Here is a 71,735-nt window from a genome sequence, read left to right as displayed (position 1 = left end):
TTGCCAACCTCCAAGTGGTGGCTGGAGATCTCCCGCTATTACAACTGATCTCCTGGCAACAGAGATCCGTTCACCTGGAGAAAATAGCTGGACTCTATGGCATTGAATTCCCTACCCTCCTCAAACCCCACCCTCCTCAGGCTCTGCCCCCAAAATCTCCAGGTATTTCCTACCCTGGACCTGGCAACCATCAGTATGCCCTTGAGTGGGCTTTGAACATCCATTAAGAAATAATAGTGTTCTTACAATGAGAGTGCTAAGGGGATGGATCTCAGCCCACTGTGCATGCATATAGGTGGTGGACGTTTTAGTACAGGGACATAGCATGGTGTGCGCGACCACAAAATGGCTGCTGCAGGAGGCATGCTTGGGTTGCCACCTCCAGGTGGTGGCTATAGATCTCCTGGTATTATAACTGATCTCCATCCCGTAGAGATGAGTTCACCTGGAGAAAATGGCCGCTTTGGCAATTGGACTCCATGGCATTGAAGCCCCTCCCCTCTCCAATCCTCAGCCTCCGCCCCCCAAATCTCCAGGTGTTTCCCAACTTGGAGCTGGCAACCCCAAGGCATAGCCAGCCACAAAATAGCTGCCACAGTTTACTTTCAGTCGCACAGTGAAGATCTTTGTGTTATGGTGGCAGCTTCTGCCTAAGCAACATTTTTTAAAATCTTCACAAAAAAATCAAATCTCCAATGGCTATTCAGAAGCCTTGCTGGGCAGAAATCCCACCTGGTCCCTCCCAAAAACCCTTGGTGGGCACCGGGAACGGTGGGCACCACGGCACTCATTGGCAACATATGGGGATCCATGTTCCAGTCTGTGTTAGCAGTTCGATTCAGATGACTGTAAACCATACAGGAGCTCAGCATTTCACTCATGGCTCCTATTAACTGGGAAGAGGAGGCTGTCTGATTGTGAGGTTATGCATTCTCTCTTGACCTCTTCTCAGATTTCCATGTGTCCACAGAGAGGCGATAATGCAAGGCTTAACAGTATCACCAGGGGCCACAGATGACCTCCTGACTTTTAGCCATGTGGCTTTGGGTTGTCTGGATCCATCCATGGTAGAGAGACTGTTGATTTTGGACCAGTGAAACCCAGGTTCATATTCCCATTCTGCCATCAAGTGCACTTCAGGTCTGATAACTGGGAGGAGGGGGAGAACATGCATGTTGCCCTGAGCAATGTTGCCCTGAGGAAATAATGTCATTAAAGTAATATTTTGGGGGTAGAACTGCTGCCAAAGTCCACTGCTATGTAGTCGGGGCTCATTGTTGCTGCATGTAAGCTGCAGTCATGGTGTTCAGCTGGATTTCACAGTTCCTTTCCTATCAACAGTGCCAGCATGGTGTAGTGGTTAAGAGTGGCGGACTCTAATCTGGAGAACCAGTTTTGACCCCGCTTCTCCACATGAGCGGCAGACTCTAATCTGGTGAACCGGGTTGGTTGCCCCACTCCTATACATGAAGCCAGCTGGGTGACCTTGTGCCAGTCATAGCTCTCTCGGCCCCTGTGTCTGTGTGGGGAGGGGAAGGGAAGGCACTTGTAAGCCGGTTTGATTCTTCCTTAAGTGGTAGAGAAAGTCGACATATAAAAACCAACTCTTACGATGATGATGATAATATGGTCCTACCATGGAAATTAACCATGCGGTTTGTCTGAACCATGTGACTTGCATGTCATGAACTAGAGGGAATTCTTTAGTGGCTGCCATGTTTGTTTATTTTACTTTTTAAGATATTTATACCACACTTTTCTTCCCAGTGTAGAGCCAAAGCAGCTGACAACATCAGTCTCCCCTCCTCTGTTTTATCCTCACAGCAACAACTTTTTGAGGTAGGTTAGGCAGAGAGAGAGTGACTGACCCAAAGTCACCCAGTGAGCATCCATGGTAGACTAGAGTTTTGACCTTGGTCTCCAAGATCCAGGTACAGGGGTCCCCAACATGATTCCCATTGACACCTTTCCTGGTGCCCACCAAGTGTTTTTAGAAAGTGGGTGGGGCCAGATGGGGCTTTAGAATAGCCACTGGAGATCTGATTGGCTGTGCAGATTTTTTTAAATGTTGCTTTGGGAGCAGCTGCCAACCCAGCACAAGGATCTTCATTGCAAGACTGAAGGTAAGCTGTGCTTAAGCAAGAAAATATTTTATAACGGTATTACCATTTTAAAAGGCATCCTGTTAAAAGGCATCTCTCCAGGATCAGAGGAGCATGCTTATTATTTTGGGTGCGGTGGAACACAGGCAGGACGGTGCTGCTGCAGTCGTCTTGTTTGGGGGCTTCCTAGAGGCACCTGGTTGGCCACTGTGTGTACAGACCGCTGGACTCGATGGACCTTGGTCTGATCCAGCATGGCCTTTCTTATGTTCACAGCTCTGGGCAGCTGTTAAAAATGGCTGTGAATGGCTTCCTCTGCACGTAGGAGAGGGGAAAATGAGAGAGGAGATTCTTTAAAAGGTGGTATTCAGAGCCATCTTCGTATGAAGGATGGAGTAATGGGAAGATGGCGTTGAGACATCTGTCCCCTACTGAAAAGGGCATAGCAAAGTCGTCTTGGTACAGAGATAAAGGGACGACTGGGTTAAAGGGCCAAATCTGTGCAGGAAAGAAGGCGTTAAAGACCTCAAATCCAGGTTATCTTGATGAACCTAAAGGCCCGAGCCTGTTCGGTACAGGCAAGCTTACAGGTAGGGATCCTGCCTTTTAATAGCGTGGAGGAAGGAATTTCAGCCTGTCAAGACAGAGCGCTTGAGGAAACATACGCCTGCCAACGTTCTCTTTAATACACAGCTATTAAAGGTAGAGGGCACATCCTGTATCCAGGTAAGGTGCTAAAACGTTTCTGTTGTGGTTGTTTAGGCAATAACGTCCATGTGCAAAGGACAGGGAGGGAGTACTTCTAGGTTAGAAGGGCGCCGCACCTCTTTATGGGGACTCAGGTAAGGGAGGAGAAGGCCTTGCTGTCAAAATCGCCTTGTAGTGAACGCCGTGGCCACGAGCCCCCCGCATCTGATGGGTATGTTCCTGATGGAAAAAGGAGGCTTGAAAAGACCTGTGATCCTAATCAGCATGGCGGCGAGGGGAGGATATTTAACAGCCACCCCCAAACATTGCAAGGATGCACATGCCCAGGTTGGCTTCTGAGTAAGGAAGCCTTGTTTCCTAGTTCCCAGGGTGCTGAGGGCTGTGGTCAGAAGACATGGCATTGATTAGGAGCATCCCATGCTCTTGAGGGAGAGGAACCAGGGGGGAAAACCCTGTTTAGCAGTCACCCTATTGCTCTTGTGGCCGAGTATCCTTTGTGCCGCAAAAAAGGAGATCCTGTGAGGGTTTTTTTTTTTTTATTGCGGTCTCTCTTTGTTAGCTACAGGCACACTCACACACACAGAAAGCTTTTCAGCCAGGTTTCTGGGAGGTAAGTTGGGGAAGAGAAGGGGGGGAAAGGAATGTTTGTATGTCGAATGCAACGGTGTGAGGAGGGAGGTTGTATGCATGGCGGAGCTGTGCTGGGAAAGGGGGTGCAAAGCAGAAATACCCTCACACCCAGGAAGGAAACAACTGAACCCTCTCTGGGGTTTTTTCCCAGGGACTTGTTGGCAACTCAGCAAGGGTTGCCATAGCTTTTTATGTAGGGTGGCCAGAACCGGCTGAAACTGGTTTGAGGCAGATCAGCTCCTGAATACAATGCAGCCACTGAGCTGCTACAGTAGAATAGCTTCCTCCCTCCATGCAAGCCAAAAGCAGAGGATCTTGCAGAAAAGATTATCATCCCTTAACAATATGTGAATGCACACTTTAGACACACAGCGCTGGTATGTGACTAATGTGGTCATAAAAGATTCTGTGTATCTATGTACAAATTTGCAGTAGCTGGGATTACTTTGGGCTGTTCATGCCTTTTTTTCCCTCCTTTGGTCTTTTTTTTTTTGTTTCTTTCTTTCTTTTTTGCTGAAGGAACGGACACGATCTGAGATTTATCACCCTTATTAAAAACAACGTTTCCTTTTGTTTGCTAGGTGGGACACTTGGATATGCAAGAGTTGTCGTTTGAGAAGCTGAACAAAATAAAAAAAATGGATTTAAACCATTTGTATTTCTTGTTAGGCTTTGTGGCTCAGGATTGCTGGTTTGCATGCTGCTGTTTCTAAGATGTTGTCTTGTGGTCTTCTTTTCAGAGAAAAAGGCATCTCCAACATTAAGATTATGTATGTGCGTGTGTGCATTGGTTCTGAACTGAAGGCCAAGGATAAATTATTGTTGTAGAATTGTTGCATGAAAGTATTTGTGTTTTTTTAAAAAAAGGCTATGAGGCACACTCTTTCTCTGTTTTCTTTGTAGGCCTATTGATTGAGGCTGCCTTTAACCCTTTCAGGTTTGCAGTGCTTATGCATCTATGGCTGATCACTGGCGTTTCTTTAAAAACAAAATCTATCCCAGGTCAAAGTACACACGGTGAGGTTTTTTTTTTTTTTTTAAGTGCTATCAACAATAGTGTGGAGATAAGGTATGCAAAACCTGAATGCTGTGCATGATTCCCACCCCACACCTCTCCCCCCCCCCAGGCAAGGGAGTGAATAAGGAATGGTCTGAAAGAAGAGAGGAAATGCTACAGGCGAACCTCATCCAGGTTTAATAGGATTAAGGTTATTGTTTAGAAAGGCTTCTTCTGTCCCCAGGCAGAAGGAGTCTGCCTTCTTGCTCCATCCCATACAGGCAGGCAGACATTTTCTCCTCCTTGTTTAATCATAAAAGAACAGGCCCTGGGATGACTGCCGTAAATTGTAGACCACACGGCGAAGAACTGTTTGCCTTGTATTGCTGGTAACGATTGAAAAATTAGAAAAGTTTATCGATATAGATATACTAAATCCTGTTTTTTACTCACCCTTCTTACAAAATTAGATACCCTAGCCTTTATTCAGAAGGGAAAAGAGCGTTAAGCTGTGTACACACGTTTTCTGCAAGTAAGAACAAACACGGCATGCATTTTCCCTAATAAAGCATGTTGCAAGGAAGGTCCCCCCCCCCTCTGGCAAAGGGGACATGTTTTAAAGGTTATGTAGAACTCCAGTGGATTAGTAGGGGCATAAATTACAAGACCAAGCATTAATTACCTACAAATAGGAAACCGGATGGACGCTGCATCAGCTGGTAAGGAATGTCTCCTCCTGGCTTCAAGCTTCAGAGCACTGGATAATGGATAAGATTTGTTTTTCCTTCTCTAGAAAAGGAAGGTGTACTTAGAGTAGGGTCGGCATTGTTTGCATTTTACACCGACGCTTTCAGCTTTAGGGAAAGGGAATGTGTGGGGGTGGGGTGAGAGGCAGGAGAAACCAATAATGAATGTGGCAAAGGGAAAGAACAAAGCTGCTCAGATTATGTTAGGCATTTTTGCCTAAGGGGGGAGTTTCTTTTGCTCGAAACTGTAACTTCCTAAAACAGGAAACCATCAGCACCTCTGGATTCCTGTATGCATTCTGATGTTACTAAAATCCAGCCATGCCCTGGCTGGCAGCTGTTGGTATAAATCTGCAATCTGGGAAGGGGGGGGGGACAAACAAAGATGGAGGATAAACAGTGGAGAGAGGAGGGGGGGGAAAGAGAAGAAATATGTTTTAATCCAGTTTGAAATTTAGGCTGCCCGTTGTATTCAAGCGGAATAAAGTAGAGAGTCTTTAAAAGCCCTGGGAGTATTTTGATTGGGTAAGTTTCATGGAGGTTGGTGTCAGGCAGGGTTGGCTGCATTTACAGGGTGACACAAGCTTTAAGGAGCCTCTTTTATTTCCTGATTGTGGCAGAAGATGACATAAGGTATTTAAAAGGCTAAATGGGAGTAGATTGGAAAGAGCATGCGATCTGTTAAGGCTGGGAAAAAAATATTGCGTGTGTATATGTAGCATTTTCTTTCAAGCAGGTACAAGCAACAGCGCTTCTCAGTACTTGACAGGACATTTAAATAGCTTGCACGAGGGAGCCCAGCATGCAGAGATTTCATTTTTTGCGTTAACGTTTAGTATCAGTGTCCAGTGGGTTTTCCTTGTGTGCTTGGCTGTTGATAACTGTTTTCAGAAGCTGCTAGTCCATGATACATGATAGGGGAGATTACTGATGCCTGTTCTGCATTGGCTCTCTTTGTTTTCTGGCTTTCTTTCCAAGGGTCACCTAAAATCCATAGGGTTACATGAGATCACCATTGTAATTGTAGGCTGTTTTTAAAATCTGTAAGTACGAACACTTCATTTTGTGGCGGTATTCTGAATTCGGGTTTGGGGAGTCGCATCGTACCAGCCGTGCTTGTGTGTCTGTGTGTGGGATGTGTGTTGCCTTTATTTTCTCTTAACTCTCTGCAGAGGGGATTGATTTCTTTTCATTTAAATATTGTGGTAGGAACTGTTTGCTGTAACAGGAGGAACCTGAAAAAAAATTCTGCTTATGATTCTTTGGATGTTTCTGTATAATATATTCAAACATTCTGTTCACTGGGAGATTTTCGAGGGTGGTTTTCCCCTCCCTATGTAGGCCATCTTTTAAAGCTGAAAATGCAGATTGATATTTGAGGGCTGGCCTTATGAGGAGATCACGTTGGAATCTGCCTGGTTGCAGTCATTGATCCTGGATGAGAGAATAATCTTCTAATATGTTTTAGATCCCCCCAACCGAAATCATTTTTTTTGGTTTCTCTCTCCTCCCCACCCACCCCCCAAATAATGATATAGGATAGGAGGTACACTTGGCTATTGATCTGCCTGAGCAAGTGTGAAAATGCTAACTCCAGTGTTTCTGGGGCCTACTTTTTCTCAATGGTCATCAGAATTCTTGCTGGAGGGGGGCATTTATCTGTGAAGTTTGGGAACAAAGAACTGCTGTCTATTGTGCTTCAGCAGAGGAAGTAAGCCGATAGAAAACAATCTTATGTTTGTTATATTTATAAGCCTGGATCTAAAGACACCCCCCCCCAAAGAGTCCTGATCGCTTTATGGCATACATAGACGCTTTCCCAATTTCATTAAAGTCTTCTCCCAAGGATCCCATGATAGTTGGGGATGGGCCAGCTGACGGGCTGGGACGGGAGGGAGGGGCTTGAGAAGGCTTGGTGCATGCGCAGAAGCCTCACGCCTGATCCTTTGGATCCTACCAAGGGTGGTCTAAAGCTTCTTGTTGGTGCTGTGAATTAGTTCATAGTGAAGCAGTACATGGTTGTGGAAAGTCAAGTCAGAACGGACTCACGACGACCTCGACGGGTTTTCAAGGAAAGAGATGAACAGAGGTGGTTTGCTGCTGCCTGCCTCTGCATAGCAACCCTGGATATCCTTGGTGGTCTCCCATCCAAGTACTAACCAGGGTTGACCCTGCTTAGCTTCTGAGATCGGATGAGATCAGGCTAGCCTGGGCCATCCTGGTCAAGGCAAAGCAGTACGTCTGAATACCATTTTTGCTTAAACCGGGACAATACACCTCATTTATTATTTGTTCATTACGTTTCTATAGCACTTTCCCACATGGCTTAAAGTGTTTACAATAAAACAAGCAAATTACCCCCCTGTCCTTCCTTCTGCTCCCAGTATTAGTCCTCATTGAGGAGTGAATGTTTTAGGGCAAGAAGGAGCCCTGTGGCACAGAGTGTTAAGCTGCAGTACTGCAGTCCAAGCTCTGCTCATGACCTGAGTTCGATCCCAACGGAAGTCAGTTTCAGGTAGCCGGCTCGAGGTTGACTCAGCCTTCCATCATTCCAAGGTCAGTAAAATGAGGACCCGGCTTGCTGGAGTAAGGTGTAAATGACTGGGGAAAGCACTGGCATACCACCCCGTAAACATAGTCTGCCTGGTTAACGTCACCCCATGGGTCAGTAATGACCTGGTCCTTGCACCTTTACCTTTTACCCAGGGCAATAGGGCTTAAATGTCCAGAGGGCCAAGTGAAGAGGAGGCGGGTGTTTCCAATGGTAGAACCGCAGTGGCTTCGATTGGGGGCGGGGGCCCCACTCCAGCTTCTCCTCCAGGGCGAGAGGGATTTTTTAAAAGGTCTTAAGAGCAAAAGAAGAAGCTGCTAGGTTCTGCCTGGCCTCTGATGCTAGAGATCAGCTCAGGGTTTTGCATAAACACGTCTGTTTCCTTCACTAATTGTGTTAACCATTGACAACCTTAACATGTGAAACAGCTGGCATCCGTGGGCCAAGAATGCTGGCCCAGATTTAAGGATCTAAGCACGGAGGTGATTAAAAGCAGTCACATGAACACATGAAGCTGCCTTCTACTGAATCAGACCCTTGGTCCATCAAAGTCAGTATTGTCTACTCAGACTGGCAGCTGCTCTCCATGGTATCAGGCAGGGGTCTTTCACATCACCTACCTGCCTAGACCCTTTAACTGGAGAAGAAGAAGAGTTGTTTTTTATATGCCGACTTTCTCTACCACTTAAGGAAGAATCAAACAGGCTTACAATCACCTTCCCTTCCCCTTCCCACAACAGACACCCTGTGAGGCAGGTGGAACTGAGAGAGCTGGGAGTAGCCCAAGGTCACCCAGCTGGCTTCATGTGTAGGAGTGGGGAAACAAATCCAGTTTACTAGATTAGTGTCCGCCACTCATGTGGAGGAGTGGGGAATCAAACCCAGTTCTCCAGATCAGAGTCCACCACTCCAAACCACCACTCTTAACCACTACACCACCCCGGCTCTGCTACACTACGCTGGCTCTCAGGGATTGAACCTGGGACTTTCTGCATGGCAAGCAGATGTTCTACCGGTGAGCCACAGCTCCTCTGCTCCACAGTCCTCCATGAATATCTACTACAAAAATGCCCTATAAATGTGGGAATATTCCCTTTCTCCCATTTTTTTTTGTACTTATTTCGCTATCAGTTTTAAAGAGTGACTTACAGTTCAATCCTAAGCAGAGTGGTACCCTTCTAAGGCCTTTCCCTTCAACGGACTTTGAAGGGTGTAGCTCTTTTTATGATGGAGCTGTTCAGTTATCCCTTCGTTTCTCCTGATACTTAATAGGACTTAGAAACACCAGCATAAAATCTTTTCCAAAGATTTAGGAAATTTCACTTTGTAATTGCAGCTGAATAGATTTCTTGTATGGACAAGTCCTTGTAATAATATTTGGTATAGACAAAAAATTCTGAAACCTAAAACCCACATACCTGAGGACTGGAATAATACCCATGTCCTTGTTGCCTGGAAATCTGGAGATTTGATGTTGGCACCGTAACAATGGAAAGACTTAATATAGCTCTGTTTCTGGAACTGGCTTCTTATAAAAACCTGAAACTTGTAGTTTAGGGATGGGGCACATCTATGGCAGAGGGGATGGGGCACATCTATCTAGAGGCTCCATTTAAGCTAATAGCCATTGAGAGATCCAACCACAATGACTTTTTGAATATTTTCTGAAAGACATCTGAGAGAATTGCTGTAACAGCTCACTTCTACACAGGTGTTTTGCTTTGGCTTAGGTCTAAACTATGGTGTTTTTGTTTTTCAGAGCTTCCATGCAACTTTGGCTCCAAGTAGTTTACTTCTGTGGTTTTCCCTGCTGTGGTCCTTTCTTTCTGAAACCATCTTTGGTGCCATCTTTCAGAGGCCACCACGTAGATGGGGAGGTGCAGATTTCCTACTTCTTTTACCCACATCAGTGCCATTTTACCTCACTCCACTCTTCTCCCCTACCTACCCATGCCACCATGGGCTTTCTGTCAGCATTTTTTTTAAAAAAAGTAGTCGCTGTAGTGCTATAGCTATACCATTGTTACACTATAGCAGTGGTTCCCAAAGTGGGCAGTACCAGCCCCTGGGGGGGGGGGGGAATTACCTAGGGGGGCCCTAGTGGTGGGCCCCTTCAACTGTGTTGTTCACTAATTTACAATAGATCAAGCTATGGCACCATGCTGGCAAATTTGGTGGAAACTATCAGAATTCTTTTCCAGACTTTGAAGAGCTGGTACCACTGGATCAAGTTCATCAGTTTTGCTGAATAAATTTCAACTAAAAAGTTTTAACTTGATTTTGAATAGATGTGCAATTAATTGTTACTGTTTTGAAATGCTGTTGTTGTCCTCTTTTGTGTGTCATGCAAACCCCTATTTTGAATAATGCTTTTTATAGGATAGAGTAGGGGGTGCTGAAGAGCCCCGTGGTGCAGAGTGGTAAGCTGCAATACTGCGGTCCAAGCTGTGCTCACGACCTGAGTTCGATCCCGATGGAAATCGGTTTCAGGTAGCCGGCTCAAGGTTGACTCAGCCTCCCATCCTTCCGAGGTCGGTAAAATGAGGACCCAACTTGATGGGGGTAAAGGGACGATGACTGGGGAAGGTACCAGCAAACCACCCCGTAAACACAGTCTGCCTAGTAAACGTCGGGATGTGATGTCACCCCATGGGTCAGGAATGACCTGGTGCTTGCACAGGGTACCTTTACCTTTAGAGGGTGCTGGGGTTGAGTTTGTAGAACCAAGGGGGCGGTGGCCCAAAAGGTTTGGGAACCACTGCACTATAGCATTATAGCTGCTTCTGTTTTTTTTTAAAATGCCAGGACACTGCCTGGTGGCATGCAGTGGGAGGAATGGTGAGAACGAGGAAAAATGAAGGAAAGACAGGGGATCCCATCATGTGGTCAATCAGTTAACACTGCAGATGCTTCTACATTTTCAGCCACAGTGAATGCGCAATGGGGTATTTTTGTGTGAAAGCAACCACAATACCTTTACCCTTCTATTTTGAAGTTCTCTGTCCTTCATACTATCATTCTAGTGCTTAGTCATTCTTGCTGTTCTTTTCCTAACACAAGTTGGCTTGCAGCTTCAAGGGGTTATAAGGTGCCACTGCAGTCTCCTCCTTTTGACTGCAGTTAGTGATGGGGGAGTTTTAGGAAGATGACATCTCTGTATTCTTAGCCCAAGTACATGCTATGACTTTTGCCTTTTAAATAAAGTTTGACTTTTAAGTCATAGAATCATGGAGTAGGAAGGGACCACCAGGGTCATCTAGTCCAACCCTCTGCACAATGCAGGGAATTCACAACTATCTCCCCCACACACCCCCAGTGACTCCTACTCCATGCCCAGAAGATGGCCGAGATGCCCTCCCTCTCATAATCTGCTTAAGGTCATAGAATCAGCATTGCTGACAGATGGCCATCTAGCCTCTGCTTAAAATCCTCCAGGGAAGGAGCACTTACCATCTCCCGAGGAAGCCTGTTCCACTGAGGAACCGCTCCAACTGTTAGAAAATTCTTCCTAATGTCTAGACGGAAACTTTTGATTTAATTTCAACCCATTGGTTCTGGTCCGACCTTCTGGGGCAACAGAAGACAACTCGGCACCATCCTCTATGTGACAGCCCTTCAAGTATTTGAAGATGGTTATCATATCCCCTCTCGGTCTTCTCCTCTTCAGGCTAAACATACCCAGCTCCTTCAACCTTACCTCGTTTTTCTGTTTATATGGTTGAGCTGCCCAGGACCTGTTATCTAAATTGGCTTTGAGCCTTGCGTAGCTTGTAAGTCACAGTTTGACTACTGTTCTAGTAATAATGACTGTGGTTAAGTATATAAACTACGGTCGGTCATGAAGCAGTGGTATTGCCTTGCTGTGATTGTGGACATGAGTCAGAGGCTGTAAGACTCATAGTTACAACCAGGCGTAAGCTCACACAGGAAACCCAGACAGAAATCCTTGGAAGAGCTTGGACTCCACCCCATCTCTTGAGTTTCTTAAAGAGCTAGAGGCTGAATGGCTAATCTTGAAATTCACTGTAGAGCTTCACCCTTTGCAAATTAACTCTCTGTGTTTGGAGGCACTGGTAAGGGGGTCATCTAAGGCAGTGTTTCTTCAGCTGTGGGCTAGACACCAAAAATGGGTCAAAACCAAGAGGGAGGAGGCTGTGGCTCAGTGGTAGAGCATCTGCTTGGCATGCAAAAGGACCCAGGTTCAATCCCTGGCATCTCCAGTTGAAGGGACCAGGTCGTAGGTGATATGAAAGGCTTCTGACTTGAGACCCTGGAGAGCCGCTGCCAGTCTGGGTAGACAATACGGATCACGATAGACTGGAGGTCTGATTCATTATAAGGCAGACTTGTGTTCATGTGATATATACATTACATTTTAGGGGAGGGGCCGTGGCTCAGTTTGTAGAGCCTCTGCTTGGCATGCAGAAGGTCCCAGGTTCAATCCCCGGCATCTCCAGTTAAAGGGACTAGGCAAGTAGGTGATGGGAAAGACCTCTGTCTGAGACCATGGAGAGCCGCTGCTGGTCTGAGTAGGCAATATTGACTGTGATGAACCAAGGATCTGATTCAGTAGAAGGCAGCTTCATGTGTTCATGTGAGGAGAAAGAACAGGGTGATCAGAGAGGAGACCCTTGGAGGCTTGAAGGCAAATTCGGATTTGCCTCTGTAATGTGCGAAATGGCCATGAAATGTAGTGTGTTGCTTGCTGGGAGACCTTGGGCCCTGACCCTGGCTAGTATTTGGATGGGAGACTTCCAAGGAATACCAGGGTTGTGACACGGAGACAGGCAATGGCAAACCACCTCTGTATGTATCTTGCCTTGAAAACCCTATGGGGCAGCTGGCAAATAAAATAAAAATATACATATGTGTGTATGTATATATATAATTATGATGCTTTTAATTATGATTTGAAGCAACCTTGACCCACAAGGAAAGGTAGAACGGATCTTTCTCCCTCCCTCATCCTGCCTTTCCTTGTGGGTCAAGGTTGTTTCCAAATCGTAATTATGCAAGCATCATATTTAAAAGCTGGCAAAATAAGTAGAGTTGCCAACCTCCAGTGGTGGCTGGAGATCTCCCACTAATACAACTGATCTCAAGGTGAAAGAGATCAGTTCCCCTGGAGAAAATGGCCGCTTTGGCCATTGGACTCTATGACATTGAAGTGCCTCCCCTCTCCAAACCCTTCCCTCCTCAGGCTCTACCCCCAAAATCTCCCTGTAATTCCCAACCCGGAGCTGGCAACTCTGAAAATAAGTCCTAAAATTACTCCCCCACCCCAAGCAATAAAGACAGTTCCTAGTAGGGTCAGTCACTGGCCGGGGCCATTGCTCAGTGATACAACACTTGCTTTGCAAGCAGAAATTTCCATGTAGGCTTGAAATGGCCCATGGTGGTGTCTGAGCAGGTAAATGCTGCATTCTGCAATTCAGACCTGGTTAGGGTTACCGGTTCCAGCTTGCAAAATTCCAAGAGATTTTGGTACAGTGTCTGAAGAAGATGGAGTTTGGGGTGGGAAGGGAGCTCAGCAGGGGCGTAATGCCATACAGAGCTGATCTCTGCAGTCTGGAGTTCAGTTACAACCCTTGGAGAACTTCAGGCCCTACCTAGAAGCTGCCACCCCTGGACCTGGTTCAGCTTTGCCTGACTCTCGTAGGCCTACGTTACTACAAATTTTCATTGTCTAGCACCATTTTTCTTAACAACGCTTGTTAACACATCAGCATTTCAGCAATTGAATTCTGTAGTTACAATGAATTAACCAAACTTATTCTCCGCTCTAGGCAAATATGGAATGATGAGGAAAGGAGAAAACTTCTAGTTAAGCCAGCTTTTATCATGTCATGAAATATGCATTTGTTTGATTTCAGCTCAGGCTGGTTTGTGGTTTACATGGAGAGCAATAACACTTTCTGTGCGGGGAAGAAAGGCAAGCGTTCAATAGAATTTCCTGTCCAATTTTTCCTGTAATGGGCGGTCCTGCCTACAGCTCGTTCCGGCATGCCAGGAAGTGGCCTGAAAGAATGCAAGTTGATGGAGAAATCCCGATTGCTTTTTCCAGGCTCGCCGTACATCAGTTCTTTGAGTGATTCACCATGAAGCCGGATTATTTATTCAAGGCGGGGGGGGGGGAATTACTTGTCTCACCATCTGTCTCACCAACATCCCTATTTGTGACCAATATATTTATGTGTTGGTTCATTAATTTGTTCGTTGATTCATTCTAGCATTTTATATTCTGCCCGATTACCCCCCCAAAAAAACCCAGCTCTTGAAGCAGCTTGCAAAATCTGTTTCAAGAGCCCTGTCTCACAATGCAATTTTAAAAATTCAGCTCAAATGTTATTAAAATCTTTAACAACAAAGCAAAATAAGAACACACACACCTGAAATCCTTAATACCCAAAACAGAGGACCAAAGGCCTCTTTGAAATAGGTAAGGAGCTAGGGTTGGCAACCTCCAGGTACTAGCAGAAGATCTCCTGCTATTACAACTGATCTCCAGCCGATAGGGATCAGTTCCCCTGGAGAAAATGGTCGCTTTGGCCATTGGACTCTATGGCATTGAAGTCCCTCCCCTGCCCAAACCCCACCCTCCTCAGGCTCCACCCAAAAAACCTTCCTCCAGTGGCGAAGAGGGACCTGGCAACCCTATAAGGAGCGTAAGATGGTGACTACAGTCTGCTTTGTGGCATTTCAGAACTAGGCCAAGACATTTTTGCCCTTCCACCATCCTCTGTGTCGTTCTCTTGTGCCCACATCATTGAAATGAACCAGAACTGTGCAGGAGCTCTCTTGTGACATCTTCCCACACAGTTTCGTGGGCCTTCGACAACAGATCCCCATCGAGGGTCAGTGGGAAAGGCGGACAGTCAACAAATCGCCCCCCAGATTTCTGTGTTCCTCTCTGCTGTCCTTTCTGAATCCCAATTAGGTAGCGGTGGGTAGTTCCTCACCTTTCTTCACACCTTTCTTCACATCACCTTTTGGTCACAAATATTGTGTGAATCGTCCCTCGGTCGCTTCCGTTAGGAGCCCCGCGGCACAGAGGGATAAGCTGCAGTACTGCAGTCCAAGCTCTGCTCACGACCTGAGTTCGATCCCGACGGAAGTCGGTTTCAGGTAGCCGGCTCAAGGTTGACTCAGCCTTCCATCCTTCCGAGGTCGGTCAAATGAGTCCCCAGCTTGCTGGGGTTAAAGGGAAGATACTGGCAAACCACCCCGCGAACAAAGTCTGCCTAGTAAACGTCACGATGTGATGTCACCCCATGGGTCAGGAATGACCCCGTGCTTGCACAGGGGACCTTTACCTTTTTTACACTTCCGTTAGTGTGGATGACAAAGCATGAAGGGCTGGATATGCTTAAGAAGAATTACTTGTGTTTTTGGAGAAGGATATCTCAATTGTGGGCCAAAAAAAGATTCTTTCTTCTCCTTTAGCCTCCCCTAGGTGGGATTCAGGATATTCCTCTCAAGGGCTGCCCACAGTTAAGGCAGAGTCGAATATTACTGCCTCAGTGGGGTAGGGCAGATCTCCACTTAGTGACACTCCAAACAAAGGGCTTCAGTTTTAACAGCTCCTTTCTGTGTTCATGGTTCGAATTATGTGAACATTGGCTGGGGCCGCATTACCTGTCCCTGCTGGCTGTGATGGTGTAGCTTTGGGTACTCAGGAGCTTTGAAAACTGTTGTCTACTTGGTGGTGTGTCAAGAGGAGGTTTAAGAATATGGGCACACTTATGCTATATAAATATAAGATATGGGGGAGGGGCCGTGGCTCAGTGGCAGAGCATCTGCTTGACATGCAGAAGTTCCCAGGTTCAATCACTGGCATCTCCAGTTAAAGGGACCAGGCAAGTAGGTGATGTGAAAGACCTCAGCCTGAGACCCTGGAGAGCTGCTGCCGGTCTGAGTAGACAATACTGACTTTGATGGACCAAGGGTCTGATTTAGTAAAAGGCAGCTTCATATGTTCATGTGTTCATGCTTGGAAAATGGTAGCAATGTAACAGCAAGTTCTGTCAGAAGCTAGAAGTATTCAGATGAATGTAAGAGTTTGCGGCTGTCTGATCTGTAGAAGGAGAGCCAGCATGGTGTAGCGGTTAAGAGCCATGAACTCTAATCTGGAGAACCGGGTTGGTTTCCCCACTCATCCATGTGAGCGGTGGAGTCTAATCTGGTGAACCGGGTTGGTTTCCCCACTCCTACACATGAAGCCAGCTGGGTGACCTTGGGCTAGTCACTGTTCTCTGAGAATTCTCTCAGCCCCAACTACCTCACAAGGTGTTCGTTGTGGGGAGAGGAAGGGAAGGAGATTGTAAGCTGGTTTGATTCTCCTTAAAAGGTAGAGAAAATTGGCATATAAAAACCAACTCTCCTTCTTCTCCTTCTTATCCTTCAGGATATAAAAACCAACTCTCCTCCTCCTCCTTCTATAGTACTACAAAGATATGATAAGAAAAGCCCTGTTGGATCAGACCAGTGGTCCAAGTATTCCAGCATTCTGTTTATCATGGTATTCAACCCCTGCGGAACAGCAAACGGCGTAAAAGTAAAGGCCTCCCATGGATGACCTCCCAGCATTTTGAAGGACTTTGATTCATAGGGTCGCCATGAGTCGGAAGCAACTTGACGGCAGTTAACACACACACACATCCAAGCATATGTCCAATAAGCCAGTACATGGAAGGCATGAATGGGGCAGAGGGCCATCCTCTTCCTGTGCCTGCACAGTACCCATTAAATTCATGTGAGTAGGTCACTGGTTTCCCAATAAATAGGAGGCTATAGGAGACCAAAAGGTTATAGCAGAGTTCTGTTACTTACTACTTCCTTTTGCAGGACCGTTAGATGTTAGGGGTACAATGTTGGCCAATTGGCAGGAATTGCTCGTTTTCATTGCTAGTTTGGCATTTCCTAACTTTAATTTTTTTATTATTATTTTATATAAAGAGGGTACAGAATAGAAAAAAAGAGGAAGGGGGAAAGGATTAGATAAAACAAATTTCATCTTCCAAGCCTTAACATAATACTTCATTTTTTTCTTTTTAAAATTTATATTAGCTAAACGTCTTAAAATTCACTAAAATAAAGGAGGATATATTCCGTATCTTAAACCTCTAAAGAAAATCTTACAATTATCTTAAACCTGCAAACCATTAAGTCCTAACTTTATGACTGAATTTTCCACTTTACATATTTGAGTTTTGTCCTCAAATTGTTTGGGGCAGCAGTTATTACAGTATTTGAATTCTGGCTTTCAAAGAACTCGTGGAATAGATTTCGTTTAAATAGATTTCGTTTAAATAGATTTCATTTGATAGGTTCTTTTGTCTCCTTGGCATCTTATAACCAACCTCATGCTTCAGCAAATGTAATTATGATAATCTTGCTTTCGCAATAATCTCAGGCGAAAATAAGATGCATATCCGTTATAACAACGGAATTAAATCTTTTGGATATTTCAAAAGTTGAGTGACCAATCTCAACATCCAGTTTATTTTTAGAACCAGGAAGGTCCTTTAAAAACCAGCGATTGAAGGGCATTGCTTTTGGAAGTTGTAAGGGAAAATTTGGAAATGGCATGTAGAAAAACTTTTTGGGGAAAAAACAAGCTGGGATTTTTAGTGAACAGGACTTGAGATTTCTTGTGTATTGTGAGAGTCCCCAACCTAGCTGGGCAAACCTCGCCAAATCAATTGCTCAGACTTGGATGCAGAAACAAAAGATTTATTGAAGGCTTCAGATAGAGGAGACAGGCTCATGGATTCAAAGTTGCGAGTGACTAGCTTATCGGGGTTACAGTATTTATCTACTACAGGGCACGAAGGTTCACACGCATGGGAGACATGGGAGGTTACAAGGCAAACCGGTGCAGCATAAAACATCAAACAGTCCTAGAGAGACAGTGAGGGCTATCTGCATTTCAAGGCCGGACTCAGCCCGAGGGAGTGAAGGCAGAAAGCACAGCAGGGGAGGAGGGGTGGCACCTGGGCAAGAAGGACGAGGCGGGGGACTCAGGAAGATACACAGAGGTGCGAACTGCTTGTATGAGTTCAAAGGGGTAGAGATAGAAACAGATAGGAGCCAAAACCAGATGGCCCTCACATTCTGCCCCCCTTAAGGCCCCCCTCCCGCGAGTTCGGGAGGTCGAGGCTTCTCGGGATAAGCGCAATGGAATTCGTGTACGAGCCGGGGGGCGGCCATATGGGGGGCTGCAACCCATTCGTCGTGCGCGGCGCCTAGATGTTTCCACCGAACAAAGTAAAACAGCTTTCCCTTTTTCCACTTGGAATCCAAGACCTTGGATACTTCCATGTGGGTATCTCCTCCCACAACAGTGGGCACTTCTGGCTTAGAAGGGGGGTGGAACTGGGGAGCGGAGACAAACGGTTTGAGCAGACTGATGTGAAAAACGGGGTGTACCCCGCGAAGAGTTTTGGGAAGGTCCAGCTCCGCAGTTACCTCGTTAATTACCCGAGTAATGGGGAAGGGGCCCACATAACGGTCGCTGAGTTTTTTACAGGGTCGGAGGGAACGCAGATTTTTCGTGGAAAGATAAACCTGTTCCCCCACCCGGAGTTCCCATCCCTGTGACCGGTGTTTGTCAGCCTGTTCCTTGTATTTCCGCTTGGCCCGTTCAAGGTTCTTCTGTAGCCAGGGCCAAGTGGAACTGACCGCCTGCACCCATTCCTGCATCTCGGGCACTGCCTCGAGTTCGGGGGAGACAGGGGCGGCACCGAAAGGGCCGAAATCGGTTCCGTATACCACACGGAAAGGACTAAACCCTGTGGAGGAGTGGGGGGCGTTGTTGTATGCGTATTCGGCGAAGGGTAACAGGTCCACCCAGTCATCCTGATGGTAATTAACATAACATCGGAGATAGCACTCGACCACGGCATTCACCCGTTCGGTTTGGCCATCAGTTTGCGGGTGGTAGGCAGACGAGAGACCCTGTTCCCCCACCCCCATAAGCTTCAGGAAGGCCCGCCAGAATTTGGCAACGAACTGGGCCCCTCTGTCGGAGAGGACCTTCCTAGGAATCGAGTGAAGCCTGAGGACATGGGTGACGAACATTTTGGCCAACCCCTGCGCCGACGGGAGCCCAGCGCAGGGGACAAAGTGGACCTGCTTGGAGAAGAGGTCTGTAACAACCCACAGTACGGTTTTGGCCCTGCTGGGGGGTAGATCGGTGATGAAATCCATGGCGATCACCTCCCATGGCCGGGTGGGGATCTCCAGAGGTTTCAGAAGCCCTGGGGTTTTGCCCCCCCCTGTTTTTGGCGGTGGCGCATATGGGACAACTGCGAACGTACAATTCTACATCCCCTCTCATGCCCGGCCACCAGAACTGCCGCCGTACCAAATGCAACGTCTTGACAAACCCAAAGTGACCGGCCAGCTTGGCTCCGTGGACCAGTCCCAAAACCTCCCTGCGAAGAGAGGCTGGGACATAGAGTTTCCCTTCCTGCACCCACCAGGACTCTTGCTGTTCCATACCGGAAGGGAGCGTCTGCTGCTCCGCTTCCTGTAGGGACGCTTCCCGGAGGCGTTGCTGGAAAGCCTCCGGGATTCCCTTGAGCGAGGGACCACTGGGGTGGCGGGTTTGAGACCGGGTGGAGACCGCCAAACCCGGGATCTCTCCCCTTTGCTCAGGAGTGAATAGAGAGTCCACAGGACGGTCAAAATCGTTGCGGTACTGGGGCAGTCGGGATAGAGCATCTGCTAGGGCGTTTTCCTTGCCGGGTACGTGTTTGAGGGTGAACCGAAATTTGGCAAAGAATTGGGCCCAACGTATTTGCTTGGCGTTGAGTTTTCTAGCCCCTTTGAGAGCCTCCAGATTCTTGTGATCAGTACACACTTCAAACGGGAATTCTGCCCCCTCTAGAAAATGCCTCCACACAGTGAGGGCGTGCTTTACTGCCGCGGCTTCTTTCTCCCAGATGGCCCAGTTGATTTCGGACTGGGTAAACTTCTTGGAGAAATAGGCGCATGGCTTTAAAGCGCCACTTTCGTCCCGCTGCAGGAGGGCCCGTCCCATAGCTACATCGGATGCGTCCACCTGGACCACAAACGGTTTGGTGCAGTCCGGGTGGGCCAGGACCGGTTCGGACGAGAAGAGTAGCTTCAAGTCCTCAAAAGCCTGTTGGCAGGGAGGGGACCACTGCAGTCGGGCCGAAGGCAAGGCGGCATTGGCACCCTTTCCCTTAGTACGCAGAAGGGAAGTGAGAGGAAGAGCCACTTGCGCAAAGTTGGGAATGAAATTGCGGTAGAAGTTGGCGAACCCCAGGAACTGCTGCAGTTGCTTGCGCGTAGTAGGGGGTTCCCAATCTCGCACAGCCTGAACCTTTCCGGGGTCCATTTCCAACCCCTGGTGGGAGATTACATAGCCTAGAAAGGTAATGGAAGGCTGGTGGAATTCACACTTAGACACTTTGGCATATAACTTGTGGTCCCGTAACCGCTGGAGGACCTCCCGCACCAGCCGGACATGCTCTTCCATGGTTTCAGAATAAATGAGTATATCGTCCAAAAATACCACCACCCCGCGAAACAACAAATCATGTAACACTTCATTGATTAACTGCATGAACACACTCGGAGCCCCAGAAAGTCCGAACGGCATGACTAAATACTCAAACATGCCAAAACAGCTCGAAAAAGCCGTTTTTGGTTCGTCCCCCTCTTTTATGCGAATGCGGTGATAGGCTTCCACTAAATCCAGTTTGGTGAAAATCCGGCCCTCCTTCAATTGTGCTAGCAGGTCTGGAATGAGAGGGAGGGGGTAAGCGTTAGACTGCGTGACAGCGTTGAGCCTCCGAAAGTCAATACATAGTCTTAAGTCTCCCGTTTTCTTTTTGACAAAAAAGGCGGGGGCGGAGTACGGAGCTTTGGAGGGGCGGATGAAGCCCCTCGCCAAGTTAGTGTCCAAATAGTCCCGCAACACTGCCTTTTCACTGGGGCTCATGGGGTACACCTTTCCCTTGGACAACTTTCCGTCTCCAACTATTTCAATCGCACAGTCGGTCTCCCGGTGCGGTGGCAGTTCGTCACATTCCCGCACATCAAACACATCCGAATATTGGGAGTATTCCGAGGGTAGGTTGGGGGTATTGGAAACGGGTCCTGGGGAACCCACTAGGGCGGCCGCCGGGGTCCCGGTCATGCGGTCCCTGTCATGCATGGCGCAGGGATCCTCTGGGAAGGTAAGGGTCCGCTTGACCCAATCAATAGAAGGGTTGTGGCCCCGCAGCCAGTTCATTCCCAGTACTACAGGGGCAACTATGGGAGCAATGGTAAAGTACAGCTGTTCCCAATGCTCCCCTACAGTCATGACTATCGCGGTAGTCCGGTGAGTGACAGGTCCCTTTTTAAAGTCACTCCCGTCCATCTGGGAGAAGCGGAGGGGACCCGGGAGGCGCTTGCGGCGGACTTGTAATTTCCGGGCCGCCTCCTCACTAATCAAAGTGCGGGCGCACCCCGAGTCCACGAGCGCGGGGAATTCTAAAACTGGGCCCCCCTTGGGTAGTGAGAGGTGGACCCGGATATAAACATTATCTTCTTGGGCGCTTACCATCGGTGGAGCTCCTTGCACAAGGGACGGTGCGGTCTGCTGCGGAGCCCCCCTTACAGCAGACCGACGGCGTTTTTTGCCGGCACATCCCACTCTTCCTCCTTGCTGGACGAGGTATTTGTAATCCGTGACTCGGCAGAGTCAGAGGTTGCACTGGCAATCTGGGGTCCCGATGGACCGGTCGAACTGGCGATCCCATCCAGGGCGTGCGCGTGTAGTGCCGAGGGGGTGCTCCGTCGTCCTGGAGCGTTGCTTCGGCGTCGCAGCTGACCCTCTGCGGGGGCTTTCTCTGGTTCGCTCGGGACGGGGCGAGTAGAAGCCGGGCGTCCGGAGTGGGATGGGCATTGGGAGGCGAAGTGACCCTTTCCTCCACAGACCAGGCACACCCCTGCTTCGAAGCGCTTGCGGCGCTCCGCTGGCGTGGGGCCGCCCCCACCTGGGGTGCGAGGGTCCCGGATCCCACTTGCTTTGTCTCCTCTTGGTTTGAAGTCGCGGCCGGAACGTTGCTTGGACAGGTTCAGGAGCTGCTTCCGATTTTCGATATCGGCAGCGTGGCGCACCCAACCCTCCACGTCAGGGGGGTTGCCTTGCATAAAGGCCCAATGCTGCAGGTCCGGGTTTAGGCCCTCCCTGAACAACTGCACCCGGGAAGCCTCACTCCAGTCCAGGATCCGACTCGACAGGGACTGGAACTCGCTCGCATACTGCGCCACTGACTTGGCCCCTTGGCGTAGCTGCATCAGAGCGGCTTTGGCCCGCTCTCCCAGGTTCGGGTCCTCGAACCGGTTACGGAGTGCGATCATAAAGTCATCCAAACTCCGTAGCACAGGGGAGCGGAGCTCGTACTGTAACACCATCCACGCGGCCGCTTCGCCTTGCAGGAGGGAGGCCACATACTGGACCTGAGACTCCTCGGAAGTAAAGGTCCTGCCCTGCTCCCGCATGAAAATGTCCACTTGGACCATGAAAAAGGTCAACTGGTCCCCCGACCCATCATACGTGATTTTCAAGTCCCGGCGGGCCGGGGTGCTGGGAGGAGGCGCGGGGGGAGCCGCCGGTGTCCCATCCGGAGGGTTACCCGGCGGGGGCTGTACCTTCAGCGCGTCCATGGCCGCGGCCATCTCCTCCAAGCTGCATGGCATCTATGCGCTCCACCATCGCTTGGCGTTCCTCCTGCCACTGTCTCCGCTCCTCATCCATCAGAGCGTCCCGACGAGCGGGGTCGTCCTCGAACCCCGTACCAGTTAAGGCCAAGCGGCGGTGCTTTGCCTCAGTCCGGGAAAGCGACCAACCTTTCGGCGAATCCAGCCAAGTGTTAAAGGTGGTCTTGGGACGCGTGCCCGGTCCCGGGCCCGGTCGGGGCGCACCTGGCACCTTCTGGTCCGGTTTGTCCTTCGGGGCCGGCTTGTCCGGGGCACCGCTCCCATCCGGCGAGGCCGGAGGGGTAGTTTTTTCCTCGTCGGCTGACATAGCTGTCCCGTAGGGTACAGATGCAGAACGAAGAGGCAAAGACTCGCAACTTAATGTGAGAGTCCCCAACCTAGCTGGGCAAACCTCGCCAAATCAATTGCTCAGACTTGGATGCAGAAACAAAAGATTTATTGAAGGCTTCAGATAGAGGAGACAGGCTCATGGATTCAAAGTTGCGAGTGACTAGCTTATCGGGGTTACAGTATTTATCTACTACAGGGCACGAAGGTTCACACGCATGGGAGACATGGGAGGTTACAAGGCAAACCGGTGCAGCATAAAACATCAAACAGTCCTAGAGAGACAGTGAGGGCTATCTGCATTTCAAGGCCGGACTCAGCCCGAGGGAGTGAAGGCAAAAAGCACAGCAGGGGAGGAGGGGTGGCACCTGGGCAAGAAGGACGAGGCGGGGGACTCAGGAAGATACACAGAGGTGCGAACTGCTTGTACGAGTTCAAAGGGGTAAAGATAGAAACAGATAGGAGCCAAAACCAGATGGCCCTCACATGTATAAGCTACAAACTTGATCCTGGCACCCCACTTTCCCTTGTGCAAATTGTGACTTTGGAGCATTAAGCAGTTGCCTTTAGTGTTAAAATGATTTAACCTGGTATCATGGTTAGATATAAATAGGCTCCATAATGGATGGTGCCAAACTAAGTTGTTGTTTTTAAGGAGTTCTCTCATTTGCTAGGATAGGCTAGGAAACGTTGGAGACAAAGCCCTATGAGGAAAGGCTGAGGGATCTGGGAATGTTTCATCTGGAGAAGAGGAGGTTGAGGGGAGACATGATTGCTCTCTTTAAGCATTTGAAGGGCTGTCACTTAGAGGAGGGCAGGGAGCTGTTCCTGTTGGCAGCAGAGGATAGGACTCACAATAGTGGGTTTAAATTGTGGGCGGAAAGGTACCGGCGGGATATTAGGGGAAATTTTTTACGGTAAGAATTGTTCAACAGTGGAATCAGCTACCTAGGGAGGTGGTGAGCTCTCCCTCAGTGACAGGCTTTAAGACGAGGCTGGACAAGTACTTGTCAGGGATGCTCTAGGCTGATCCTGGATTAAGCAGGGGGTTGGACTAGATGGCCTGTATGGCTCCTTCCAACTCTATGATTCTATTTAATAGGAGATAGTTGGCGTACCCCTGACCTGGATGGCCCAGGCTAGCCTGATCTCGTCAGATCTCAGAAGCTAAGCAGGGTCAGCCCTGGTTAGTACATAAGAAAGGCCCTACTGGATTAGACCAAGGCCCATCAAGTCCAGCAGTCTGTTCACACAGTGGCCAACCAGGTGCCTCTAGGAAGCCACAAACAAGACGACTGCAGCAGCACCATCCTGCCTGTGTTCCACTGCACCCAATATAACAGGCATGCTCCTCTGATATTAGAGAGAGAATAGGTATGCAGCATGACTAGTATCCATTTTAACTAATAGCCATGAATACCCCTTTCCTCCATGAATATGTCCACTCCCCTCTTAAAGCCTTCCTAGTTGGCAGCCATCATCACATTCCCGGGGCAGGGAGTTCCACAATTTAACTATGCGTTGTGTGAAAAAACACTTCCTTTTATCTGTTTTGAATCTGTCACCCTCCAGCTTCAACAGATGACCTCGCGTTCTAGTATTATGGGAGAAGGAGAAAAAGTTCTCCCTGTCCACTCTCTCCAAACCATGCATAATTTTATAGACCTCTAACATGTCACCCCTTAGCCGCCTTCTTTCCAAGCTAAACAGCCCTAAGCGTCTTAACCGCTCCCCAGAAGGCAGTTGCTCTAGTCCCCTAATCATTTTGGTTGCTCTTTTCTGCACCTTCTCGAGCTCTGTAATATCCTTTTTTAGGTGCGGTGACCAGAACTAGTATTTGGATGGGAGACCACCAAGGAAGTCCAGGGTTGCTATATTGAGAAAGGCACTGGCAACCCACCTCTGTTAGTCTCTTGCTATGATACCCTAAAAGGGGTCACCATAAGTCGGCTGCGACTTGAAGGCACTTTACACACACACACACACACACAGTTGGCATACACGTTATTGTCTTCAATTGCTATGAGCATTCATGCATCTCTGTGTTAAAATTGAGCTGTTCTCTATTTGGCTCAGTGCTGAATCACTGCATTAAGTTGACATTAAGACGTCACAAAATTGGTCATTCCAGCTTGGAATTAGATTTGGAAAACGGGGCTTTTGTTCGGGATGAATTCTTGTTGTACTTTGGTTACTTAGACCCTTCTTGCACTGTCTTTGTTGTTTGCACACAAACATTCTTTCTTTCTTGTAGACTGTAGACTGTAAAGAAACTTTGTAGTTGTAGACTGTAAAGAAACGTCCTCTACTCTAGAATTCACCGCAATAATTCAATACTTGGAACTGATACTGTCAATGAGCTGGGACCAGGCTGCAAGTTTCTAGCTAGAAAACAGGAAAACTACATAAGATTAGTCATCTCTCTCCTGAGGCCAGAGCACTCCAGAGCTTAATAAAACAAATGGCTCTAGCCAAAATAAAGAACAAATGGTTTACCATCACACCTTGCAGGAATTTCATATCTACTAGGGCAGCAAAAAGTCTAGATAGTAATTTCTTCCTCTTGGGAACAAAGTTCAGTACTTACTCCAGAGGGGCATGGATTCTTTAAAGGGGAGAGTATAAATTTTCAGGACATGAGGAAGAAGCTCTCTTCGAGTTGGGCTGTTACTCTTGTGCTCTTATATCTCGTATGGGCATAGGTCATGAAGGACTAACCCTTTATCTAGGGACTCAATCTTAACCTTGTGTCAAGGGACAATGGGAGAAGTCCCAACTCTGAGAACTAAGGTAATATGGTAATCATAGGCTTTCAAATGTTGCAGCTTCAAGATTTCATAGCCTATCCTAGCAACAACTACAGCAGGATTATATAGAGTTTATGGTAAACAGATTGTGGGTTTTCACCATTTCTTTGTATCCTTGTTCAGCCTGATGCCTGAACAGACCATGTGTACTCTTTTTGTTTATTAAACTTCCTTAAACTTTGAATGATCAAAGACTTACCTCTATAAACACACCATGCCCATTTCATCTTGCCTTTCCGAAGAGCACTGAAGGGGAGGGGCAGGGGTTGAGCTTGCTATGCCTGAAGTACAAAAGTGTGATAGACTGTCCCTGCGCTAGCTAATATGAGTGAACCAGGAGACGTAGCAAATAGGTGGAGCCTCTAAATAGCGGTGTAGATACAGAGTGCCAGATGTACAAATTCATCTAGCAGGATTTGTTGGTGGCAGTGTTTACCCAAGGAGAAGTTGATAACCCCCCAGAAGTAAGGGAAACGGTTGCTTGCCTTGCTGGCAGGACTATCCCAATCTCTCAGGACCTGAGGGAATGGAACTTGCAAGTCTGTCCTTCACATAGGTAGATTAGCTCAGTTACCAAATTTCTCCTTGTGGCAACTCACGAGTCTGAAGTTGAGAGACCCCCAAAGATCTCTTGTTTTGAACCATGGTGTTTGGATGGAAGTTTCCATTAAAATATCCCCCTTTCCATCTCATGGGTTCTCCATTTCTCCTTTGCAAGTATTCTCACAGACTGATTGTGCCACCTTATAGGCCAGCAGGTATGCAAATTTGCTTGGGGCCCTATGCGTGCATGGAGGGGCCCTATGCATGCACCCCATCCACCTGCTTTGGGGTAAAGCTCATATCTCTGCTGTGAAACGGCAGCCATCAGCTTGTCAGCCCTACAGTTACTGATTTTTATTGACACATGTGGAATTTGGCTGCTGGTCCAGAAGCCCAGTGTGGAGGCATCTGTTTGTAAATGCAGAAGTGTTATCGAAGGTGAATTTTCTATCCTGTATTGCTTGCAAGGCTATCCGTCAAGACGGACTGGAAGAAGAATGGTACTTACCAGTGAATCCATTCCCCCCTCCACTTGTAGGAGGAAGGTCTGATATATGAAATTTCCATGTCCTTTGCAAATATAGATGAAAAGACCGGTTCAGCCATGCGTCCTTCTGTGTTCAGAGCTGGAAACTGAATTTATGTCTTCATAATTGTATCCCAAACTAGCCCGATCTTGTTGAAATCTCAGAAGTGAAGCAGGGTTGGCCCTGGTTAGTATTTGGATGGGAGGCCACCAAGGAATGCCAGGGTCATGATGTAGAGGCAGGCAATGGCAAACTACCTCTGAAGGTGTCTTGCCTTGAAAACCCTACACGGTCACCATAAGTCAGCTACAGCTTGGTGGCAAAAAAACAAAACCTGTATCCACCATTTGCTGTTTCTGATCAGGTTTTTCCCTTGTGGTTTTCCTTATGCTTGGAGAAGTGGGAATGTGGCCTTCCATTTAAAATTTGTTTGCCTCCTGTCCCTGGAGAGAAATATATCTTTCTCTTTTGAGACTGTTCATCTACAGGAAACGGTGAGAGAAAAGCTTTGCTAATAAGTATCCAATCCTCCCATTAGCAGCATCATATGATCAGGTTACTCTGGGCTTGATCAGGTTACTCTGGGGAGGGGCCACGGCTCAGTGGTAGAGCCTCTGCTTGGCATGCAGAAGGTCCCAGGTTCAGTCCCCGGCCTCTCCAGTGAAAGGGACTAGGCAGGTAGGTGATGCGAAAGACCCGTGCCTGAGACCCTGGAGAGCCGCTGCCAGTGAGTAGACAATACTGACTTTGATGGACCAAGGGTCTGGTTCAGTATAAGGCAGCTTCATGTGTTCATGTGTAAATAGATTCCCATATATTATCAATGGAAAAAAACAGAGAATTCAATATATGTAAGTATTGCACAGTGAAGACTGGGAGAAGGAGGAGGCTGTGGCTAGATAGCAGAGCGGAAGGTTCCAGGTTCAGTCCCTAGCATCTCCAGTTAAAGGATCTCAGGTAGCATGTACTGTGAAATAACTTCCTTTCCCTGAGATCCTGGGGAATCACTGCTGGTTAGAGTAGACAGTACTGAGATAGATGGCCGTGGTGTCTGAGTCCGTATAAGGAAACTTTATATAAAGAATATATCCTGATGGGTAGCCGTGTTAGTCTGTCTGTAGTAGTAGAAAAGAGCAAGAGTCTAGTAGCACCTTAAAGACTTTAACAAAATTTTTGGCAGGGTATGAGCTTTCATGAGTCACAGCTCACTTCTTCAGATACAGCTAAAATGTGAGTCCATCTATCCTTAAGTAGAGAATTCACACACCCAATGGCAATAGCATGTAATTGTCAATGCCAGGTAAATGACATTAGCAGGCGTGACTGGATCAGGTGAGATATGCATAGGGATAGTAGGTGTGGAGAAATCAGCATTGGTCATTTACCTAGTATTGACATTTACATGCGATTGCCATTGGGTGTGTGAATTCACTCTTTTCTACTTAAGGATAGATGGATTCACATTCTAGCTGTATCTGAAGAAGTGAGCTTTAACTCACTAAAGCTCATAACCCGCCAGAAATAAAGAACGTATGTTTGTATGAGATTCTAACATGTTCTGGAAGAACTTCATGTTATTAATCAGGGCACCCTAAAATGAGTAATGGATGGGGATGAGATGTTTGATGGAACTCCATATTGTAGTACTCATATAAAACATCTGTTCATTTTGTAGATTTACTTCTAAACAATTAACGTGACCATGGGAGATATGAAGACCCCAGACTTTGATGACCTCCTTGCGGCATTTGACATCCCAGATATGGTTGACCCTAAAGCTGCCATTGAATCTGGACATGATGATCATGAAAGCCACATAAAGCAGAACGTACACACTGATGATGATTCCCATGCGCCCTCGTCATCAGATGTAGGTGTAAGTGTCATTGTGAAAAACGTGCGGACTATCGATTCTTCTGAAGGAGGAGAGAAAGATGGCCATCATTCCACAGGCAATGGTTTGCATAACGGGTTTCTAACTGTATCGTCTCTAGAAGGTTATAATAAAGAGGAAGGGAAATCTCTGAAGGATGAAAGCTCTGTTTCAGAAACTACGCTCAAAGAGTCTGCCTTCAACCAGTTTAGTCCTATCTCAAGTGCAGAAGAGTTTGATGATGATGAAAAAATTGAGGTGGATGATCCTCCAGATAAAGAAGAAATGCGTGGGAACTTTAGAGCAAATGTATTAACAGGTTCTGTCTCCCAGCAGGAGTATGAGAAGCTAAAGGTACTTGGAGGAGAAAATCTCATTAAACCTGGAGTTGCAGGTTCAGGTAATGCAGATAAAAACAAAGTTGTTAAAAGAGACTCTGAGGCAAACTCAACGTCTTTAGGTATGTACGAACCTTTTAAAACAAGGAAAATCGATGATAAGCTGCTTAAAGAAAATTCTGAAAAACTACTTGAAAATAGGGCGCTCGACGGGAAAATGGGCACAGAAAAAGGAGAAGTAACTCTTGCCAGTGTTTCACAGTCTAAAGCGAAATCGTCGGCAAAACTTTCCTCGTGTATTGCTGCAATTGCAGCGCTTAGTGCTAAAAAAGCAGCAACGGACACTGGTAAAGACCCACAGTCAAATTCAAGAGAATCTTCTTCATTGCCGAAAGATATGAATGAAAGCCCTCGGGCCATAGACAAATCACCCGAATCCCAGAGTCTCATTGACTGTGCTAAAAAATCCTCAGCGAAACAGCCTGATAGTCCTAGGAGTGTATCGAGTGAAAACAGCAGTAAAGGGTCTCCATCCTCTCCGGCAGGCTCAACACCAGCAATTCCAAAAGTCCGCATAAAAACCATCAAGACATCATCTGGGGAAATCAAGAGAACGGTTACAAGAGTGTTGCCGGAAATTGATTTGGACAGTGGGAGGAAACCGGACCAAACTGGTTCCATGGTTGCTTCTATGACATCGCTGTTGTCCTCCCCAACCTCTGCAGTCCTTTCTTCTCCCCCGAGGGCACCCCTTCAGTCAACAGTTGTCGCCAACGCCGTCGCATCGGCGGAACTTGCTCCCAAACAGGTCACCATTAAGCCTGTGGCTACTGCTTTTCTTCCAGTATCGGCCGTTAAGACGGCAGGGTCACAAGTTATCAATTTGAAGCTGGCGAACAACACGACAGTAAAAGCCACAGTAATATCCGCTGCGTCGGTGCAGAGTGCCAGCAGTGCCATTATCAAAGCTGCCAACGCGATACAGCAGCAGACTGTTGTGGTGCCAGCGTCAAGCCTTGCCAGTGCAAAACTTGTGCCAAAGACGGTCCATCTTGCCAACCTTAATCTACTGCCTCAAAGTGCTCAGACCACCTCCGAACTTCGCCAAGTGCTCACGAAACCTCAGCAACAGATCAAGCAGGCAATAATTTCTGCGGCAGCTTCGCAGCCTTCTAAAAAAGTGTCTCGCGTCCAGGTGGTGTCGTCTTTACAGAGCTCGGTTGTTGAAGCTTTCAACAAGGTGCTCAGCAGTGTTAACCCCGTCCCAGTTTACATCCCGAACCTCTGCCCTCCTGCAAATGCAGGCATCACTTTGCCCACGCGCGGTTACAAGTGTCTGGAGTGCGGCGACTCATTTGCTCTTGAAAAGAGTCTGACGCAACACTACGACAGGAGGAGCGTGCGGATCGAGGTCACCTGCAATCATTGCACAAAGAACCTGGTTTTCTACAACAAGTGCAGCCTCCTCTCCCATGCTCGGGGACATAAGGAGAAAGGGGTTGTAATGCAGTGTTCCCATTTGATTCTGAAACCGGTTCCAACAGATCAAATGATCATTTCCCCGGCGAGCAATACTTCCATTGCGTCTGTTCTTCAGAGCCCCATTGGTGTGGGCACCCATACTGTAACAAAGATACAGTCCGGCATAACCGGGACAGTCATATCGGCTCCAGCGAGCACTCCCGTTCCTCCAGCTATGCCTCTAGATGAAGACTCATCAAAGCTATGCCGGCATAGCCTGAAGTGTTTGGAGTGTAATGAAGTTTTCCAAGACGAGACATCTCTAGCTACGCACTTCCAGCATGCTGCAGACTCAAGTGGACAAGTACAGTATCTCACATTTTGCATATACATGGGCAATTTTGTACTTCTTCCTGTTTTCTTTTCCATTTTGATAATTCCAAATGGGTAGCTCTGCAAAGTCTGTGGCAGCAGCAAGATAAAACCAGAGTTTGGTGGCATCTTAAAAACTACCAAAATTTATTCCAGCTTTCTCTGGAATAAATTTTGTTAGCCTTTAAGGTTTCACTGGATTCCAGTATTATTCTTTGGTGTCTTTTTTGTTGTTGAGAAAAGTGTCGAAAGATTGCAAAAGTGTTTGTTTTTTTTAAATCGGGAGGGAAGGGGTAAGGCATGAAGCATTTAGAAATTGAAAGGCTACTTTAGTTATTTGTTTAAAGAACATAATGCTCTTAAGAACTCTTTACTAGCTTCTTAAGTGATGCTTCTATTGCATTGAACCGATAATATCAGGGAGATGCTTTATCTAACTGTTTGGATTTTGATCCTGGCCCATGCTAAAAACTCGGGGTGGTGTACAACAGTGTAAAAGCTAAGGCCAGCCTAACTCGCAAACATATAAAAACCTCTTACCAAATCCCAAGGACTGTGGGTGAAATCCATTACTGTGGAGGTTGCCGTGGAGTTCTTCTCATTTCTGTTGAAATACAGAAGCAGCTATGATTCTCAAGATATCAGGCGCTTTCACACATGCCGAATAATGCACTTTCAATCCACTTCCAATGCGCTTTGCAGATGGATTTTACTGAGTGAGTCGGCAAAATCCACTTGCAAACTATCATTAAAGCATATTGAAGGTGGATGGAAAGTGTATTATTCAGCATGCGTGAAAGCGCCCATATAGTCTCCAGATACGTAATCTGGAAGTGCCAGTAAAATGAATCCAGACTGCAGACTGTGCAAGTAAGACCATAGCAGTGACGTCCTCTTTCAGCAGCATAAACGATGACCAGTCTCTTCCATGTTCCACATTGGAGCTGTGTTTGTGACCCAAAATCCTCACCAGGGTCTTGGTTCTTGGATACTGCCCTGTACTTGTGTATCCAGGAGACCTGAGGCTCATCTGAGCCTCTCATGACTCTGAGTAGTAGCCCAAGATAGTCCATGAATGCCCAAGAAAACCCAGGAACTTGGGTCGTTTATGCATGGGAGTTTTACCCGAGGTTTGTTGCTCACTGGACCCACACTTTCCTGTTGGGAAGCTATGCACCAGCAGTCTCCAAGCTCAAATCAAGTCCCCGCCCCTTGAAATGCTGCTTTGTAATTGGCTTACTTTGTAGAGCTTAATGTGAGAAAAAATCCCCCCCAAAAACCCAATTGCTGCATAAAAAAGCATTTTAAGAATAAAAAACAAAAACCAGAAATCTGACGGGAAGAGGGGGAATCCAAGTCTTGGTTTTAAAAAGCCTTTCTTCTGCTCAGAAAGAGCTCCGAGGAAGCAGGAAGCATTTGAATCCCCGCCTCTTTACACGCTGCTTTCTAATTGGCTGTGAGAGAACCAAGCTTGCGTATCCCGTGCTTTGCCTTATGCACGGGGATTTCAGCCGGGCTGAGCTCGGGAGAGGGAAGAATTGGGTTAACAGAGGAATGAGAAGTCCCGGGATTTGTGAGGGCTGGCAGCGCGGTCATCTCTAATGGAGGGAAAACTCATGCATAACTCCAAGGAATAACCGAGATAGACTGGGGGCAAACGTGAGTGAAAATACCCATGCATAAATGACTTTGGTGAAGTCTGCTGCTCTGGGCACACAAATAGAAAGCTTTTTTTCCTGCCTCTGTAAGTAATTCAATGGGAGCGGAGTCCATTTCTAGTCTTATGGCCACAGCTAGTGCTTAGCCTTGAGGCCCAAGGGCCTTATCTATTTAGGTACACGTATCCCACTTTTCTCCCTAGTGGGGATCCAAAATGGTTTATAACATTGTTCTTTCCTCATTTTATCCTCACAACCACTCTGTGAGGTAGGTTAAGCTGAGTGTGTGTGACTGGCCCAAGGTCAACCAACAAGCTTCCATGGCAGAGCAGGGATTCGAACCTGGGTCTCTTTCAACATAGTCTGACACTCTAACCACGACACCATGGTGATGATGTCATTATCAAAGTCAAGGCTTACTTATTTATTTAACTTATGCCTCTCCCCAGCACTGTTGGGCTCAGGGGGGCTTCCAGCAATGGATACAATAAATCATAAAGGTATATATAAATACATCAACATTAAAATGTACAAATAAAAGCTTAAAACTGGACCCAGTTTGAACATATATGGCGCCTTAACTCACTAACTAGCCCCTATAAAAAGAGGGCGTCTAAAGATCTGGACCTATTTTGGATGTGACACTATGTTGGTTGGTCACTGGTCTGATCCAGAATGGATTTGCTGTGAATAGACAACCAAAATAAAGCATCTGACCTCCACTAACAGCTTGGAGAATTATCCTCGCATAACATTTTCAGAAATTTTGAAGCCGCTGGGAAAGCTGGTTTTCTCAGGATGGGTGAGAGGTTTGGAATATATGCAATTATATGCGTTCTTATTATACTTACTTGAAGAGTATTAAATGCATAATGTATAAGCTCACATACGAAATTGTAGTATTTGTGGGGCACTTCAGCCTGGAACGTGCTGCTAATTACCAAGCATAAATGGCCAATGTCTTTGTCTAAAATATTCACTGGAATTATTATTTTCTGTTGCTATAGATTGCCTTGTATGAAAATCTTCATACTACACTTTTAAAATGAGCAAACCCTCATCTTAAATGGCATTTTGCTCATTAAAATGAGGGGAAAAAATATTTCCTAGGAGGTTTTTTCCCCTCTGTTCTACCCCAACATTTTGCATTGGACACTTTAAAAAAATCCTTTAGGGGGGGAAATCATGAAAAAGTTTCACCCCATTTGCCTTCCCTTCACCCGTCTTCGCACCTCTTATGTCCACATCAGAAATTGGGGGTTGGCTTGCCTTAAGTTGCTAACAGTATGATCATATGCAGGTCTGCTCAGAATCCTAATAAAGTCAACTTAATGGGCCCAACTCCCAGGAAAGCGCTTTTAGAACTACACTGATAGAATACAATCCTGTGCCGAGTTACTCCAGTCTAAGCCTATTGAAATAAGTGGGTTAGACTGGTGCAAATTTGCATAGGATAGCATTCCACTGAGTTCATGGCTGTACTGGGATTAGAACTGGGAACCTCTTGCAGCTTCACTTCTAACCACTATTTTCTTACCCTTCACAAATAACCTTTTTGGAAACGTTTCTCCAAGCATAAAAGTACATATTGCTTGTTGTTCTGTGATTCTTCATTAGTGTGTTTTGTTTCTTTACAAAACCCAGCTGCTGGGGCATCAGTTTAACGTGCAATAAAGGTGTGGGGGGGGGGAGGAGCTTTTAACTCTTTCATCTTGGACTGCTTTCCACTGAAAATCATTGCTCTCAAGCTGGTTTTGCCCCCGTTTGGGAAACATTGCAATGTATAGACTTCAAACAGGTTTTTAAAAAATATATATCGGGAAGGGGATTTTTAGTGGGAAAATCACCTTGGGAAAAAGGGTTAAAAAGCCCACTGTCAGTGTCCGTCTTTAAATCACAACCCCAGAACATGTGCCTGTAAAAAAACAAAAAGTGAAATGTCTTTAAAAAGTGATGTATATCTGTGCATCATGTGTAGTGCCATTCTAACACCGGCATGTCTTAGCAATGCTACTTTCACTTGCAGCTTAATGTCTGAGTACATGAGTCAGCAGTGCGATGCGGTAGCTAAAAAGGCAAATGCGATCTTGGGCTGTATCTGTTGGGCGGGGGGATGAAAATAACCCACTTGCTTCTTTAGGGGTAATATCCCAGCACTGACCACGTGCAGAATGTTCCACCTCTTTTACAGCAGGGTCCCTAAATAGCCGATTCTATGAATGTGGAGGAATTTTGAATAGCACGCGCATCAAATGTTCAAGAAAAAAATGTTTTAATAAACATTAAACATTAGACCTCAACTAGAGTACTGTGTTCAGTTTTGGGCACCATAATTTAGGAAAGATGTAGACAAGCTGGAACGTGTCCAGAGAAGGGTAACAAAGATGGTGAGGGGTCTGGAGACCAAGTCCTATGAGGAAAGGTTGAAGGAGCTGGGTATGTTTAGCCTAAAGAGGAGAAGACTGAGAGGGGATATGAGAACCATGTTCAAGTACTTGAAGGGCTGTCATATAGAGGAGGGTGCCGAGTTGTTTTCTGTTGCTCAAGAAGGTCGGACCAGAACCAACGGGTTGAAATTAAATCAAAATAGTTTCCGTCTAGACATTAGGAAGAATTTTCTAACAGAGCGGTTCCTCAGTGGAAAAGGCTTCCTCGGGAGGTGGTAAGCTCTCCTTCCCTGGAGGTTTTTAAGAAGAGGTTAGATGGCCATCTGTCAGCAATGCTGATTCTGTGACCTTAGGCAGATGATGAGAGGGAGGGCATCTTGGCCATCTTCTGGTCACTAGGGGTGTGGAGGGGGGAAGTAGTTGTGAATTTCCTTCATTGTGCAGGGGGTTGGACTTGATGGCTCTGGTGGTCCCAACTCTATGATTCTATTCTATGATTAGTAAGGTCATTGAAAACAAACATCATTTTTCTTGAGAGGTTTCTGTAACTTTTTCCTCATGTTAACAAAGACAGTATAACACCTTGAGAGAGTTAGCTAGAGAGAGGCAGTGAACTAGAGAGAGCCATAACTGTCAACAGAAGGGAGGAGGAAAGGGCCCTCTGTCACTCAAATTAGGCTCCAGAGATTTTCCAACATTATCAACAGAAGTAGAGTGTCCAGATCGCGTGAAGTGATGGTATCGCTTTACTCTGCTCTGGTTAGACCTCACCTAGAGTACTGTGTTCAGTTTTGGGCACCGCAGTTTAAGGATGTAGACAAGCTGTAACGGGTCCAGAGGATGGTGAGGGGTCTGGAGACCAAGTCCTATGGGGACAGGTTGAAGGAGCTAGGTATGTTTAGCCTGGAGAGGAGAAGACTGAGAGGGGATGACCAACTTCAAGTACTTGAAGGGATGTCACATAGAGACTTCTAACTGAGATATTCTGTCCTTTGTAAGTTGTTTTTATGGTCTGCATCTAGCTTGTGTGTGTGTGTTATGAATATCATTTTAGGGTGCCGGGTGTCGTTTTATGCATATTTTATGTCACTGGCTTGTCTTTATGGCTTGCAATAAAAGATATGTACCTTCACAGAAAGGGCAGACAGAATTCTGGTCTGTACAAAGAATTGAAGGCTTGGGGGAGAAATTGGGAGAAACCTGGCACTGCTGAACTCTTCATCTATGTTTAAGAAACAAAATTCTTACGTTTTTACCGTTTTTTATTGTATAGTTTTTACTTTATGAACTATGTGAAGAGATTTGTTTTACTTTGCATGTTTGGACTACTGTACAAAAACTTCACCCTTAGCTTTAAAAAGTTTTTCTCTCTCTTTAGAAATGCTAATGACCTCCCTGAAATGGTCCACTCACACCTCCAACTAGAAGCTGACACCTAGTAGGAAAGAGAGATTTGGGAGGCTTAAGAATCTTAGGTCATTTATGCATGGGAGTTTTCCCTTTGGTTAGTTGCTCGTTGGTCCCACACTTTCCTGTTGGGAATCTCTGCACCAGCAGTCTACAAGCTCAAATCAAGTCCCCTCCCCTTTAAATGTTGCTTTGTAATTGGCTTACTTGTAATGCTTACTGTGAGAGAAAATCCCCCCAAAAAAACCAAATTGCCGCATAAAAATGCCTTTTAAGAACAACAACATAAAAAACAGAGCAATCTGAAAGGGGGGAGAAATCCAATCCTTGGTTTTAAAAAGATTTTCTTCTGCTCAGAAAGAGCTCCAAGGGAGCAGGAAGTATTTCACTCCCCGTCTCTGGACATGCTGCTTTGTAATCGGCTGTAAGCTAAACAAAGCTTGGAGCATCCCTGACAAGTGTTCATCCAGTCGCTGCTTGAAGACTGCCAGAGAGAAGGAGCTCACCACTTCCCTAGGCAACCAGTTCCATTGCTAAACTACTCTTACTGTAAAAAAGTCTTCCTGATGTCCGGCCAGTACCTTTCCGCCTGTAATTTATATGCATTATTGCAAGTCCCATGCTCTGATGCCAACAGGAACAGCTCCTTGCGCTCCTCTAAGTGACAGCTTTTCAAATACTTAAAGAGAGTGATCTTTAGGTATTTAAGCTCTCTCCCCCCCCCCCCGCCGCCCCCGTGATAGCAAGTGTCTTCCTGATTTCAGGAAAGGCTTCTTTGACTCACAGGGGTTGGGCAAACAGAGATAATGAAACCCCTTGGCATGGAGGAGGAGAGTTCTCTTTGGCTGATATTCCATTTAGGGAGGAGCAGCTCCGACACTACCATGTGGAGAGCTGCCAGCCTGAACAAAAGATGCCAGGCCTTTAGGATTTTCAGAACACTGTGACTTCTTCTTTTTTTTAATTTTTATTGATTTTTTATTAAAGAATACACAAAAAAGAAAGAAAAAAATATGTGTATAATACAAAAAAGAAAAAACAAATAATACAAAAAAGTATGTACAACGCACTATTACGACCAGAACTAGTACATTAATGGTTACTATCTATTCTTTAAAAAACAAAGGCCCATAGTGCCCATACCCATCCACCCACCAAAGTGCCCTTCACCATTGGACTTCCGGCGAAGAGTTATGACAGTAAATAAAAACAACCTGTTAGTCTATTTCTTATTTAAAAAGTTAAAGAGCCTGCCCTAGTTTAAGAAGAAGAGTTGGTTTTCATGCCCTGATTTTTCTCTACCTTTAAGGAGACTCAAACCGGCTTACAATCGCCCTCCTTCTCCCCACAACAGACACCTTGTGAGGCAGGTGGGGCTGAGAGAGTTTTAAGAGAACTGTGACTAGCCCAAGGTCACCCAGCAGGCTTCATGTGGAGGAGTGGAGAATTGAACCCTGTTCTCCAGATCAGAGTCTACCGCTCATGAGAAGGAGTGAGGAATCAAACCTGGTTCTCCAGATTAGAGTCCACACTGGCTAGGGCATGCACAGAGTGAGGGACAGAGGAACTGCACGTTTACACTTTCGTTTCGGAGCCCTTGCTCCATCTGTTGCTGTGCTCAGAGTAGGTGTGTGGATCTTTTCCTTTTAAATAAATGCTTTATAATTTTGAATGCTGATCATTGTTCTCTGTACCACGCAGACGTCCTGCCGTTCGAACATGCGGTTGGCAAAAGGGTGCCAGGGGAAGGGGGAGCCGTTGAGTTGGCAAATGGCTAATTTCTCAGTGGCGCACAAGTGCATAAGCTGTCCCAGGGATAACCAAGGTCTGGGTAGTGGGCGATGCAAGCACATGGCAGGGCCGTTGAATGTCAGCACAGAGAAGGGATGCTGGGAAGCATTGGTCCTCTCAGCTTGTGATTCCTACAAAGACAAGTGTGTGGCAGTGTTACCAAAAGCGGGGGAGAAAACCCCTCCTAGAGTCAGGAAGGCCAGGAGAGTGACATATTGCCAGGGGGGGGATTTGGACAGCCGCTGGTTAGGGTTGCCAGGTCCCTCTTCGCCACCAGCGGGAGGTTTTTGGGGCGGAGCCTGAGGAGGGCGGGGTTTGGAGAGGGGAGGGACTTCAATGCCATAGAGTCCAATTGCCAAAGCGGCCCTTTTCTCCAGGGGGACTGATCTCTATCGGCTGGAGATCAGTCGTAATAGCAGGAGATCTCCAGCTAGTACCTGGAGGTTAGGAAAACAGTATAGGAGCGAAAAACATTTACAAACAAGGTGCAATTTTTATATAAGCTACTGAGATTCCTATAAACATACAATGTACAAATACAAGTAACCACACTATAACCAATCTTTCAGATGAATAAGAAGCCTCAATCTTCAATCTATTGAAGATTGTGGCTTCTTATTCATCTGAAAATTGAACTTGAACTTATACATACTTGGTACTCTGCTGAGACCTTTGAAAGATTTTTTGCTCCTTTATTGTATATTTTTTACATACTATGTGTTGGTTATAGTGTGGTTACTTGTATTTGTACATTGTATGTTTATAGGAATCTCAGTAGCTTATATAAAAATTGCACCTTGTTTGTAAATGTTTTTCGCTCCTATACTGTTTTCCTAACCTTTGGTATTAGTATAGAGGTGCCTGATTCTCCCCCAGTATCTGGAGGTTGGCAACCCTACCACTGGTGCCCAGATGCCTCAGAGGGCAAGATAGAGCAGTGGGGCTGCTCTGCCACAACCTGCCTTGAACAGGTCTCTGAAAGGAATTATATCTAAAATGAAATAAAAACAGTGAAAGGGAAAAATGTGTCCTCCTTACATCTTTTAATATTTTTCCTGGGGTTGAATAAAGGGGCTTTAAATGGAAGATATTGTTATACTGTCAATCTACATGGCTGTTTACAGCTTAAGCAAAAAAGAAGAGGAGTAGGTGTTTATATCCCGCTTTCCTCTACCTTAAGGAGTCAGTCTCAAAGCAGAGTCACAATCCCGCCCTCTCGCCACAACAGGCACCTTGTAAGGAAGGTGAGGCTGAGAGAGATCAAAGGGAACTGTGACTAGCCCACGGTCACCCAGCAGACTTTGTGCGGAGGAGTGGGGAATTGAACCTGGTTCTCCGGATTAGAGTCCGCCGCTCTTAACCACTACACCATGCTGGCCCCACTACACCAAAATGAGTTCCTGCCCCAAGGATCTTGGTGGACGTTGAAAGTGCTGTCAAGTGACAACTGACTTATGGTGAGCCAGAAGGGTTTTCAAGGCAAGAAACAAACAGAGGTGGTCTGCCATTGCGAACCTCTGTTGAGGAACCCTGGCCAGCCCGGCCCTGCTTAGCTTCTGAGATCTGATGAGATTGGGCTAGCCTGTGCCATCCAGATCATGACCCACAAAATAAACATATGCTGATATTGGGGAGAGCAGAGCAGAAGCAGAGATGGGAGAGCATAGGAACATGAGAAAGGCCATGCTGGATCAGACCAAGGCCCATCAAGTCCAGCAGTCTGTTCACACAGTGGCCAACCAGGTGCCTCTAGGAAGCCCACAAACAAGACAACTGCAGCAGGATTATCCTGCCTGTGTTCCACAGCACTTAACATAATGGGCATGTTCCTCTGATCCTGGAGAGAATAGGTATGCTTCATGACTAGTATCCATTTTTACCAGTAGCCATGAATAGCCCTCTCCTCCATGAACATGTCCACTCCCTTCTTAAAGCTTTCCAAGTTGGCAGCCATCACCACATCCTGGGGCAGGGAGAAGAAAGAGTAATAGGATTGAAAGTGAGCAAATTGTTTGTGCATTACAGGATCTGTTCTTAAGCTGGATCTAAAGAGGCAGGAAGTCAAGTAAAAAATGCTGTGAATAATGTTTTGTTGTGATTTTTTTTGCTTTGTGACTTTTTAAAAAAAACCTGACATGCCCATCAACAGTGTTTATGTAAGGTTTTTTAAAGTGTGTTTTGTTTCGAAGACAAAAGAAATCTCATGTCTCATCTGTCTCGCTTTGCCGTTTAGAAAACCTGCAGTATATGCCAGATGCTGCTTCCCAACTTGTGCAGTTTTGCATCACATCAGAGAATCCATCAGCATAAATCTCCCTACACCTGTCCGGAATGCGGCGCCATCTGCAGGTCGGTCCACTTCCAGACCCACGTCACCAAGAACTGCCTACATTATACACGAAGAGTTGGATTCCGGTCAGTATAACGAGAACAATTCAAAGTGATTCTGGGGAATGATCAGGGCTCCCGAGAGCCACTGCAGGCTCCCACTGTAGGGAGCCAGCGTGGTGTAGTGGTTAAGAGTGGTGGGTTGGAGCGGTGGACTCTGATATGGAGAACAGGGTTTGATTCCCCATTCTTCCACATGAAGCCAGCTGGGTGACCTTGGGCTAGTCACATTCTCTCAGCCCCACCTACCTCACAGGGTGTCTATCGGGAGGGGAAGGTGATTGTAAGCCAGTTTGAGTCTTCCTTAAGTGGTAGAGAAAGTCAACATATCAAAAGCAACTCTTCTTCTTCCTCTGCTTCTTCTTCTTCCTCCTCCTCCTCTTCCTCTTCTTCTTTTAATATGGATCCTGTCGTAAATCATAAAGGACTTTCCATAACCTTTGTGAAAATGTAAAAGACCCTTTAATGTGTAGATATATATGAATTGCAGTTATTTATGGTGTGTGCTGATTTTTTTTCAATGAGTTGCCAAATGATAAACAGGGAATCCATTTTTCTATATAGATAATTATGTAAGAATAATTTTGTGCAATGTTAATTGGGGCAGTTACCTTGTCAGCTATTAAAATTTCTCATGTTATACTATACCAAGCATTGATATCAGGTGTTAAGTTAGCTTTTCCTAGATTTAGCAGTTTGCATATTTGCAGGTCTTTCACATCCCCTGCTATGTATGGATTTTAGCTCTGGTTTTAATTGTTTTAATTATGTGTTTTTTATTAACTTTAATGGTCTTAAAATGTGATTGGATTACATATGTTTTAATTGGGGCTGGGGTTTCTAGGCCACAGCCAGTAACCCACAAAAACAATTGGGGGTGGGGGGAAGCCTAGCATTGCTTACCTCACTTTCGGTTTAAACTGGAAGTGACCCAGGGGGGTTCTCTAGCATTTAGCAAAAACACTATGGTTTTACCATATAGTTTGTGAAATGTTAGAGCATCCTGTGTCACTTCTGGTTTAAAATGTGATTAGATTACATATGTTTTAAATGGGGCTGGTGTTTCTAGGCCAGTAACCCACAAAAACAATTGGGGAGTCAAGGCCTAGAGTGCCTACCTCACTTCCATGCAAGCATGCCTACCTCACTTCTGGTTTAAACTGGAAGTGACCCGGGAGGGTGGGGGGTGCTCTAGCATTTCATGAAAACTCTATAGTTTTATCATAGAGTTTGTGGAATGCTGGAGCATCCTATGTCACATCTGGTTTAAACTAGAAGTTACATAGGTGCGCAAGCACACCAGGCCTTTCCTGCCCACTAATTCCTTAATTCAAAGGGAAATGGCAGAAGGCCTGGCATTCCTATTGGTGGCCCTTATGAGGGCAGAAAGGCAGAGTACAAATTTTGTAAAAGAAATAAAATAAAAAGTATACATATGGGCGCTGTGTTCATGAGCAAGTGATTCTGTGTGGGTTAGACGCAGGACCAGTGTGTTTGTGGCTGCTTCTCTATGCGCTTTGATTTCAACACATATAATATTTCTCTGTCCTCCCCCTCCACTGTAGAAATAGATGTAATCTTGTTCAACATGGCCCTTTGCAGATCTACAACACGGGAGGGGCTCTCAAAACGTATAAAAATTAGAGGTGCATTTTTGGGTAAGTCAGCTGTCAGTTTCGACTCATAGAGGCCTAAGTAGTCCCTTGAACAGGGGAGAGAAAGGCAGAGTTTAAATTTTTTGTCTTTGAACAGATTTTAGAATCTGTCATCTGGGTGTTTTGCAATAGTTCATAGTAATAAAGCTTCTGCGTTAGCTTGTATCTTTAACGAGGGTGAGAATTTTTTGGGTTGACGTCACGTTTCCTGATCGAATTACATGAGTCGTTACAGATGGGAAGGATGTGTGGCAAGGAGTTAACCACATAATTTTTCCAGGGGGCAAGTTTTGTGCGCAAGGTCTGTTGGGAGTTGGATGAATGGGAAGAGCATGCCAGAAACTGCGCGGAGAAAGCTGTCCAGCCAACTTCTGTGATGCTTTCTTCTTCTGTCAACCTCCAGCGTTTTTTGAAAGGAAACCAAGTTCCCCCTGCTGGATGAATGGCTGGATTACCCATTCACTCTTTTCCCCCCATTTCTGGTAGAGATTTCCAACACGGAAATCTCTCAGCAGCTCATATTATACTATACCAAGCATTGATAGCGGGTGTTAAGTTTGCTTTTCCTAGATTTAGCAGTTTGCGTTATTTGCAGGACTTTCACATCCCCTGCTACCTCTCCTTTAGTTGGAGATGCCGGGAATTGAACCTGGAACCTTCTGTGTGCAAAGCAGGTGCTCTGCCGCTCAGCCACAGTCCCTCCCCTTCTCTAGGTGAACACAATGCTTCTGCACCACATGCGTGGGCTCTCATTCTCCCTTCACTCCTCGCACGTGGTGATTTTCTCCTTCCTCATTTTTGGCCAGTGATAGTTTCCCATTATATGCAAAACAGACGCAATCGTGGCTTCTCTGGAAACGGGAAAGCAACCCGCCGTTTGATTATGGTCTGCAATTCTGGTTTCCAGGCGAACTATAATTTACCCCTGTGATACGTAATGGTAAATTATGGTTTGCCAAGGAACAGCAAGAGGGGAAATTTGAATGCAAGTTGGTAGGAGGAGAAGGGTGCACACGAATCCAAATCTCGCTGCCATCCATCTGTCTCGTAACAGGGCCAAGTTGGTGATAGCCAGACACTGGACAGCAGAGGCTCTTGCCCATAAAAATCTGAGGTTTAGGTTGTGGGGAAGTTTACCCCCGCCGCCCCTGGATTCAGGGGGGCAGGAGATCAAGGATGGCTGATTTCATAGTTGTTCAGCTGCATTTCCTGGAATAAGTTGAGGCTGCCAATGTGGGTCTGTTGTAGTGCTCAGTAGGTATTCTTTGATATACAATATATTTACTGAAGCATTATGACTACTTTGGAGAAGGTCTAATCTGTATTTTTGTACTGTTTGTGTATGTGTTTTCTGTAATTTGATGTCGAAGGGGTAGGGGAGGAGGAGTTAGAGGGTACTGTACTGTTTCTTTTATTGTTTGATGATTTAAGAAAACCTTTTCACCTTAAGTTTGTCTGCCTTTTTATTTACCAGTTATATTTGATGGCAGTATTTTTTTCTATTGTGTTATTTCTTATTTGAAAATAAATGTAATTTTGGAGTGTTTTTTTAAAAAAGGCTGTAAATTTTTGTTGAAAGGCCTCTTTATTTCCCCCACAATTGTCCTGCTAGCGAGCAAGTCCCTTGGGAAGCATTCTGGTAAAAAACAATCCAGAGTTTTAGCTTTCAACATCTGGCAGATGTTCAGCCTTCCAGTCTGGTTTATCACTGGAGACACTTCCCAGTCTGGGTCCCCAGCATGAAGAAGACACTCAGACCGTCCTTAACTTGTGACCACGCACGCTGGTATTGATAGGGTTGGGTGGGGAGAGAAGAGAAATTATATGCAGACTTCATAGTTGGTGTTTGTTCCTGTGCAGAACAAGAACTATGGTTTGGAATAGTTCCTCTGCGGTAGGGTTGCCAGCTCTGGGTTGGGAAATACCTGGAGATTTTGGGGGCAGAGCCTGAGGAGGGTGGGGCTTGGAGAAGGGAGGGACTTCAATGCCATAGAGTCCAATGGCCAAAGTGGCCATTCTCCAGGGGAACTGATCTCTGTCGGCTGGAGATCGGTTGTAATAGCGGGAGACCTCCGGCCACCACCTGGAAGCTGGCAACCCTACTCTGTGGTATCTTTGACTTCCTTCTCTTGTGACATGGCGGCTGCTCGAGAGAGGCCCTTCAGGACTGGTGACGCACAGAAGTGGTCTTCACTTTCCGTCTCTCTTACAGATGTGTCCATTGCAACGTGGTGTACTCAGATGTGGCTGCGCTTAAGTCTCACATTCAAGGCTCCCACTGCGAAGTGTTCTACAAATGTCCCATCTGTCCGATGGCATTCAAGTCAGCACCCAGCACCCATTCCCACGCCTACACGCAACACCCCGGGATCAAGATAGGGGAGCCAAAGTAAGCATGACCCATCTTGGCTTCCTCCCTGGTGTCTTTTAACCACTGCTGGACCAATCTTGTGCTTCTAATGCTAAATCGGTCTGTATTGCATTATAGGACCTGACGGAAGGGCCGACTCGTTTGCTTTTAGAGAAGCGGGGAAAGGTGAAGCAAGGGTGACTCGGACACTTTCTTTTCTCTCTTCTTCCATATTGCTGAAATTAGGAAATGCTCTGTGCATTCCCCACCACCACCACCACCAAATGTATGCTTTAAGTGTAATATGTGAAGGAAAGAAGTTCGGAGATGTGCATTAGATAAATAAAGTAATCAGAGCGGTCCTTGTTGAACATAAGCAGAGAGGTCCTCGTTAGAGCAACCAAAATGATTAGGGGACTAGAGCAACTGCCCTATGAGGAGAGGTTAAAACACTTAGCTTGGAAAGAATGTAGCTAAGGGGAGACATGGCAGAGGTCTATAAAATTATGCATGGCATGGAGAGAGTGGGCAGGGAGAAGCTTTTCTCCCTCTCTCATAATACTAGAACGCGGGATCATCTGCTGATGCTGGAGGGTGGAGAGATTCAAAACAGATAAAAGGAAGTATTTCTTCACACAGCGCATAGTTAAATTGTGGAACTCCCTGCCCCAGGATGGGGTGATGGCTGCCAGCTTGGAAGGCTTGAAGAGGGGAGTGGACATGTTCATGGAGGAGAGGGGTATTCATGGCTGCTAGTTAAAATGGATACGAGTCATGATGCAAACTTATTCTCTCCAGGGTCAGAGGAGCACGTTTGTTAGGTGCTGTGGAACACAGGCAGGATGGTGCTGCTGCAGCTGTCTTGTTTGTGGGCTTCCTAGAGGCACCTGGTTGGGCCACTGTGTGAACAGACTGCTGGTCTTGATGGGCCTTGGTCGGATCCAGCAGGGCTTTTCTTATGTTCTTAACGTACGCAAACCAAGGATTTTGGCCATATCATGTGCTGAGTGTCTCCAAGGCTGCATTGTGAACTGTGAACCTCAGAAGACTTCTGAGGTCCATGAATTTCACTTGCATCAGTTCCCTCTCCGGTGTTACAGGGTAAGAGGGGAAAGAGAACTCAAGTGCTTCTGCGTAACATGTGAGCCCTCCTATGGCCTTAAAAAAAAAAACTTAGCAAAGGTGAGATCAGCAACTACTTGGCATAAGGGAGGTAATTTAATGTTTTCTGTTACCCCCTTACACCTGCTTTGCACCTTCTTCAAACTTTGCTCTTGCTAGGAACCCTTTCCAGGTGAATCTGCTGCAGAAGCGTTGCCTTTCTGCCGTGGAAGTTTGCATGCCGCAGAGGATGACGGTAGACAGGTTAGGTGGCATTGTTGTTTACACGGCACAAGAGAGTGAATATAATGTTGCTGTCGGATTGCTCGAGATCGGGCTTTATCAAGGAGGAATCCCCGTCCACCTCAAGTGTGTCTCACCCACAGTGAATCTGGCTCTTTGTGCAATGAACAAATCTGTAACAAATAAATTTTCTGTTAACCCCTTGATTTCTTCAGAGCACAGTGTGGGCTTCCTTAAACAGATGACATGAACAGAGGGTGTAGGAGGCCTGGCTTCCTTCCTGATTCTCTCCGTCCTTCGAGTCCATTTTTGTACAACTCTTCAATTTATTTGGTGTTAAGATAATAAGAAAGGCCATGCTGGATCAGACCAAGGTCCATCAATTCCGGTAGTCTATTCACACAGTGGCCAACCAGGTGCCTCTAGGAAGCACACAAACAAGACTACTGAAGCAGCATTAGTCTGCCTGTGTTCCAAAGCACCCAAAATAATAGGCATGCTCCTCTCATCCTGCAGAGAATAGGTATGCATTGTGACTAGTATCCATTTTACTAGTAGCCATGTATAGCCCTCTCCTCCATGAACATGTCCACTCCCCTCTTCAAGACTTCCAAGTTGGCAGCAATCAACACATCCTGGGGCAGGGAGTTCCACCATTTAACTATGCGTTGTGTGACGAAATACGTCCTTTTATCTGTTTTGAATCTCTCACCCTCAATCAGTGGGAAACACACACCTTTCTCTCTTGGCCTTTTGCTAGTTTAAGCTCCTTGTGTTTTCATTGTTTTCATTAACTTTGGCAGGGAGTGGCTAAGAAAACAGCTGAGCTTTGATTTTTACCTTGAAATTTTGTCTTTGGCACCTGAAAGCCAAGTGCATTTTGGCTACTGGTGTGAAACTTGATAAGCTCCGACTGTAGCCTTGAAATATTATGAATATTAAAAATGTGACATTTTGAAGGCCTCCAGATTTCCCCAAAGACAACAGTGCTAAAATACGTCCAATTTCTGCTGCTGTTCTCCCTCTAACCAGATGTCATTGCTAATGAGCATTTTCCTCCCAGGTGGAAGATGAAATGATCATACTGTGATTCATTTAGTTTTAGCGCACTGAAAAAGGTCTCATGTTAAAGCTAAATTTTATACTGTAGGGGTCGGCGTAAGTCAGCTGTGACTTGACGGCACACGCGCACACACACACTGTTATTTATGTGTGTGATAGCCCATAACTCTTGCAGAGAAGTGGCACCCATGCAGGAATTCTGTAGCCTCTTCCAGATCACTAAATTTATCTTCATTGCTGAAGGCCTAGGGGTAATCTTACTCTCATTCCAGAGGTAAACCAATTCAACTAGTAATTCCTCCCAAGGTAACACAGAAAACTATTTCTGGGAGGGTGCTAATTGTTCCTAGTGCTATATTTGCAAAACGTACAATAGAAATGGAACGTACGTGGCAGAGAGCCACTTAAGAACATAAGAAAGGCCCTGCTGGATCAGACCAAGGCCCATCAAGTCCAGCAGTCAGTTCACACAGTGGCCAACCAGGTGCCTCTAGGAAGCCCACAAGCAACACGACTGCAGCAGCACCATCCTGCCTGTGTTCCAAAGCACCTAATATAACAGGCATGCTCCTCTGATCCTGGAGAGGATAAGTGTGCATCATGACCAGTAGCCATTTTTACTAGTAGCCATGAATGCCCATCGTTGTAGCAAGGTCCACCCCAGTATACGCGTAGTGTATGTGTAAAAGTCCTATTCGTATACAAGAGCGCTCGTGTAGGCATCTCTCCAGGAATCCTTCAGAAAGGTGCGGGCCAAATTTGCTGAGATGCCACTTCCTTCCCATATGTATGTTAAGTCTCTGCAGCACATTGTGTGAAAGGGCTAGAGAATTCTAAGCACTCTTGCCAACCTACAGTTCCTAGGGTTCCTTGAGAGAGGAACTGTGACCATTAAACTGGTTTCTCGCTGATAGAAGTTAGTGGCACAGATATACCCACAATTATTTTTTTCTTAATAAGCAGGGGCGGATCCCAAGGCTACATTGTCCGTGGCAAGATTTATTTCAGTCCTTATATCCGTCAAACATTAGATTTACGCTGCTCAAGATCAATGGATCAAGGAGCTTCTAAGGGAGAAAGGAAAGGAATAAGCAGGGGTGTGTTCACATGCTGCAAAAAATAGTCTTACCAAAATTATTTTGCCCTTGACATTCTGGTAGGTCTCGGTGCTTCAGATTTTGCCTCGGACAAAAGTAGGGCAACTCCAAGAAGGTGGCTGATAGACTATTCCTTGAAAGCATAAATTGTCTTCTGCCTGCTTCTAGCAAAACCCACTAAAATGATTTGCAGCGCCAAGATGCCATTTGAAAGCCCATTGCTAAGAAGCACTAGGCATGGTTTAAAAGTGAAGGTAGTCCCCTGTGCAACCACTGGGACATTGCTGGCCCGTGGAGTGACGTCATATCACAATGTTTACTAGGCAGACTTTGTTTACGGGGTGGTTTGCCAGTTCCTTCCCCAGTTATCTTCCCTTTACCCCCAGCAAGCTAGGTACTCATTTTACCAACCTCGGAGGGATGGAAGGCTGAGTCAACCTTGAGCCGGCTACCTGAAACCGACCTCCGTCGGGATTGAACTCAGGTTCTGAACCGAACTTTGACTGTGTCACTGCAGCTTACCACTTTGTCCTATGGAGCATGGTTTAACTATAAAAATTGCCTTACGATTAAATCTTCTGTTGAGAAGTCAAAGGTTTCATTGAACCTTAAACTTTGATTTTTTCCAGCTGTTTAGTTCGAATACTGTCCATTCTGGAGAATGTGGTTGAAAGAATTGTGTCTGTGTTTGGTTGGTATCCTCTTATAGGCTGGATGAATGTCCTCTTAAAGAACTCTCCTCCCACTAAAGTGGATTTTCCTCCCACGGAAGAGTCCCTTAAGTTGGAGGAAGATTCTTTAGGCTGGAGGAAAGCTTCCAGCTTTGCTCAGTAGAAGTGGTGGGATACAGACCTATCTCTTGGGGAAGGGAATTTGCACTGCTTTCCACCAATACCTACAGTTAGCCTGTATGCTTTGTGTTTTTTTTTGTTTTGTTTTGTTTTGGTGGTGAATAATATTGAATGTCGTTGGTTCCAAGAAATAAGTTACAATAGCAACTGGCTTTATTTCTTCAACTTTTCTCTTTGTTTCTAGAATAATATACAAATGTTCCATGTGTGACACAGTGTTTACTCTGCAACCTTTGCTGTATCGCCACTTTGACCAACACATTGAGAACCAGAAGGTCTCGGTCTTCAAGTGTCCGGACTGTTCTCTCTTATATGCACAGAAGCAGCTGATGATGGATCATATCAAGGTATGTGGGTGTCTTTGGATACACAACTGTTGTGTGCAACAGTCGTGGGAAATCAGCTAATAGCAGGAAAGCTGCCGAAGTAAATGATGGTAGATTCCTTGTTCTCAAAAGATCAGGAGTCCCTTGAATCCAGTAGAATTTCTGAATATATTTGCATAGCATTAGGCTGAAAGGTGGTTTACCATGAACAACCATGATGTCACCTTTTTCTAAACCCTGTTTCATAGACTTTTCCTTTTATAGAGGGGTAGCTGTGTTAGGGCTTTTCTGCATTCTCATTTTCCTCATTTCTAAGCTCTTGTTTCTTCGGGGGGGGGGTCAGTTCTGCACTTGTTTTGCTCCTTCTAGTGGTCGATTCAGTATCACACAGGTTCAAGTTCAGCATAAAATGCTGCAGTTTAAATCTGCAGGGAGATACGCTGGACTTAAACCTGTGTGATATCGAATTGACCACTGAGGGAGGGGAACATGTGCTGTACTGGGGGGAAAACAACCCGGAAGAAACAAAGGAACTTAGAAGCAATGTAAATGAGAATGCGGAAAAGCCCTCACATTTATAATCCTAAACACTTAACTAAAATTGAGCTTAGAAGGGTATTACTCTGCTTCATATGGCGCTGTTAGTCTGTGCCAGCAAAAAATTAACAGGAGGCTTCTAGCAACTTAATGCTTTAACAACATTTTACATCAATGTAAGATTTTGCATACTAGAGCCCACTTAGCATCTGTCAAAGTTCTGTAAGTATTTGGCCAAGTGTAAGTGATTGCAGTCTGCCTAGTAAACATTGTGATGTGTTGTCACCCCATGGGTCAGTAATGACCCAGTGCTTGCACAGGGGACTACCTTTACCTTTTTAAGTGATTGCATTTGTCCTAATGGGAATGCAAGTAAGGGATCACTTTTGAATGATCCCCCCCCCCCCGCATATAAGACTGTTGAAAACGGGAATACACTGGTGGTGGCTAGCCCAGAATCTTGCTTCCTGATTTGCCAGTGTTCTAAAATTTGTCTGCCTTGAGTGGTTTCTTTTATGGGAAAAATTCAAATATGCAGTCCTCACCTGTAGTCCAAAGTGGTCCAGTTCCTCTGTATCAGCGGTTCCCAGACTTTTTGAGTCATGGAGCACTTTTCAGGAGAGAAATTCGTCACGGAGCACTAATTTTCACCTAGCACCTATATACTAAACCGAATGACAGTAGTATTGACGATGGAAGGTAGTTTAAGCAGTTGGCATGTTAAACATCAAGTTTTATTTCATTCAGAACTATTCACAATTTTATTCACAATTTTGAGATCTTGTCACATTTATTTTATTTATTTTTCTTTCCAATCTCTTCACGGAGCGCTAGGAGATGTTTCATGGAGCACCAAATGCTCCATGGAGCAGTTTGGGAACCACTGCTCTAGATCATAATCTCTGTGCTGCATGTGGGTCCCTCTGATTCAGTGGAGCTGAACTTCTAAGCAGCTGTATTTTGGCTTGTGGCCTTGCATCAGCTGATAGTAGCTCATTGAGTCCAATCTAATCGGTGGGTGTCTTTTTTGCTTTGTTTTTAATATATATTTTAGTCTATGCACGGGACGCTGAAAAGTGTCGAGGGGCCTCCAAACCTGGGCATCAATCTGCCCCTGAGCACAAAGCCCACCACTCAGAACTCCGTGGGTCACAACAAAGAAGATTCCAAGTCCGTCAATGGGACAGAAAAGATGGAGAAGAAATCCCCCTCCCCTGTAAAGAAAGCAGAGCCCAAAAAAGTACCCAATCCTGGCTGGACGTGCTGGGAATGCGACCGGCTGTTTACGCAGAGAGACGTTTACATATCCCACATGAGGAAGGAGCACGGAAAGGTAAATAAATGGCTGTGTTTACCAGGTACAAGGAGAGAATGAGAAAGGCGCCCATTAGCCACACTTAGGGCTGCCTGACACCAAAAGACTATCAGTCTGTCTTTTCACTGGTGCATCAATAAATATATGCATTACATTTGCACGAAATGTCAAGTCCAGTATTTTAAAGTCAGTGTACATGTATTTTAGTTAGTTTGTTAAATATTTCATAGAATCATAGAGTTGGAAGAGACCACCAGGGTCATCTAGTCCAACCCCCTGCACAATGCAGGAAATTCACAACTACCTCCTCCCCACACCCCCAGTGACCTTTCCATGCCCAGAAGATGGCATATTGCTATAAATTGTGAACCATGGGTATATACATGTTTAACGATTGGGTGTTTAGAGTGCAATTTTTGCTTCTCAGTATATTTTTATATACTTCATACTTTTTACTTTTTTCCTAAAGGGATTTCTCTCTTTTATTGACATTTGCATGTTGCTAAAACCTCCATGTAGGTGTCTTATGGGGAATGTTGAAGGGCATGCCTGTGTGGCTGTTAGTTTTATTTATTGTGGATTTTATTGTACACATTATGTCGCTTCCGACTTATGGGGCCCCTACAAATTAATTACCTCCAAAACATCCTGGTCACATTATGAGAAGAGAAGAGTCACTAGAAAAGACAACAATGCTAGGAAAAGTGGAAGGCAGCAGGAAAAGAGGCAGACCCAACATGAGATGGATTGACTATGCAAAGGAAGCTGCGGCCCTCAGTTTGCAATACATGAGCAAGGCTGTTAATGATAGGAAGTTTAAAAGACATTAATTCATAGGGTGAACATACCTCGTAAGCGACTTAACGGCACTTAACACACACAAAACATCCTGTCATTAACAGCCTTGCTCAGGTTTTACAAACTGAAGGCCATGGTTTTCTTTACTGAGTCAGCCTATCTCATAGGATATTATTATATGAAGATTTTTGTAAGCTTTTTCAGGCTTTTCAAGTGGGTGCAGAGGAGAGCAAAGAGGATTATCGGGGGCCTGGAGACCAAGCCCTATGAGGAAAGGCTGAGGGACTTGGGAATGCTCAGTCTGGAAAAGAGGAGGTTGAGTGGGGGGACATGATTGTTCCCTTTAAGTATTTGAAGGGCTGTCGCTTAGAGGAGGTCAGGGAGCTGTTCCTGTTGGCAGCAGAGGATAGGACTCACAATAATGGATTCAAATTGAGGACGGAAAGGATATTAGGAATAACATTTTTTACTGTGAGAGTTGTTTGACAGTGGAATCAGCTACTGGGGAGGGTGAGCTCCCCCTCACTGGCAGTCTTTAAACAGAGGCTGGACAAGCACTTGTCAGGGATGCTCTAGGCTGATCCTGCATTAAGCAGGGGGTTGGACTAGAGGGCTTGTATGGATCCTTCCAACTCTATGATTCTATTATTCCTTCTGTTCAGGGGTGGGGTATAAATGTATTTTTAAAAAAATTAAGCAGATTGGATCCAACCAGCTTTTCTACTGGTGAATAAAAGGAAGGAAAAGATCCTCATAACCATGCGGGGAATCATGGCACCTGCAGGGACAAAAGCCATGTAGGATGAGAGCTTTGGTAAGGTAGAGAATTGGGGAAGAGTGAGCCAGAAAAGCTGGCTGGGTCCATCCCAATGTATGAAGTGGATCCAAAGAACCCTACTCAGGAACTTTGCTCACCAAACGGATATTCTCATCTCCTTCTGTCTTCTGCAGACCACCCTAACAGCCCATGCCACCCCAAAGCGGCTACTGAGAGTCTTTAGACCAGTGGAGATGAGGAACAGTATCTCCAGAGAGAAATCTGCAGAAATCACACACCTTCCCCCTCCCTTTCTTGCACACCAGCGCCTTCTTCTTGTACCAATACACCCTTATGTCCGATCAAAAGCGCTGAGAAGTTAATAAACAAAAAACATCATTTGTAAGAAATGAAAACTGTTGGTATTTTTACATATTTCCAGCATGGAGTAGGGGTCACTGGGGGTGAGTGGGGGGGGGGAGGTAGAAGTGAATTTCCTGCATTGTGCTGGGGGTTGGACTAGATGACCCTGGTGGTCCCTTCCAACACTACGATTCTATGTCTGTGGCCTCCAGCCTGTTTTTTTGGTTCACCCTACCAAGAGGGGTTTGCAGTAGTAAAATGAAAGAGGAGAGAAGGGGTGGATGCTCATAATTTCCATTGCTGATATTCCACAGAAACCCCTGGGCATGAGTAAAACTAATGAAAAACATGTCAGTTTTGCTGCCTGAGGTAGGCGAGGGAGAAAGCTACAGACGCCGTATGGGAAATATTGTGAAAATGTAATAAGTTCATAGGTGTTAGCACAGCCGAAACCTCGTAAAATTCAGGACTTGGTGGTGGAGGCGGGGGTATATTGAAATTCCCACTCATGGCAGCTTTCCAAGACAGAAGATGAAAAGGACAGAAAATGCATTGGACCAGAGCATTCTTGGATGTGTGCTTTTGCCTGCTACAGTCCCTTTAATCATGGACAGACTTTGACGCACATCCCTCAAACGGTTTGCCACCCTGGCCTGGATCACATAGGCTGGGTACCCAAGGTTGGGTAGAAAGGATAAAATAATGTAATAGAGGGGAAAAAAATTATTTTAAGGCACTAAATCAGAATTAAAAACATTAAAAACGATAAAACATGGCACAATGGCATCTCATAAGGTTGATAGACTTGAACCACACGCCATACGCGTTTCGGCCCACAGTGGTCAAATAAAACCTGTACAATGCACACACAAGTATTTGCAAATATATCAACATGTGTGTGTGTGTGTGTGTGTGAAGTGCCATCATGGTGACCCTATGAATCATTGTCCTCCGAAGTGTCCTGTACTTAACAGCCTTGCACAGATCTTGCAAATTGAGGGCAGTGGCTTCCTTTATAGAGTCAATCCATCTCCTTTTGGGTCTTCCTCTTTTCCTGCTGCCTTCAACTTTTCCTAGTATGATTGTCTTTTCCAATGACTCTTGCCTTCTCATAATATGTCCAAAGTACGACAGCCTCAGTTTAGTCATTTTAGTTTCTAGGGTCAGTTCAGGCTTGATTTGATCTAAAACCAGGGTATCCGTAACACTCTCCTCCAAGATAATTCACAGTGGGTAGCCGTGTTAGTCTGTTTGTAGTAGTCAAAAAGGGCAAGAGTCCAGTAGCACCTTAAAGACTAACAAAAATATTTTCTGGTAGGGTATGAGCTTTCGTGAGCCACAGCTCACTTCTTCAGAGGTCTGAAGAAGTGAGCTGTGGCTCACGAAAGCTCATACCCTACCAGAAAATATTTTTGTTAGTCTTTAAGGTGCTACTGGACTCTTGCCCTTTTTGACTCTCCTCCAACACCACATTTCAAAGGAATCTACTTTCTTCCTATCAGCTTTCTTCATTGTCCAGCTCTAACACCCATACATAGTAATGGGTTTGATTCCCCACTTCGCCACATGAGTGGCGGATGCTAATCTGGTGAACCAGGTTTGTTCCTCCACTCCTCCACATGAAGCCAGCTGGACGACCTTGGGCTAGTCACAGTTCTCTCAGAGCTCTCAGCCCCACCTATCTCACAGGGTGTCTGTTGTGGGGAGGGGAAGGGAGGGTGATTGTAAGCTGATTTGATACTTCCTTACGTGGTAGAGAAAGTCGGCATATAAAAACCAACTCCTCCTCCTTTTATTGTAAGAGGAAAGGCAGGATATAAATGCTTTAATAAATACATACTAACACTATGTAATCCTTGAGTCTCAGCAAGCAAGGCAGACTATCAATAACCAAATGATGATGATGATGATAGCAAAATAAATAAATAATGGCAAGGTAGAAAGGAATTCTTCCAGATACTTCCAAAAAATCACTGTCAATCAGAATAGAACAGAGTGGGGGCTGTCTGTGGAGCAGTGCTATAGGGCAGGTTTCTATAACTAATGCCATGGCAGAGGTAAGGGGGAGGCTCCTCCCATGGCTGTGTTCAGAGGACTGTCTGTATACTGCAGGAGTTCCCAGCGTGCTGCCCATGGGCACCAGGCCGCCCACTAGTGCCCGTCAATGGTTTTTAAAAAGGGAGTGGGGCCAACAGAACTTCTGATCGGCCACTGGAAATCTAACCGATACTGCCAGATAAGTGCTTCTTAGCTAGCTCAGTAGGTATTCTTGTGTGTATGCAAGATAATATTCTAAATGCGTTCATCCTGTTAAACAGAGCTTCTGCATGAAATGCTGAAGAGATAGATACGCATAACCTAACTCTGACATTTTGTGGCTGGCTCCGCCTCCTGTGGCAGCCATTTTGTGGTTGTGCCCACCACCCGTTGTCAGATTTCCAAAGGTGCCCACTGGCTCAAAAAAGTTGGGGATCCCAGGTATACAGTTTCTCTTCCTCTAGTGGATGCATTGCTTTGGGACCATTCTTTGGGTTATGTCATTCTTCTGTGTTGTAGAAAGATATAGGGGTGGCAAGTGGGGAAACCTCCATGGGCTTGAAGGTAACGCCCTATTCATGTGTAACAGCCTCTGCTCTGTGTTGAAAAGTGTCTTCCCTTTTCTTTAAAGCAAATGAAGAAGCATCCTTGCCGCCAGTGTGACAAATCTTTCAGCTCCTCACACAGCCTCTGCCGCCACAATCGAATCAAGCACAAAGGCATTAGGAAAGTATACACCTGCTCGTAAGTTCTGCTTTTATCGATATTATCGTTTATTCGTTATTTCCAACATTTTTTTTAAACAAGTCCTTATTTATTTATTTTTGCGATAATGTTGCACATTAAGGTTTAACCGTAGTCTACCAAAAAGAGCCCTGCGGCGCAGAGTGGCAAGCTGCGGTGCCGCAGTCAAAAGCTCTGCTCACGACCTGAGTTCGATCCCGACGGAAGTTGGTTTCAGGTAGCCGGCTCAAGGCTGACCCAGCCTTCCATCCTTCCGAGGTTGGTAAAATGAGTACCCGGCTTCTGGGGCAAAGTGTAGATGACTGGGGAAGGCACTGGCAAACCACCCCGTAAACAAAGTCTGCCTAGGAAACGTCGGGATGTGACATCACCCCATGGATCAGGAATGACCCGGTGCTTGCACAGGGGACCTTTACCTTTTTATAGTCTACCAAACTCATATTTAAGTGACATAAGCACCTGAAAACACCTAATCATGATTTACCCTGGCTATATTTTTTAAAATGGTCTATTGATCCCCCCTGACAGCTAGAAGGCTTCCAGAGACAGAGCTGGCAAATTGAATGTGGCACCTGTTTCTCCACAATTAAGTCAGTTCCAACATAATTGTATGCCACCTTTTTGTCCAATCACAGCCGGCTGACATGACAAAACATTATAAAGACATATAATAAAAACAATTAAACTCAAAATTATTACTCATTAAACAGTAACTAAAATATAGGGCAGGAAGAATGTATCCCTTGGGAATGCCAGACAGAACAAAAAAGGCAGAAGACAGTGTCAGAAGAGGACAGATGAATATCCCTGAGGAGAGAGTTCCACAGTTTGGGTGTCACAACCAAATGTTCCAAAATACGGAAAGATCCGAAATATGGACCACTTCTGGTCTCAAGCAGTCCAGATAAGGGATCCTCAACCTGTATAATAATACAAAATATGAAGGGCTGTACTCTTTATGTTGGTGGTGGAGATTTTTCTTTTTACTGCATTTATGGGTTCTCTGATGAAGAACCTTAAAATGGAATGAGCAATGTCTTTATCACGCCATCAATATGCATGGCCATCACTATGTCCACCGACGGTGAATTCCATAAGTTAATTACCGGTTGACTGAAGAAAATCCTTCCTTTTGTCTGTCCTGAACCTGTCAGTTTCAGTGGGGGTCCCCGAGTTCTAGTCCAGTTTCTTTTCACACGGGCACCAGTGCAAAATTATCTGGGCAGCTTTGTGACCCCTTACTTCAGTCTTTCAGATCCTCATCTAGTAAATGTATGCCACTCACATGCACAAACAAGAGACGTGAGCATGCTCAGATATTCCATCATTAGTCTTGCATGCACCACTTTTGCATCCGTCGCCCTTCTTGATTGTGTGTGATTCAAGTGGCAGAAAGGACCTGTACTTACTTATGTCTGCTGTACGTTTTTCACAGGCACTGCCCAGATTCGAGACGTACTTTCACCAAGCGATTGATGTTAGAAAAACACATTCAGCTGATGCACGGCATTAAGGAGCCCGATGTGAAAGAGATGACGGAATCCACCAACGTCGGAGAAAGTGAAGTCAAAGAAGACACCAAGGTGAGAGAGATTCATGTAATTGGTTTGGCAGAGGCTACCGCTGCTGCAGAAGGATCTTCACTATGTGACTGAAGGTAAGCTGTGGCAGCCGTTTTGTGGCTGGCTCCCCCTCCTGCAGCAGCCATCCTGTGGAAGCCATGTTGTGGCTGGGCCCCACCACACTGAGTCAAAATTCCAAAGGTTCCCACTGGCTCAAAAAGGTTGGGGACCCGTGGTGTAGTGACTAGAGAATTAGAATCATAGAATCATAGAGTTGGAAAGGACCACCAGAGTCATCTAGTCCAGCCCCTTGTACAATGCAGGAAATTCACAACTACCTCCCCGCGCACACACCCAGTGACCCCTACTCCATGCCCAGAAGATAGAAGACCTTCATCTCGAAAGGGTAAGCCAGGGGTGGGGAACGTCTGGCCCGGGGGCCGTATAAGGCCCGCAAAATCATTTGGTCTGGCCCTTCATGGGTCCTGGAAGATCTCTAGCTCAGAAGGATGTTGCCCTGCCTGAATCTCTTGGGCCCAGCTGGGGACAGCAGAGCTCAAAAGTGAGTTGCTCTATGTGGCAGACACTTGGAGCCGTCTCTGGTCGTGCCTTTTGGCTAAATGTTTGACCAAATATAGCAGGCTAATTTTTAAGTTGATAATTTTGTATGGCCCGCGAATGATGTTATAAATATCCAAATGGCCCTTGACAGAAAAAAGGTTCCCCACCCCTGGGGTAAGCCATGGTCCCCCCCAAAAAAACCCTATTTCCTGACAACACCGTCTACGTAACCAGTCATTTATTTGCAGAATTCTTCATTCCCTTCCTAAGCTGCGACCTTTGACGGGAAGAACTGACAAAAACACAACCTGTGCTCCCAGGATCAGAGGAGTATGCGTATTATCTTAGGTGCTTTGGAACCCAGGCAGGACAATGCTGCTGCAGTCGTCTTGTTTGTGGGCTTCCTAGAGGCCCCTGGTTGGCCACCGTGTGAGCAGATTGCTAGACTTGATGGACCTCAGTCTGATCCAGCAGGGCATTTCTTATGTTCTTATTTTCTTCCTATTCTAAATAGCCCAGGCTAGCCCGAGCTTGGAAGCTAAGCAGCTTCAGCCGTGGTCAGTACGTGGCTGGGAGGCCACCAAGGAAGACTGGGGTTACTATGCAAAAGAAGGCAGCAGTGGCAAACCACCCCTGCCCGTCTCAGTTGCGACTGAACAGCACTGAATTCCTGTTAGAACTCTCTGCTCCAGGCTGTAGCGGGAGCCAGGAGCATAGATAATTTCAAAAGGTGATTGAGACATAATGCTAAATAGAACCTCCACGTTTGGAGGCAGTGTTTCTCTGAAAGGGGAAGGTTTTTTGCTTCTACATCCTGCCTCGGGCCTTCTAAGTCATTTATAATGGTGGACTAGCTCGAACATTGGCGTGAACTTCGTACATCATGTGAAAATTTCTTTAATTTCGTCTGTTCTAAACTCTGTGTGTGTTAAGTGCCATCAAGTCGCTTCCGACTCATGGTGACCCTATGAATCAATGTCCTCCAAAATGTCCTATCCTGAACAGCCTTGCTCAGGTCTTGCAAATTGAAGGCCGTTTCTTCCTTTATAGAGTCAGTCCATCTCTTGTTGGGTTTTCCTTTTTTCCTGCTGCCTTCCACTTTTTCTAGCATGACTGTCTTTTCCAGTGACTCTTGTCTTCTCATAATGTGACCAAAGTACGATAGCCTCACTTTAGTCTTTTTAGCTTCTAGGGTCAGTTCAGGCTTGATTCGATCTATAACCCCCTGATTTTTTATTTTTTATTTTGGTTTTTTGGCAGCCCACGGTATCCGTAACACTCTCCTCCAACACCACATTTCAAAGGAATCTACTTTCTTCCTGTCAGCTTTCTTCTTTGTCCAGCTTTCACACCCATACATACTGCTTGTCAATTTGGTTGATCTGTTGTAAAAACGGGCCCTAGCTCAAATAACGGTCTTCTGCTTCTTCCAAAGTATAGAAGCCATGAATATTACTGAGCATAACCACATGGTTATAACTGGGCTTTTATAAAATGGCTGTCTTGTCCATTTCAGGTTCCCAGTCCGAAGCGTAAATTGGAGGAACCCGTGCTGGAGTTCAGGCCCCCCCGAGGAGCCATTACTCAGCCGCTGAAAAAGCTGAAGATCAACGTTTTCAAAGTCCACAAGTGTGCAGTGTGCGGCTTCACGACGGAGAACCTCCTCCAGTTCCACGAACATATCCCCCAGCATAAATCGGACGGCTCTTCCTACCAGTGCCGGGAATGCGGCCTCTGCTACACCTCCCACGTCTCCCTTTCCAGGCATCTCTTCATTGTCCATAAGCTGAAGGAGCCGCAGCCCGTCTCCAAGCAGAACGGTTCCGGGGAAGACAGCCAGCAGGAGAACAAACCCAGCCGCGAGGAGGAGGCGTCCGGCAACTCCGTGTCCGACCGGAAATGCAAGGTTTGCTCAAAGACCTTTGAAACGGAAGCTGCCTTAAACACTCACATGCGGACCCATGGGATGGCCTTCATCAAATCGAAACGGATGAGTGCGGCTGAAAAATGACCTCCCCCTCCCCCATCTCGCCCATGCATTTCAAAAGCAGAAAGGAAAAAGACAAACCTTCTCTACTTCAGAACATAAATGAATTTTTTTTGGTACAGAAAGTTCACCTACGGTAATAGTGTTAACAGTTCTGTCCATGACGTTGCAGTATAGTCTATATTTAAATGTATCTTCCTCACTCCTTCGCTATAGATAATAGATATATGTAGAGAGATAGATATATATAGACATGTGTGCTTATATGTCTGTATATACATGCCGACATACACACACATGAAGACTGCCCTCTCCCCAAAAATACAGCATTAAAGAAAGCAGTATTTGAGTTGAACAGAGTATGTATATATTTAAACAGATGATTTTTATACTCTTTGTTATGTGTTTGTATGGGTATTTAGTAGGGAAACCTTGTTTTTGTTTTGCCTTTTTAAATAGTTAGTTTAAAGCAGAGTTCTTAATATTGGGGCGACACCTGGCGTTCCGTTAAACAGGGAGGGTGGGAGACCTGTATTCGTGTTTCCCAAACAGCTCTGATAATGCCAGGTCCCAGATCCCATGACAGAAGCCCTTGTCACCTGATTCCTTCCCATGCCAGCACTCCCGCTGCAGGGCAGTGGTGGTGGTGCTGCTGGTAGCAGTCCCGCATAACTTAAGAGCTTCTGAATTTACCAATGATGTAAGAAGGGCGGATGCAACAGCAGCCTCCACGCATCTGTTTTCGTTCTGAATAATCAACCGGGCTGGAGCCCCAAACAACGTAGCACGTTGGTAGACCTATCGTGACCAAAAGGGGAGTATTTGGAATCATGTTATTTTGATCTCTTGCACAGGACTTTTAGGTGCTTTTTGTAAATCATGTATAATATGAGAGAGTCTCTCCACATACAGAGAACACACCGGCCGTATTCAAAAAGTGCAACGGAGGAGCTAAAGAGCATGATTCTAAAGAAACATAAGGCTCGTCGAAATGAATAGGCGTTACAGGAGAGCGCTATGGCCACCAGCTCAGGAGGGCATTCGGATGGATTACGCACACCAGATGTGTCCAACATACATGGAGAGACTTTTTTAATTATCCAGGAAGATTTTCGGAATGCACATGTGAAGAATTGCATTAGATCGTATCCACTTGGAGGTTCTCTTGCCCTAAAGCCCCGTTAAAACCACACAAAAACCTATGTTAATCATTTCAGTGGACTTTGCACAGGAGAACACGCCTGTAGGTTGTCATGCTTATGTTTCTTCAGCATCCTCCGTTGCACTTTTTGAATATGGCCAGCGGACTCCACAAAAGCCTCATTCAAAATCAGTAAGCCAGTATTTAAGTTAGTATTTTCTGCAAAACGGGATGCAGAATTAAGCTTAGCTGCTCAAGACTGAACAAAATGTGTACAATTTTGTGAATATGTTTACAGTTGTGGAGGGTTACGGGGGTGGGAGGGGAAGGTTGCGCATCATGTAATTTCCTAAATTTCACGTATATTGGAACCATTCATAAGGCATTATCCATTTTAACTTGATCGGAAGGACTGTAAGTCTCCTTGCACGGCTTGCGTTGGAGGGAATGGGTCACTTGTTTGTGCTAAAGCCAGCTGTTCCGATGCTTAAATGATAAATAGGCAACCTCTAATAGGGTTAATAAGCTAACACTCAAATTTTGCTTCTGTTGCTTGTTCTAAATATTTTGCACATTCCCAGTCAGGCACCTTTAATGGACAGGGTTGGGGCAAATGTATTTCGCCCATTAAGGCTGTGTGAAACCGAAAGGTTTAGACAGCTGAGTCTTCCGCAGCTCTGCGATTGCATCACAAAAACGTAGAGGGTTGGATCCAATAAGCTTTTTTTCCACTCCATCTCACCTGTTTCTCCTCCTTCCTGCAGCCTCCACCCCACATGGCTTTGGTCCATGCAGGGCCCATGATCCCCAATATAGCTTTTGGGTGGTGGACCAATAAGACCCTCTACTCCAGGGGTGTCAAACATAAGGCCCACGCGCCGGATCTGACCCCTTGAGAGCTCTTATCTAACCCACAAGCCAGCTGAGGCAGTCACACACACACACACACTCTCAATCTGGGCTGGCGTGGCATGGCCCGACCAAGTGACATTTATGTCCAGCCCTCATAACAATTGAGTTTGACACCCCTGCTCTACTCCTTTTCCCACCAGTGTAAAAGCTGATTGGATCCAACCTAGATATTATATCTGGGCAAAATGCCTGGTTGTGAAAAATCTCATGGTTGAAGTCCTTTAGGCTGCAAAGAGTAACTGTTAGAATCCAGGGCCTAACTAAACATGGGATCGGATCCTACCAGCCCTTCTGCTGCAATGCACTGAGTTCCCTTCCTCACCACAGCCCCCTTCTCCATCCATCTTGCATGGCTTCTGTCTGTCCATGTCCCTGGTTGGCCTTTCTGGTGGTCAAAGAAGTTCTTCCTCCTGGTAGGATCGAACCCATATTGCTTTTCCATGTGTTCTTGCAAGTTCTTTCTTGGGAGCTCTGTTTCCTGCATGTGGGCCTGATTCAGATCTGGACTGTAGTGTACAAGAAGGGACGTTGGCCTCTCCCCCAACAATTCCATTCCCCTGACCCAAAATGGCTACAGGAGGTATTATTTACCATGTTGGGGGTTCCATGTGTACTGATGGGGTACACCAAGATTTTTCCCAGTGGGTCAAATAGTGCTCCACCAGGGACATTCTGAGTTGGGAAAATCATGGGAAGAGCTGGTGAAAGCCCTTTCTTCATGGCACTATGGCCTCGATCCATATCAGTCCCCACACACCTAGTAATTGAGTCCCCAGTGAGGAACTTACTGATGGTCCTCGTGGCACGTGGACACACATAAAGCTGCCTTATACTGAATTAGACCGTTGACCCATCAACGTCAGTATTGTCTGTCTACTCAGACTGGCAGTGGCTGTCCGGAGTTTGAGGTGAGGGTCTTTCATATCACCTCCTACTTGATCTTTTTACCTAGAGATGCCAGGGAATGAACCTGAGACCTTCTGCATGCCAAGCATATGATCTACCACTGAGCCACAGCCCCTTTCAGCAGACCTGGACCCAACCAGAAGGGAGCATATCATGCAGTTACCTCCTCAGAAACTGGTCTGAGCAAGTTTTCTAGTAGTTGGGGATGATACTTCCATGCAATGCATGATTCTTTGTCCTCCCCCACGACTAGCAGGAGCACAGCATAAATTATGCAAAACTAGCAAATATATGCACGACATTGATATAGATTGCCGAACTTTGTTTGAAGTCTGCATAAATAAGAGACCTCTGGATGGATCTTTGGTAGCAAAGCAATAGCAAACCTGCTCCTGTGGAGGGATGGCGTCACCAGCCAATAATTGACTTTCCTTTTTTTGGTGTCATGTTTCAATTGCACGTAAGGCCCAGGTGATCTTTTAAACTCCCAGACTGTGAAAATCCTGCTTGGCAGGGCAGTCAGTTTTAGACAGCTTTTTTTTGGGGGGGGGGGGTCCCTGTCAGCCCTTCAGTTTATGATGTAACAGGGGTCCGTCTTCAAGACTGGTTTTGTCTTGTTTGCACATTTCAGAATACTTTCGTTTCAGGCGGGTAGCCGTATTGGTCTGCAGCCCATTAGCAAGATGCGAGTCCAGAAGCACCTTAGAGGCCAACAAAATTTTCAGGGTATAATCTTTCGAGAGACAAAGCTTTATCTGAGGAAGGGAGCTTTGAGTGTCGAAAGCTTATATCTCGAAAATCTTGTGGGTCTCTAAGGTGTTTCTCACAGAGCTGTTGTGTCTTTGCTTTGAATTCTGAACTGCGCTAGCTTCCTGTTTTCATGGCAGCTTCTCTGTCGATTGAAACTGGAGGTGAACCCTTTTTAGGGTGTGCATTCAAGGAGGTGGTAGCCATACGGTAAAGCCGTCGAGATCACTTGGAAATCAGCGACCTAAGGATTGTTAAGCATTTTGATACCACAAATATTCGGTAAATTAACAAATTCTTCCATGGTACTCTGACAACGCAAGGAAGGTCGAGTTCTTCCTTTCAAAAAACAATTCAGGGTGACACTCGCGTTGTGTAGATTTTTACATTTTCTGGGTGAAACTTATATCCTTACAACAATCAGGCAAGGTAGGTCTGTATTGTTATCGCCATCTTGCGCATGTGGCAGGGGCGAAGGAGGAATCACTGATGCTGGCAGTCAGTGCGTTGCCCAAGGCCATATGATGAATTAATGGATGAGATTTCAACTCATGTTTCCTGGCTTAACTTCTTACCCATCTGTGTTGCATTGAACCCAAAGTCACGTGAAATGGTGTCAGCTTAATCCTTTCCAAAAGTTCCTAGTGCCCAGAATTCTATACTAAAATATGGTACCAAATGCAGCGTTTGGGCTCCTCCTGAGAACATTTTTTTACAGTACAAGTTTGTAGACCTTATAAAGAGCAGGAGTAGTAAGAGATTTGACAATCACCGACCCCAGTCGTCCACCTTAAATCTGCGTTCACTACGCATCAATCCCATACTACATGATGTCCTTTAATCTTTATGGGAGGTTAGTATTCAGGTCCTGAATGACAGTCCCTCTCTGTCAGAAGTACCTACACAAATATAGTTGTGGATTGCAGAAACTGCTGGTAGTGGGTATAATCCAGAGGTTTGCAGTCAAATGCTGAAACGGAGATGCTGAAATGGAGATGCTAACTACCATTGTCTTCTGTGTTGGCAAACATTTGCAAAAATCCTCATTTTGTGCAAACCGCTGGCCCTGACCCACGAGCGTGGAGCTTCATTTACTCTGTGATGTTCCCGCCATTTACACCAAAACAGCTTGGATGGGGTGAATGTTTTCAAAAGACAGCCTGCCTGGGCATGCCGGAGGGGGTAGAGGAGAAAGTAGTTCACAGCCTTTGCACCCCATGTGGCTTTTGACCCCTATTCTCATGGCAGTAATGTGTTAATTAGCATAACTTGATTTGCATTTCACGAGTACTGACTATGGATTTCCTTGGTGCAAGTTCTGGTGCTTTTTTTGGAACACTTCCGAGTGTCCCTATTTTCACTAGTGAATGTTTTCAGGAAGTACAGGAAAATAAAAAAAATGTACCATTACTGCCTCCTTGACATTGAGCTCTCTGTGAGTTACGTTTTGTTTTTTATTTTGTTTGCTTTTATACCACCTATGTATTCCCGAAAACCAATTTTGTACTTTTTTAAAATTAAAGCAAAATGTTGTTTGTATATATATATATGTATACATAGAGAGAGATATCTGCATGATTATACCATAGGTAAACGTTTCGTTCTGAAAGGGGAGGTCTCGCCGCTCTCGGATGTTAAATCTATTGTTCATAACGACTGTACTAAACCCATTTCATATGTAAATAAATGTTGGGGGATCTTTTTTTGCCCCTAAAGAATGCTGAGATTCTGTTATTTATTGATGAAAACTGTTCATCAGCTTTGGATGCGTGGGAACAGAGGAAATGTTGACCCTTCTAAGGGTTTTTCTAGATATGCCGTCAGAGAAGATTTATTATCACTTCTGGAAATTCCTTGCTCTTCATTCATTGATGACTAATGAATGCTCATTTTTCTGCCCCCTCCCTTTCTCGTTTTACTCATCAAGTGTTGGGTGGTTACGGAGAACTAGATTAAAAAAAAAACACTAGCAGAATATACTTGGGATCCCTCTTAGCCTTCCGTCAGTGATGTGTGCTAGCTTATCACTGCCTTTTTTAAAAGAAAATTGTGTACCTCTTGAAACCCTCACGCTTGTTGATGCGCACTTTTTGACTTGTATATCAAATGGGTTGTCACTATGCGGCGATGGTGTGGTTTCCTTTTCTCATTTTTTTTTGTACAGAATGAATGAAATAATAAAGGTTGCCTTTTTATTACGGGACTCGTTCCTAGTAGTTATTTTTGTATATCTGTATAATGGGTTAGATCCCATCAGCTTTTCAGCAAATGCAGGAGGGAAAGGGGGTGATCTTTCCCCATTTTACTCCTTGATGCCAGTGTCCCATGATTCCCCACATAGCCTTGGGGGTCAAAAGGAGACTCTTGTCCTTCTTGCATCAATGGAGGAACTGATTGGATCCAACCCATTGCCTTCCTGTTATCTGTAGACTGCATGGTGAAGTGGGATGTGGAATGGTAAGGTAATGGCATGGTGCAGCCAAATCTCAGAAGCTAAGCGGGGTCAATACTTGGATGAGGGACCACCAAGGAATACTTCATGAAGGAAAGCAATGATAAACCACCTCTGATTCTCACTTGACTTGAAAGCTCCTTGCTGGGGTTGCCACAAGTCAGTTGTGACTTGGCGGCATGTATGTACATAAATGGTGAAACACACTGAGCCATCGTCATCAATGATTGTTGAGCTAACACAAAAACAATATTCACTAAAGCAGGTTCTCAAGAAGAAGAAGAGTTGGTTTTTATATGCCTACTTTCTCTACCAAGGAAGAATCTAACCGGCTTACAATCACCTTCCCTTCCCCTTCCCACAAAAGACACCCTGTGAGGTAGGAAGGGCTGAGAGAGCTCTGAAAGAACTGTGACTAGCCCAAGGTCACCCAGCTGGCTTTATGTGTAGGAGGGGGAAAACCAACCCGGTTCACCAGATTAGTGTCCACTGCTCATGTGGAGGAGTGGGGCATCAAACCCGATTCTACAGATTTAGAATCCACCACTCCAAACCACCGCTCTTAACCACTACATCACGCTGGCTCTCTCAAGGTTCTCAAGCAGGCTTTTGTCTGGAGGTGCAACAGTAGACCATACATGGTTGGCCCAGGGTGACGTCCTTCCATCACTAGTTGTCTTCACTGCACTGACGTGTATGAAGGAAAGCGAAAGGTGGGCAATCAGAATTGTAGATAGGGGTAAGCCATGAAGCTTGTTGTCTGCTTGCTCAGAAGGTGGGAACTGGGTGGGATGTGCTTTGTTGCTTGCTTCTGCTCCTGTTACGCTAGACCTCCAGCACTTCTGCTTCCTTACCACTCAACACCTGCTTTCTTCACTTCTTCATCTGCCCATTTTCTGTGTCTGAGAGGCCACCTCAAGGGATAAGTCTTAGTACGTGTCTGTTCAATGGATTTCTCCATTCCAAATCCATTTTCTTGGAAGATGCAAGAAACCAGGGAGCTCAGGCAAAGAAGAAACCAAGTAGACATGATAGCAAGGAAGTCCTTAAAGAGGTATGCAAGGGATTGATTGAGCCAACAAAATGTTTTGAAGATGTAGTTGTTTAATCTGGTGATCTGGCTTGGCTACCCTTCTCTGAACATCTCCCTGTTTCATATGTTAGGTGTCCTGTTGAGGAAAAACATAAATTGGGGTTTCTAGGTTTCTCAGTAGCCCAGAAAAACCAGTCTCTGAAGAACGCACACTGTCTGATGCTTCTTCGAAGCAAAATACTCAACTGATACTGTGACTTGGAGAACATGGAGGTACCATTAGTCAAGCACCAGGTACTGAGCTAGGATGAGTCAGTGTTCACAAAATAGGTCTTTGAAATTTGAACCTTATTCTCAATAATCACCTTCTGTCATATCAAGCACCTCAACTGATCACCTCAATGAATTCTTTGCAGTTCCAAATGACCAGTGTTTTGAGTAGCTTTGTAACTATGCTTGATGTAGCAGTTCTAACACTTGAGCAAATTATTACGGAGCTGCTCAGATAGCAATGGGATAGGAGCTCGACTGAGAACTTAGAAATCATTTTGTTAAGTGCTAGAGTGACTTTTTAGAGCCCAGAAAGGGCTCTAACAAGCTGTTCTAACACTGTCGAAGTGCTTAGAATAACGTCCTAAAGTGCTGTTCTAGGAAGCCATTGTATGGCCCAGACAATCATTTGTGTTTATTTGACACTCTTGAAATGGGTCTTGGCCTTACACCAGTGAGGTAATAACTCTGCCCCCTCTTCCTGTCTAGTACCTGAAGCTCAGTGGATCCCATGGCCAACAGGTTTCAGCTTTGGGAAGGCTGAAGGCCACTGGGGTAGTGATCAGATGGTTGTCTTATAATAGCTGTTTGAACTCAAGATTTTCCATCTCAAGACTGAACTCAAGATTTTCCAGCATGGTGTAGTGGTTAAGAGTGCTGGTTTGGAGCAGTCGACTCTGATCTGGAGAACCGGGTTTGATTCCCCACTCCTCCACACAAAGCTAGCTGGGTGACCTTGGGCTACTCACAGCTCTCTCAGCCCCACCAGAGAGGGGAAGGGAAGGTGATTGTAAGGTGGTTTGATTGTTCCGTAAGTGGAACCAACTCTCCTCCTCCTCCTCCTCCTCCTCCTTGATCTGTTGTGAGGGTAAAACAGGGAGAAGAGAATGACATAAAATGCCCTGAGCTCCTTGAAGGAAGAGCAGGACAGATATGTGATAGACAGTCAGATGCTGACAGAGAAGACTTGAATTTGTCGCTACGCTGACGCCTAATGTGGGCAAATAGGGACCTTCCATCACTGGTTCAGCGCCATAACAACTCTTGAAGTGTGTGCGTGTGGAGTAATTATGAAGCTGTGAAGAGAGTACCACCAAAAGGCAAAGGAGTCTTGTCTTGATCTGTGTAACAAATTGCGGCAGATGGGGGAAAAGGGCAGAGAGGAAACACGCAAGCTGTCTGATTCAAGAAAACGTCGGGGCCTAAATACCTTTTCACGCTTGGTACAATTTCCATCACACTGCACTTTATGCATTAAGCCTCTTCCGATTAAGGTAAGAAGGTGGAGTCGCCTGCTCACCTAAAGCAAGTCGCCCCTGAGGTCCTTAAATATACCGTCAGGCCGAAAGAAAGAAGCCTGGAGATGAACAAGAGAGGTGATAACATGGTGGCACCCGAATTCGAGCTGCTGCTGTTGCTTCTTCCTTATGCCTCCTTTGCAAGAAATCTCTCTCGAGGATGTTGGGAAGATGTCACTGCATTCCTCTCTGACCTGAATGCAGCAAATCCCAAAGCTTATGCCGTGAAGAGTAAGTAGAATTTTTAAAATTAAAAATTAATTTGCATAAATTGCATTGAGCTATAACCTCTACTATAGGGGTGTCAAACATAAGGCCCGCGGGCTGGATCTGGTCCCTTGACAGCTCTTATCCGGCCCACGAGCCAACCGAGGCAGCCAGCCCCTCAGTCCTGATCTGAGCTGGCGAGCCACTTACAGACTTGGCAGCCACCCACCCCACCCTGCTCCCAGCCCGCCCAAGTGACATTTATGTCATATCCGGCCCTCATAACAAATACGTTAGACACCCTTGCTTTACTGTTTTCTGCTCCAAGGCCCTCCCCAAACCCTTCCCTCCTCAGGCTCCACCCCAAAAACCTCACGCCAGTGGCGAAGAGGGTCCTGGCAACCCTAACCGTAATCCATCCACAAATCTCCAGGAATTTCCCAACTTGCATCTGGCAACTAGGGTTGCCAGGTGCCCACTGGTGGCAGGCAACCCCCCGACCATTTACCCCTCTGCCCGCCGACCACCTGGGGGGCGGTGGGCAAACGTGCACGCGCGTGTGCATACGGCGCACGGCACTTCTGGTTTAGAACCGGACGTTCCGCCTCGGGAGGGACCCTTACCTCTTCGTTTGAGTGGTAAAGGGCTGCTTTACCACTCAAACTAAGAGGTAAAGGCCCCTTGCGAGGAGGGCACTTCCGGGCAATTACAAAGAAAAGCCTCCCGCCAGAGGAGAGGAGGCACCTGGCAACCCTACTGGCAACCCTTCTTCCCGCTCCCCACCAGTGACCGGGGGGACCTAGAAACCCTCGGTTTACAGTTGTGTGACCAACATTGTCTTCTTTCAATCCTGCCAGTAGATCTGTGACTTAAAAAACATATTTTTGGGGATAATGTCAAAAGTCTAAATTTGAGGCCCTTCGTGAATGTGAGGCACAGGCCAAATGGCCCCCCTGACTCCCATGTGATAGGCCCTTGCTCCAACTTAGGTGACGCTTTTGTTGGCATCCTTGGAGGATGGTTGGATCCATCCAGGTGGAAGGCTCCCTCACGTAGACAGCATTTTGGTGTAAAGATTGTGGAGCCGAGCCGTGCTTGAGAGCTTGTTAGGGCCTTTTCCTCGACGTCATTATCTGCGGGAAGTTGTTAGATTACTTTGAATGTGTTTGTCGTCTTTGTCTCCTAGCTAGCTTTGGTTGGTGAAGGGAGGCTGCCTCGAGGCACCGTGAACGATGAAAAAAGCCAGGATAAAAACGTTTTAATAAAACGGGAGCTGTTCCTTTCTCCTTTGGTCGATTAGTACGTGGACAACGCTCAACCTCTTTGCTTTGGCATTTTCAGTGTATGATTCTGTTGGAAAGCTCGGCAGCGATGTCCTTGGTGGGAATCTGGACCGACTGGGCTGTTATAGTGAATGCGTTTCTACGGAAGCTCCTTACGGACGATTCCGAGGGCAGTATTGCAAACTCCAAGTACAGCAGGTGTGTCGCCTGAGTACACAGCTATTGCTTGGCGAAGGGCTGTAGTATACCGGCATTTTTTTCCTTTTTTAAAAAATTATTAACGATTTTTAATAATAATCTGCTGAGGTCCCTTCGCAAATCCTGCCCTCCCCAGGCTCCACCCCCAAATTTCCAGGAATTTCCCAACCTGGACTTTCCAACCCTATGTGATGAGAAAATGGGATCACCCCAGGTACACTCCTCTGAGCCTAGTTAGAAACTGGAGAGGCCAAAGAGAGCGAAGCTTTTAATAACTGGCTAGAAGGAATGATTTCTGCAGGTATGGCTTTTCTCACCCTTCCAATGCTTCCCTTTCTTCTGCAGAACAATCAACTCATCCCTTTTTTTGGGGGGGGGGTGGAATCCTGATAGGGTTGCCAACCTCCAGGTACTAGCTGGAGATCTCCTGCTATTACAACTGATCTCCAGCCGATAGAGATCAGTTCCCCTGGAGAAAATAGCCGCTTTGGCAATTGGACTCTATGGCATTGAAGTCCTTCCCCTCTGCAAACCCTGCCCTTCTTAGGCTCCGCCCCAAAAACATCCCGCCGGTGGTGAAGAGGGACCTGGCAACCCTAAATCCTAAGGATTTTTTTCAAACGTTTTGCTTGACTGTCATTGAAATCAGTGCTTCCACCACGTGTCTGCTTTTGCCTATATCAACACCATTTCCCCTTCAATTTATTCAGACAATAAGATAAGTACTAAAGAGAATTATGCCTCCTAGGGCGGCATGGATTACTACAGTGGAATTTGCGTGCCCAGTTCCTGCTCCGAGGAAGACGTCACAGAACTAGCAATCCGAGGTAAATGGATGTCCTCTTTCTATAACGTTGCCTTACGCTGAATCAGACTGTGAGTCCATCAAGGTCAGTGTTTGCCTACTCAGACTGGCAGCCGCTGTAGCTAAACTAAGCCTTTTTTGTTGTTTGTTTGTTAAACAGAACCACACGTTTTTTCTGCCTCTTCTGTATCTCGGTGGCCACTGATGCAGGGTCAATTTTGAAGCTCTTTTTAAAAATGCAACCTTTAAAATGACCATTCACGGTCCCAACGCAAAAGGAGAAATTCCACACACACCCCGCTTGCCTGCTCCTTGTTTGCATAGCCATTAGCAATCGCCGGCTGCATAGCTAATGCGCAGCTGTGATTTTGCATGTTCCCTTGAGGGGATTCTTCGCCGCGAGGGCGGAGCAAACACAAAAGGTTGCGTTAAACGGGCTCTTAAGTAATGCGAAGCAGGTACTTCCTGAACGACGTGAAAAACTAAAAAAAAAAATATGCAGGGCAATTCAGCCTGGAACGCTCTGCTAATGACCAAGCATAAATGGCCTGTGAGAAAGATGGAAGGCATAAGAAGGGAGTTGCTTTTTAGATGCCAAAAGTTTACAATTCGTGGGAGGAAAGTGTTTACAGGTAGCATAATAAAATCTCTTTGAACCAAATAGAAATATTTCCCAGAACATCAAAAAACAAACCTTTCCATTTCCTTTCTTGAATGAGCTGCTAAGAATGGCAATCATAACATACCGCTTGGTCCTGGCCGGGAGAGATTAATGTATTCTTTCT

The 71,735-nt window shown here is 45.9% G+C and overlaps 1 protein-coding gene across 1 annotated transcript; it reads left to right on the top strand.

Annotated features, from left to right (window-relative positions):
* The first annotated feature begins 28,371 nt into the window (after positions 1–28,371).
* ZNF532 (zinc finger protein 532) lies at positions 28,372–59,722 on the top strand. The gene is made up of 8 exons (XM_056848285.1): positions 28,372–30,713; positions 40,198–40,379; positions 44,220–44,396; positions 48,896–49,058; positions 50,629–50,907; positions 55,476–55,588; positions 57,024–57,171; positions 59,228–59,722. Exons 1-8 carry the CDS (start codon positions 28,380–28,382, stop codon positions 59,720–59,722), a joined length of 3,891 nt encoding a protein of 1,296 aa, XP_056704263.1. The 5' UTR covers positions 28,372–28,379.
* The last annotated feature ends 12,013 nt before the right edge of the window (positions 59,723–71,735 follow it).

This window comes from Euleptes europaea, chromosome 4 (assembly GCF_029931775.1).
Source record: "Euleptes europaea isolate rEulEur1 chromosome 4, rEulEur1.hap1, whole genome shotgun sequence".
In the NCBI taxonomy this organism is placed as follows: domain Eukaryota; kingdom Metazoa; phylum Chordata; class Lepidosauria; order Squamata; family Sphaerodactylidae; genus Euleptes; species Euleptes europaea.
Note: the sequence above shows the minus strand (reverse complement) of the source record. Positions and strands in the feature narration are given on the sequence as shown.

Excerpts from the sequence above, each read along its gene's own strand:
- ZNF532 (XM_056848285.1), top strand. The coding sequence starts at position 28,380 with ATGGGAGATATGAAGACCCCAGACTTTGATGACCTCCTTGCGGCATTT. Across the intron at positions 44,397-48,895 it reads ATCAAGATAGGGGAGCCAAA|AATAATATACAAATGTTCCA; the intron begins GTAAGCATGACC and ends CTTTGTTTCTAG. Across the intron at positions 49,059-50,628 it reads TGATGATGGATCATATCAAG|TCTATGCACGGGACGCTGAA; the intron begins GTATGTGGGTGT and ends TATATATTTTAG.